The sequence below is a fragment of the Lolium rigidum genome, chromosome 3 (assembly GCF_022539505.1).
Source record: "Lolium rigidum isolate FL_2022 chromosome 3, APGP_CSIRO_Lrig_0.1, whole genome shotgun sequence".
Lineage (NCBI taxonomy): Eukaryota > Viridiplantae > Streptophyta > Magnoliopsida > Poales > Poaceae > Lolium > Lolium rigidum.
Window position 1 is genome coordinate 370,465,662 of NC_061510.1, and position 72,089 is coordinate 370,537,750.

The 72,089-nt window shown below is 46.0% G+C and overlaps 3 long non-coding RNA genes across 4 annotated transcripts; all 3 read left to right on the forward strand.

The window, feature by feature from the left end:
* The first annotated feature begins 9,592 nt into the window (after positions 1 to 9,592).
* LOC124704268 lies at positions 9,593 to 15,569 on the forward strand. 2 transcript variants are annotated; one of them, XR_007003518.1, is made up of 6 exons: positions 9,593 to 9,694; positions 12,269 to 12,361; positions 12,448 to 12,668; positions 14,580 to 14,622; positions 14,719 to 14,890; positions 15,470 to 15,569. It is a non-coding gene; the product is annotated as an uncharacterized LOC124704268 (long non-coding RNA). The 2 variants fall into 2 exon arrangements; XR_007003519.1 differs by lacking the exon at positions 14,580 to 14,622.
* Positions 15,570 to 17,318: 1,749 nt separating this feature from the next.
* Positions 17,319 to 18,004, forward strand: LOC124700522. The gene is made up of 3 exons (XR_007001754.1): positions 17,319 to 17,366; positions 17,483 to 17,724; positions 17,830 to 18,004. It is a non-coding gene; the product is annotated as an uncharacterized LOC124700522 (long non-coding RNA).
* Positions 18,005 to 36,484: 18,480 nt separating this feature from the next.
* Positions 36,485 to 50,294, forward strand: LOC124704269. Its single transcript, XR_007003520.1, has 13 exons — positions 36,485 to 36,612; positions 37,681 to 37,841; positions 38,254 to 38,298; positions 38,375 to 38,560; positions 38,669 to 38,711; positions 38,813 to 38,886; positions 43,701 to 43,802; positions 46,376 to 46,468; positions 46,555 to 46,775; positions 48,825 to 48,995; positions 49,575 to 49,669; positions 49,993 to 50,124; positions 50,208 to 50,294. It is a non-coding gene; the product is annotated as an uncharacterized LOC124704269 (long non-coding RNA).
* Positions 50,295 to 72,089: the final 21,795 nt, after the last annotated feature.

Sequence of the window (72,089 nt, forward strand, 5' to 3'; positions counted from 1 at the left end):
TCCAGCAATGTGTGGATGCTCTCCTTAATCTGTCCATGGGTGCTGGTGCTGGTACTGGAGGAAATGATGCGGACACTGGCGTGCAACGCTTGACAAATCAAGCTGATGGAGACATGGAAGTCGATGGAGAAGAAGACGTTGATGATATGGATGCGTGAAGAATCCTTGTCTGAAACTCTGATACCTGTGTTGGCTTCGCTTTTGGTTATTTGTTGCCCATTGATGCTAAAAAGCAAAAAGTTGGTTAAAAACTTGTCGTAGTTCTAATTTCTCGCTGGCTTGTGGTCCTGCCGACAATATTTTTCATTATCAATGATAATGAAAATCGATCCCCGAGTAGATCGCTTGGAAAAAAAACTAGGTTATCACTCAATATGCAAGTGTGACACGAGGCGCGTGATTTTCCTAGAGAGGTACAATTGTGTACTCTTAGCTGCGTGAACACGTTGCATTATAGAAGACAAAAAAAAATCCGAGAGCAAAGGCCGGAGTGCCCACACCACCCGAAGTGCCCAAATAATGGAACGTGTGAAGCTCATGGTCGGCCTAGCAGAGAAATAAAAGCCCACACTACTGATCCCATACAGTGCCGCTGGGCCGGACAACGTTCCACTGCGGAAAATAAAATCACACAACTGGAATCTCAAAGCCACATATCTAACATTAAAGAAAATGATTAAATCTCAGGCGCCTGAATTTCAACAAAACCGATAATGTATATATCCAAAGTGTTAGCATGTATATATATATACTATTTTTGTTTTGCCCTCTAGACCTTTTATTTTTTATGCAAGAATCATGATCAAAGCAAGGAAGCTAGGGAGTAGCTCAAAAGTTCTGAGTTGCTCGTGGTACAAGAGATTTGAAGCCCAATTGACTAGAGGGCCAATTTTAAGTAAATTTAAACGAAATATAGGAAAACCCAATTAATTTCAAGAAACACTAAAAATGTGGTTTACGTCTCTACATTTCTATTTTGCATCCTCTATTTCTTACTTTTATTCCACTGAAAATTGTCTTCCCCCTCTTTGGTTTGTTACCATCGACCATCGATCGTCCCAAACTTCGGCCACCACTCCGCCTCGCCATGTTCGCCATCAAAGGGGCCGCGTCGTCAACACGGTCTAGAGGTTGAAGATGAAGGGCTTCTCAAGGATCTTCTTGTAATTTTCATTTTTCTTCGGTTGCTTTGTATTGTTCGATGTTTCTTTTAATGCCAATGTTTTATTCGTAAAAAAAGGGCACGTTGTTCGGTTACCAACCATGCGCCACCAAGGGACATTTGTTCGGCACCACGACATCCAAAAACATAGGGAACATGTTCGCCAGGGGAAAGGAAGCAAGTTGCTACAATACGGGGCCAGGAGAGAATTTAAGAACAAAATTATGGGAAACAAAGGTACCCCTGAAATAGCCTGGCCATGCTTGTCAACAAGCTCCTGAATGCGACCAAGCCTGGCCATAGAGGGAGGGGGCTACCAGGCGGCCGCCTCTATCCCCCGAAGCCTGGGCAGCTAGGTACAGTGCCAGTGGCGAGGTGATTTTGGCAACGTAATTAGTCCAATAAAACTCTTATGCGTTCCTGCTCTGATGCCTCCCTCTGTCCGAACTTTTAGTTCGTCCTCATCCCTAAATTAGGCTTGAGAACTTGAAATCTTTTCGATTTTGACATAGAAATTCCATTTTAGAACCTCATTAGGCAAGTGACACTAATTTCCGGCAAACACATGTACCAGAAATCCATTCTCCGGTTTTCTTTCATTCCTTAGCCAAATCCTAGCAGTATAACCCCCCAAGAGAAAGGATAATAGCTACAGCTAGCAGCTAACTATATACTAATGACATGTCACCTATAACCATCATAAACATGCATCCATAAAATAGTGTCGCTATTAGGTTTTTTTGCGGAAAAGTCCTAAGGCCATACATTATTTGTGACAAGCCCTTACAAGAACATCCTTACAAAAAAAAGACAACTTATTGAAAATTTTAGCACCATCTTCCTTCTCCATCCCTTGATGGTGCGCCTTTAGGAAAGCTCGATGCCACCCCTGGACCTCTGGCATAGTAAAGCTTGTGTCCGAAAAAAGTTTGAAAAAAACCAAGCACTTGTAGAAGCAGCGGTCAAGAAGTGATCGGCGTAGACCAAAAGATTCCAGCAGATCGTTGTCCTAGAGAAGCTAGTGTACCAAGGTGGGCTGGTAGATAATCCCAACTCTGGCCAGATCGGGGACACAAACTTGCAAGTTCCCCGATAGAGCTGTATCTGGCTAAGCTTTATTTGACGAAGGCACAATTTAGCATACCCTACTAGTATGCCTTACTAGTAGCGCACAGGTTTGTATGCCATTAGTACTTTTAGTGGCGTGCGTTCAAGTGGGGCGCTGCTAGTTAACTACTCAACTTCTACCTATACACCTATTCCTACTAGTGACTATTATGTACATCCAAAACAAATTCTCAGATTTTTATGAAACATGTAAATATGAATTTAATTTTAAAAAAAATAGAGGTAGCACTGGAGTTCCAATGCCAGGGTCTCTACTCCTCGATCTACTTACTTTTGTATTACATAATTTTTTTGTTTTGTTTTGTGTGTGATGATTGGCGGCTAAATGGCTTGATCAATACTCATGCCTCATCCTTCCTCTTTCAGCTTGTAGCAAATCAAAACGAGGAACATTGGAGAGATATTCTAGAGAAAGGCAACATCATTTCACCGACAAAGTAAGGACATCAAAGTAGCTAGCAATATAAATGAACTAATTACTCATTCAGAAACAGTAGTATAAAAATGTTTACAGTTTGATTCATACCCAATAGATAAATTATTTTATCGGCAACCAGAAATCCTCTTGCACGAAATTTTTGCAAAATCTTGCGCAAAACCCCGTTGGCAGCCTACAATCGTATTGTGCTTAACACGTCGTGCTCAAATTGATGTTTGTTTTCATCGTCGCCTTGGGATGGTGGCAACGCGAAGGAGAGAGGCGATAGAAGGGTGGGGCGGTAACCCCCACAGACATTCCATAAGCATCTATCTCTTGAGGGAGCCGCAGGAAGATGTAGTTTCTTGTCCCACTGAAGAAACCCACCGTCAGAAATCGCTGGGCATTTCGTCGTGTCGTACTTGTGCAAGGTTTCATTCATCAAGTAGCACAGCATCTGATCATCGTCAAGCCAGCAGCCCCACGGCCTTGAGAAGCAAAAGTTGTGGTCTAGCATGTGGAAGCTGTAGCGCAGATCCCAAGAGAGTTGCTGCGGGTCATTGCCCTCCGGTGGAGGCGACATGACCCAAAAGTGGATTTTCATGGATTCGGTGAAGTTGATAATGTCTGCAACGAAGCACAGGCGGCCGTTGAGCTCAAAGGCGCCGACCGTCGGCTGCTCGTAGGGTACGGTCTCGTAGTCGGGGAGATTGTAGGTGCAGCACAGCTCTGTCGCCACGTCAATGGCCAATAATCTCGTGGGATTCTCGCGTTTCCTGTGATGCGTCCAGCTAACTGTCACCATGTATAGCTTGCCGTGGATCGACACCGGCGCTGAAACTTTAGACGGGCAACACGGGGAGTCGAATGAATGCCGGCGCCACCCGCTCTTGTCGCCCAGGGTATAGACGTCCACCTCGACACGCTGATCGGACGATGTAGACGACGACCATGACCGGAACAACAGCCGGAACAACTTGTACTCCCCGGTGGAGGGACTGAATCCCAAAGAGAAGATATAATCTAGGTAGTTTTTGTCGGAGGTGATCAGCGGCGGAGCCTTGGGTAGCGCCACCGTCTCGCCCGTGGCAGGGTTGCATACCACCGCAGGTGCCTCATGTCCTTCACGCGCGTGGACGAAGCACAGGAAGCCATTGCAGACGTTGGCGAGGGCGTAGCTGGCAGGGATGGGAACACAGCACATGGCCTTCCCGGACGAGGCGTTGAATACGCTGGCCTCGTCGCTCCGGCCGGGCTGGCACCTCTCTGTGACGAGCAAGGCCTCCGTGCGGGCCGAGGTGACATGGCTGGCCATGGCGTGGCGGCTGCGGAAGGAGGGGGCGCAGGCGACTTTGCGCCAGAGCTTGGAGACGCACGAGGACCGTATGACGTGCTTGGTGGGCAGCTTCACCAGGATCTCGTGTAGCATATCTCTACTAGGGATTACCGTGCTGCTGCTGCTGTTTCTCTTGGGCTCGCAACGACGAGATCCCATTGTCTTGGATCGAGCGACGCGAACGTCGGCAATGGACGAAAGGATGAGGGCCCGCTGTTCAAGTCGTGCGCGCGATGTACATGGCCATCCAAATTGGCCGACCAATTTAGCTTCTCGGGCGAAAAGGTCAAGGATGAGGTGGTGGGCCCGCTGTTCCCGCCGGTCGGTTGGCGCGCATGATGGATTGATCCTTGCTCGGACCGCTGTTTGTCTCCGTCGCGCACGCGCTCCTTCCTCCTCACGTGCGTCGCGCGTGTAGGCTGGCTGGCGGCTGGGTCGGTCGGTTGGGACCTTTTCTAATCCATCCTACAGTACGCGAACAAAAAAAGTACGTACGTACGTACGTACGTGTTGAGCGGGGCGATGGCTGCACGTACGTACGTGAGCGGCTGCGGTACGGTCGCTAGCTACCTCCGTCTCCGTCGACTGAATCCAACACTTCTTTCTTTCTCCCTTCTCTCTCTCTCTTTTCTAATGTACGAATCCAACACTGTATTTTCTGCACCTTTTCGGATCATCACATCTACGAGAAAAAGCACTTAATTAACCATCAATCAGAGAAAAATACAAACAGAAACGCCTTCTTCCGATCCAAATATTGCTGCCCATGCTCATAGTCCATTTAACAATTGTCGCAATCTATCTGCGATAACAATAGTGTTGCCCCACGCATTTTGGTTAATTTGGCGAGACCACGTCACCATTTTGCGGTGCTGCTGATCCCAACAAGTACCGAAGAGAACCGAGATCTTGTCTCGTGCAGACTATAGGTTGTGGCCCTCGTTAGAGCGTGGCAATATGGCCGGAGCTTCCTTGTTGAGTTGCAGCGGTCCACCTTATTAGAAACCCTGGTTGTTTGGCATTGGCTCCTAATATGGGTAGATAACCTTATTGGTGAATAGGGCAATCCAAAGCACAACTTTGGTACTGGAAGGTTTTTCAGTGCGGCTTCATCCGTTCCCATGTTCTACAGCTCGCGAAACAAAAATAAACAAGCTTTTCGTACAAGTGGTGATTTCATGTGACTTCACTCACAGCGTCTTCGATCTGTTGCTGTCGACATGGGCATTGCCATGGGCCTCACCAAGCTCTGGGGCATCTTGGTTATTACCGTTCACATAAACCACATTAAATAGGTTTATGCATCCTCGACTTTAAAATGCAAGATTCAGAGAGACATGCACAAACCCTAGGTGAAAAATCTAGGATCAAATATGTGTTGACAATTTTTTGTTGTTGTCCAAGAGAGTGAGCCAAAATAGAGATTGCATGGCATCTTTTGCTAGGGTCCAACGAGAAAGGAAGAAGCAAGTACGGAAGCGAAGTATGTTGAATCCCTCGAGTTGCACAATTTATGTGTTGGGTGGTCGCGGCGGCCCACCTAGGGTTAGGGCGTGTTCGGTAACTCTCCGGCTCCCAAATTCCCTTAAATCCGCCGTGGAGCAGCGCCGAACACGAAAACTCCACGGAGCTAGATTCGAGAAGCTGGGCCAAAACCATGTACAAAACGCGGAGCAGCTATTTCGGGAATCCGTGGATCAGCAAACGGCGGAGCGGTGAGAAATTACGAGAATATGCCACCGCCAAGTCAAGATAACGCTTTGCTTGTACGTTGCTCTCGCTCTATTCCCTCGTCTCCCTGAAAATTCCCAAATCGACCACGACACATCGCTGTGCAGCACCCCTTGACATAGCCGCCGCCACCACGCTAGCTCCACACCACCGCCGCCGAAGTCCTCTCCGTCGGCGAGAAAGCAGTCACCGCCTCGCCCTCTTCTCCCGACGCTGCCCTCCCTCGCACACATCCATTCCAGGCCGCCTCCGCGCCGCCTCCGTCTTCGCCCGCACGCCACTTGCGTCTCTGCCCGCGCGCCGAGCTCCGGCCACCGGAGAGTAAGGATGATGATGGATTTAGCACCCTTCTGCAGGGCTGGCTGAGTGTTGGCAGCAGCTGCGGCGAACCAAGTGCTGAACTCTGCATTGCCAACCGGCATACATGGCAAGAGGTTGAGCTTACTGCAGACGTCAAACCAGATTTGTTGTGAGAAAGAGCATTGCAGCACGAGGTGTGTGATAGATTCAGGCTCTTGATCACAGAGCGCGCAGGTGTCGTTGTCAGTCAGTCCGTGGCGCAACCTCCATTGATCGGTCCAACAGCGATCCAAAGTGGCAAGCCAGGCAAAAACCTTGCATTTGAGGGGTGCCCAGCAGTTCCAGATTGCATTGTGGTGCGGTGAGGTAGTTGTCCCCTCGAAGAAGGCCATGTAAGCAGACTTGTCCAGGCTCGACGCGCAGCCGCCTGCCTCGAGGACTCCGCGGCGTTACCCACCGGAGGGCTCGGGTAGCGCACAGGGGAGGCAGCAGGGAGGCGGCGGGGTGGTGGCGGTGACGGTGACGACCTTGCGAGGAAGCGGACCGGGGAAGCGACGAAGCGACGACGAGGAGCTTCCGTCACTTGCCCCTCCGCCAGGCTAGGGGGTGGCGCGAAGGCCTGCTGCACGGCGTTGGCGAAGGCGCTGCCGGTTGAAGAGGTGGAGGAGAGTGGGCTATCCAGGTCGCCGAGCAAGCGCTTCTCCGCGGTTCCCATGGCCGGCGAGATGCCTTCCGGCGTGGCGGAGACGTGGGTGGGTGTCGACGAGGCCATCGGAGGCGGGGAGGGAGGGCTGCTGGAGGGGGCGGCGGCGCTAGCCTAGGTCAGGGACGGTGGTAGGTGGGAGCGGAGCGGAGCCATCCTCTATCATGCTATTTTTTCGAAGTTTAACACTCAAAGTGTTAAAATGTTGACTGTACTTGTTTTAAACTTCACTTAAAGATTTGGTACTACCAGATGGTATTAACATCGGCAAGTGCTCTCAGGGAAAAGGTATGCAGCTAATTTCTGGAGAACCAAAACCGAAGCTAATACCTATTTGCAGGCTAAGATGATTTGGTTGCCTAAATATACCCAAAACTGAACCCTGCTACCTAACCAAACCACTTAAACTTCCGCAGATGTGTGCTTACAAACAGCAGTACATGTGCTTCTAGGCTTGCACACACAAGCAGTAATGAATCTATTAGTTCCTGAACCAAAAGTGAAGTGGTACAGCAGCAAATGAGCAACGGAAATCTTCCAGAAAAGAAACCTAGATCAGGTTCTGGATGGGTTGGCCTCGTAGCCTCCCTATGTGCCCTTGCTGATTGATTCTGGCGGCGGCCCTGGCAACTGCCCGGTCTTCTCCTCTCTGGATCTAGGCACGCTGGAAAATTCTCAACTCTCTCAAGTAAATCCCCTCCAACTCTAGGTCACAGCCATCGCGGATGTTCTTGGTTTCAGGGGTGGCGGTGACTCCATGGATAAGGTGTTATGTAGTTTGCTATGTGCTACGATGGGGAATAGTAACACTAGTTGGTCATGTCTTGTGAAGTCTAATGCGGTTCCCTGGATATTTACAGATTGCTACTGTAGCTAGTAGATATCAGTATATCACTCCAGGGTTGCTAGATATTTATCTCTTGTTCCTTTATATGTGAACTAAAACTAGCTAGTTCTACTACATTTACTCTTTGATTTGACCAAACTCAGTGGGGGTATTTACTCCTTTCGGTATAATCTTGGCAAAAAAGGGCCAATTAAGTAAATAATTGGAATAAGTAAAATTAATATTTTTATCATTCACCTCGCTTGTTTAGAATATATTGTTTCTGTTTGGAGGCTTATTGAGGAATTTTTAGGATTTTAACGCAGACATTTGTTAATGAATTTTAAATGATGCTCAAGAGTACAAACTGTCTTTATCACAAACAGGAATCTTACACATGCCTTCTGAAAATTTCAATTCTTGCTTTTGTCGTCTTGGCTAGTCCATTGTGTATTTAGATTTATCTGACTTTGAATGGTTGTAATTAAAACTTGAAATTTTGTTACTAAATCCGACACTCATCTTTTGCAATGATTGGAATGATTAGTTGTAGGTTCTGTCTAGCGTAACTTGTTGATGTTCACTCAATGCTAATTTTTTCATTTGCTGGCCAACTCATGCGTTAGATGTTGGTTGAATGCTAATTTTTCCATGCGCCTACCAACTTCATTTTTGTCTACTAGGTAGGCCTAGTGCTAATTGTGCGTACATGTTGGTTGAATGCTAATTTTATTTTCTGTTTTCATATTTCACGTAATTAAACCAATGGATAAAAATCAGCTATATTCTTTTCTTGTCTCTATGTACTCTGATTGGCCCGGTGTAGGGGGAGGGTAACATGGCTTGGCCTCACTTGTCCCCTCCTTGTCCACCAAACTCCGAGGCCAAAATTTGGCTTTTGCATCTTGGTACAACATGGTTTAGTTTGATTCCAACATGAAAACTAAACTTCATTTCTTTCTCGAAGTGTTTCCTTTGTGTAACCTGGAGCATAGTTTTTTTTAGCTTGGAGGTGTCCATAGTTTGTGTGTTGTGGCTTTCCCGATGAAGAAGAAAAGAGTGAAGTACTTCATCCATGTAGTTCTGTAGCAGTCGAAGTTAATTTTAATTGCTATTGTACTTTAGCTTTTCAATCTATCGTCCATGGTTGGCATATGCGCATAATCTTGTGCAACTAGAATTTTTTATATTCTAGTAAAATTCCTTTATATTGCTATTGCTTTTGTTTGCATAGTTTTTTTTGACAACTTTACCGTGAGGGAAACCCCTACGGTGTGCTTTATATCGTTATCTAGGGTTTTATTTTTCTAGGATTAATTAAGCAATATTGTGCATAATGATTTATCCTATTTTGGTCCTCATTTGGTAAATAAGTGGTGATTTGGGTGTTAAGTAAATATCCATGTTTTCTTTGTGTCGGTGTTGGGTTGCAATAGCATATCTAATCTGATACCAGTGGGCATGCATAGCTGAATATTTGTATGTAAGGACAAAAACACCCTGGAGTTCCTCAACCTTATTCAGGAGCATTGGTTAATTTTCTAGGCTAGATAATCTTGCTCCTCAATTGTTTGTACCACTATGTATTCCTAATTGATGTGTAGTAAAAGGATTTTCTTTTCTACTCATTAAAAAAGGACGTACCCAGTGCTGAGAGCTCCCGCACTGTGCGGGGTCTGGGGAAGGTGTTAGTGGCAAGCCTTACCCTCACGAAGTGCAATGTGAGGAGACCGCGACTCGAACCTGGGACCTCTTGGTCACAGGCGGTGAGGCTCTACCGCTGCACCAGGCCCGACTCATTGCATTTAAGAAATTGTCTTCACTTGACCAACTAGAATGTTACATGTTTTGATGTGTAGTATCAGAAATTTTCCTCAAAGATCATTTTCATCTTCTGAACCAGTTGTGTGTTTATGAAATAGTAGAGAAACTTTAAGTTCTCAACTGTTTATATGCGTTCTTAATTCTAAGTGTCCCACTTTATGCAGACAATGACATGGGAAAATGCATGGGATCTGTATGAGGGCATATGAAACTTATAGGTCCAGGAGTCACTCTCTTGTTGATCCACATGAGCTCAGGAGCCTGTGGTAAAGTTACCTTCCTGTTTAAAAAAATTTCTTTACTTTTTTTGTGCGAGTAGTAACACTGCTTGTTAGTTCCCCTGGGCTAGCTATAGAATTTGAAAATGCAGGAACATATTTTAATCATGATGTTTGTGTCATTTGTCATTTCCTTTTCAACTATCATGGCATCATATTGAAATAATGTGTACCGGATTATGAGTAATACACATATGCAGTTTTGCTCGTGTGACTGTCATTTGCTTAGTCTCTTCATAAATTTGACAGCTGTATGGGGTTTATATTATCACAAGCTGACTCAATATTCCAGGAACTAGATTGGTCCTCCTTTTAGATTTAGATTTTATCGTGTTCAATTTGATTTATTATTTCCTGAACTTTCATATTGTCAGGCGAGACAATGGAAGAAAGGTTTATATTCCTTCGACCCTGATTTGGTAGAGCAGGTTATAGTTATGTTGGATGAGATTCATGTAAACTAGTGTGAGTTATTTCTTAGATTGTTCCTCGACGTGCTCAGGGTCGAAACCCAGGTACACCATGTCCCTATCTTCGGCCTGTGGCTTTGCCCTATTTTTCCTATCAATTTGGTTCGTAAATTTGACACGGGTGCTTCAGGTGATCAAAGGGATCAAAATCTCCTCTACTTCCAATGTGTATGCATGAGTGAATCTAAAAAATATGTATGCATGTTATGTTTGCATTTATTTCGTTAGAGTGCACCCGCCATTTGGCTTCAGATTGTTGGTTTGTGTAGCCTGTGTGGTCACGAGCATGTAGGACATTTGCTCACTGCTTTTGGGTAGTCTCTCAAACTAAATGTTGTGCCTTTTAACTCACTGCTCAGTGTGCTGTTGAAAAGATGTGCAGGCACAAATGCTAATTTCTTGTATACTGATGTTGTATATTGCCTTTCTGGTGAATTTAGAGTGTTCTTTTGCCATTTATCAAGAGTTATAATACATTGCTTATCAGTGTGTTTGAAATATTTAAATGTTACGCATACCATTTGTTTCTGAAGTAGTTTTGAATGGCAAACTGTTTAAATGTTACGCATACGCATACCATTTAATTTCTTAACTTTAAAATTGTTGGGCTTGCAATTTCTTAACTTTAAAATTTCTTGAATACATTTGCGTGTGTATTCCAATGCTTGCATATATGTAAAATGTTACATGCTAGATTTCGTTCCGCTTTTGTTTGACTTATGCACTTGGAGTTGGATTGTTTCTTTAGATGTCACTTGAATCGTGTGCTTTATGCACTTATATTTCCTGTTGATTGATTTATGATCTGATTGCTCAATAAAGAAGATAGTTCATGCTGAAATATCCAACTTTCTTGGTAGTTAAATTTCCATTGGTTAATTGGCTTAGCATAGCATCTACGCTTATTTCGTAAATAATTTTGATTGAGAATGAGTGTCCTACACATGAACATCAGTACACATTCGAGCTAGACATGAACCACACCAGTGCAGTACGTGAGCTAGAAGTATGGTCAAGTTCTTCGTATTAGGACAATAGTAGCTCATGAGAATGGAAAAAAACTTTATCCTACAAGTACATACTGAAATGGCATGGTTGTTTATGCGGTTTGTCCATGTGTTTGCTTGCAGAATGTTTCCTCTTGATATTTTTGTTAAATCTGGTTGCTTGATGATATTTGCTTCCACTCAATGTTTTGTTGGCGCGGTATGGCCAAAATGGTAGTTACATCTAGTTAAATCCTCCAAAATATAGAGATACTGAATTTTTGATAGATACTGAATTTTTGATCTTGTGTCTGTCCATCTAAGAAATATTTTTCTTATATATGCTAATATGAGTTACTACTTTTGGACCTTTTACTTATTATTTGGTTGTATAGATGTTTCTCCTTTGTCTGTCCATCTAAGAAGTAATATTTCTTCTTATTTTGTCTTCTTAATGGTTTCGGCAACACCCTCCTCCGGTGAGATCCTTGGGTTGCTTCTATTAGTCGGGCCATGTAGGTTTATATATAATTAGGACATGTGGTGTTAATTGTATTTATGTTGACAAATTCTTTTAGTAGGCTGGATAGAGCCAGGCATGCATTGCTGGGAGTAGATTTGTGTATTATGTTTCTATTCTACATCCCACAGCATGTGAAGATCAATTTGACTTCTATCCTCTTGTAGAGAGCAGGTGAATATTTGGTTGAAACCACTTGGTCGAATATAATTTATTTGCTACAATGCTTGGAATTATATATTCTAAGGAAACAAAGTAGGACTATGTTCTGTAAATATGAGATTATCCCTGTTTTGGTTCAAGTGTAGATACATATTGCTCTGCATGTTTTGTTCACGTGTTTTTGCTTGCTGCCTTGCTGGGATATGAATGAATTAATGCAAGAAGAGCCCAAGTGTGTTTATCCACTTGCATAAAACAAAAAAAGGCTTAGGACTTGTCGCTGCCATTGTTATCCACTTCGTTTCATCTCACCCACTCATTTCTATTTACATTTCTTGTATTTGATATCTCGTTATCGAGATATGATGTGCGTATGATGATTTTTTATTAGTTGTGAACTTGTGATATATGTCTTACTTGTTAGGCAGTGACCACCTGTAAGAAACAAGAATTGGTGAGCTGCAATATGCCGGAAGGCAGTCCTTTCTCGTGATTTTGCTGACAGATGCTCGAAAGTGTAAGTGATGACATGACCATGCAAGCATTCAAACAATGTTCTTCTAGTAGTCATCGCATGTAAACTTGTCAATTATGTGTGTTCAGGTTCTATGCTGCAAGGCATTCTCCTCTGAAAATTGAGGATCTAGTAGTCTGAACAGTATGGATGTTGAATCTACACATTTGGAATGCATGCTTGAGCCTCTGGTTCATCTGCCTTGAAGGCAAAGCCTGCCGCCTGGAGATGCAGCTCCAACCTGATGCCAAACACCATCCAGGATCTCTGCCATGTTGGTGAGGACAACTGCAGCCTCGCGCCAAGTGCGGTAAGTTCTGCCTCGTCCTCACAAACCAAGACGATGATGTGTATGTATGCACACACAAATGCCCAAGATTGAATTAATCGCCCCTGTTTTGGTCCAGATTTAGATGCTTGTAGTTGCAGGTACATGTTATGATAAAGTCACTTTTTCTCAGGCTTCTGTCTCAAAGCCCACTGTTATTATTTTGTACTGAATGCTTGCATAGCCCTGTGCATGTAGCCTAAATACTGCCATGTAGCTATTATATTTTTAACAAATAATGAAGTTTTAGGAAACAAATTTCACTATGGTCTAAACATGTAGCTTGTGTTCTTCTTAAACCAGATTCCTAGTGTTGAGCTGCTGTTGTACACATGTTGTAGCTGATCTGAACTACTAGATCAAAGTGGTTGTTCGAACACAAGGTTACGTTGTAATGATGAACCCAGTTATGTCCTTATCGATGCAAGTGAGCTGCTTCTTATCTCAAAAGTTGGATGTTTCCCATAAAACAGTGCCTACTTATATTCTAGTGTTTGCTTTTGCTGGCCATGTTTTGTTCTTGTTTGTGTATAACGAGGAGGACTAAATGATAGCATGACCTTTTTTGACAAGATGACCTCGACACCTCTGTCTAGGATCCCGTTGACATGGGCACCCAAAAGTTAATTTTTTTTAGTTGTGCTGAATCAATTGTTGTCATGCTATCAAGTACTGTTCTGCATGGTGTTCTCGGTCCGGCGAAGCACTATGCATATTTTTGCAGATCATGTAAGAGCTAGATAGTTCATGCATACATCCTTTGTTGTGAATTTTTGACCATTTCATGAGTATGGGTGTTGTTCATTGCTTAGAATGACAATATGCATACTCTTGGTTGGTGGTGTTTAAAGAAGATTTTTGGTTCGATTGAAAATGACTATCATGTTTCCAAAGTCATTTTTCTTACTGTGCTATCAATCATATAAGAAGAGTTGTGCTATCAAATTTGTTTGCACTATTGATTAAGTTGGAGATACTTCTGTTGTTGTCGTCTTACTGTTACTTCTTTAAGTAGTAGATACATATTGGCATGCATGCAAGTATTTCTTCTTGCTGGGTAATGGATGAATGATCAGAACAATCGAAATTTCGATATATTGGAATATGTCCCTTTCCTTGTGATGAAGAACATGAAATTTGTTTGTTCAAGAAGATTGTTTGGTTTCCTTGGAGCAAATAGTATGCCGTGTTTTTTCTAGCTTTCCACGGTCTATTGCTTTTGATGTTCATGGTTTACTCACTGGAGTGCTTTTTTTTTTTGTTTAGTTCTGCTACCACTTTGGTGGTATTTCTTTTCTGTTTAACCGATGCCAACGGACATAGCATGAAAACCATGTCGTCTCCACCTGCCAAGTTTGATGTACGTATTAACAGGCTATATGATTCTTCTTATTTCCTTGTTGAAGCCTTTTTTACCGCAGCTTGGTTTCTTGTCCTCGTAGTTACAATTTCCGAATTTTATGAAGGTCTAGACTATATTCTACTGAAGAGTGGTGCAGATAGCTCTATAGGTTGTACTAAACTGATAGCCTTGAGGCATGTAGTACATATACTTTACCTATGTATTGTGTTGACTGAAATTTGGTGCCACACCTTTCACTAGTGAGGGATGTGGCCAGCAGGATTAACTTGTGGCAAGGATCCCAATGCTACAGTCAACCCTGACGAGGTTGTTTCTTGGGGCCGCCATACCGGTCACTTTTTTTCAACCCAAATCTCTTGTATTCTGTCATTTGCAAGAAGACAATCTCTAGACCTCAATTATTTACAGTAGTAGTCTTTTGCACATGTTTCCGCCGGTACTTATTAAATACTGGAGGTCAATTAGTTCCCAAAGCATATTGTCAAAAACTCAAAATGCAAGACCACTATTAACACTTAATCAACATCTAGAACACCTAATGCAGGAGGAGGTGGTCCGCTTCTGCAAGTTAATGTAGGTAGTAGTTTGTGGATTAACTTTTCTTCGAGTGTTTCGTCGATGTTTGGTGCTTGGTAAGCTAACTTATGCCTTCCTTCACGGTTTTGCTAGGTGTCTTGGCTCAAATGGCGCGACGATTAGACTCGTGCAAAAATATATCAAGGAGACCCTGAACGGATCTTGGTGACAATGTAGTTATGATCTATCTGTCTTAAATGGAGTACCTAAATGGCCTGGTCTGCTGTCACCACCGACCTTATCTACTACGGTAGCTGGCAGGCAGGTGAAGTAACTTGCATGCACTAACCCTTACATTTGGCCTTTCATAATTCGTGGTTTTATTTTCTCATGTCATATTGTGGAAAAAATGTAGTTGGTAGCTGCACAAATTAAATCGAGTATGCCTATACCATCTGTTGGCAGATCAGGTTGCTGATGTTGTTGGTTTCTTTGGGTTAAATTCTGGCTTAATTTTGATTAAGCTCAAAGATGTTGCCTGTAGTTTGTTGTCAAATTTGCACTTCCATGTAGTCTCATGTGCTTAAATTAGGTCCCATTGCGGGTTTGCGGTACTTGTTTCTTCAGACCACGTGTTCTATCTATATTGCTTATTCAGGAAAAATTGTATTGAGCCATGCCTTCTTGAGATTCAGTTTCCTTACGTAAGAAAATTCAGTTGATCTGACCACATGTAAACTTATCGACTCATAGTAGTATTTGACTTTGGATTGTCACTCATATTGTAAAGAAAGAAATCCTTTTGTTGTTGTCATTAGTATATTTGGTATGATGTAAAGAACAATCTAGTCTATGCATGTTCACATAAAAAGAAAATTTGATTGGCTTCTTGGTATGTTGACAGTGCATGCAGGTGACTCCTTGGAAGACAAGGGACACTGTTTGGGCTACAATAAAAGAGAATCCTAGTATGCAGCATGTGAGACAATCATTACCTAGGTTAGTCCATCTTTTATATGCATTCTGGTTGCTAACATCCAGCATCTATTTTTGTTGAATTAACAATGATGAACCGCTACCTCCGGACTCTCCCTAAGTCCCTGGCCGTTGGGTTAACAAATGTTAACCCATGTATAGTTTTCTTCTTCTTTTCTTCTTTTTGTCCTTGTTTTTTAGATCTTTTGTTTTGTTTCTCTGTCTTTCTCTTGTAGCGCTGCTACAGTTTGTACAGTTTTTCCGCCTCTTTGCGGCTCCTTCTAATATACAAAGACACTCGCTTAGGCGTGTGTTAGAGAAAAACAATGATGAACCGCTACATGCGGGTGCCCCAGTGGGAGCACTGCGTGCGGCCTGAGATGAAGACCCTTGCACTCCGGGTTTACGGAGAGAGATGTTGATGCTGATTGCAATGAAGAGGTCCCGTCCTTGGCTTTGCTGCTTCAAAATGTGAACTGGTAGTGTATTTATTTTGCACTCAAGAAAAGCTTGCTGTAGATATTGTTCTTACTTTTTTGTGCTGAAACATGTATGTTTGTAGGCCCTCTTGCTGGCTGGCTATGCGGTGCGTTGATGGTGGTGCTGCTGTTCCTGGATTTGCTGAGGCCTCCCATGCTCCTCATGTAGCCGTCGGCTTGGTGGCCCCTTGCTTCGACTACCTCCTAAGCATGGTGGCTGTGACTCTCAGCCTCGGCTGCAAGGAGTCCGGTGAGCTACTGGTTCAGCCTTCAGTTATGTGGCTCCCATGTGCTATGTGATTGGTTGTACTTATGCTCCGGCTTGATGGCTGCTGACCCCTGTTTTAATTGTGGTGATGATGTGTACCTGGTCACATGTTGTGCAGGTATGTGAAGGACGGACGAGGCGATAAGCCTTGTTTGACTCGTGGTTGCCGGACACGGCGTTGGAGTGGTACACGGAGCTTCCAGCAGGTCGCCGTGTCGATCATGTAGGAGGGAGAGAGGTGGAGCATAATTCCCTAATGCAACAACGGTGGCAAGGGGAAACCTAGAGCTGGTAGCTGGCCGGGAGGGAAGAGATCTAGATCCGACGTGGTTTTCTTACATGAGTCGATGTGCTTAATAACCTGGGGACGACATGGCGCTTTTTGTGATCTGGGCAGTTTAGATATATTGGTTAGCAAGTGTACTAGTAGCACTTGAGGTGATGTGCAAGTATATCAAGCTGGTAGTTTGTGTGTTGTTTTTTCTAGCTAAGCACCGGATGGTAGCGTTGATGTATCTAGTTGTTGTAGTAGTGTTAGCATATACGTCCATCAGTCACGGGATCTTATGAAGCATGTTACTGTTCGACTTTTGTTTTTATTGCAACCTAAAGCTGAAAGAATATTGCTAGAGCACTTGTTGTTGGAATTTGGTTTGCCTTATTTCTGCGTCACAATTCGAGGTACGTGTGGTTTGAACTGGATGTTTTGTCTTGTCTATCCACAAGATTCAATGGATTGGATATGTGCTATATACATAAATAGTAGTTATATTTGGTTAGTTAGGTTCTATATTTGGACATATGAAAGCTTATCTTTTTGTTTTACACTATGATGTTTGTATGCACTATAATAGTTTGTATTATTCAAGTTGGATAGTGGAATTGAGAAAATGAATTAAATTTTAAGCCTAATGCGTATGATTCGAGTTGCGAAGTAACCTTCTGGACTGACCGGTGCCATGTTTTTGTTATAGAGATTCACCACAAACAACATGCTGAAGCTAATCTACGCCTAGCCCAGTTGTGCTGGGCATTCCTGCTCCTACAAGCATAGAACGAGCATCTGCAAGTCAGATCGGGTAAGATATACTTCTCATTTCTGACTGGCATTAAAGACCCATCAAGCGCAGGGTTGAGTCAGTCATCCGCTTGATCTTGTCATACCCGGGCAATTCTTGATGTGATTCCCGTGAAGTTTGAAGAATTTGATAAGTGAAAGGCAGAGCGTCCATTGTCTTGCTGCCCTTGTCTCCATGTGTTGTCGTCAAAGCAAGTTTTGAGATGCAAGAGGAACATGCTGCTGGTGACTCCTCTGAAGTCAAGGGACGCTGTTTGGTCTACAAGAAAAAAAAAGAATCCCGGTATGCAGCATGTGAGACACTCTGAGAGAGATGTTGTTGCTCATGACGGTGAAGAGGTTCTGTGTTGTTTCAAAATGTGAGCTGGTAGTGCATTTTCTGATGGAAAGCTGTTTCACCCAAGAAAAGCTTGTTGTGGACATTGTGTTTACTTTTTTTTTGCTGAAAATTGTGTGCTTGTTAGGCCCTCTAGCGGCTATGTGGTGCATTGATGGCGGTTCTACTGCTCCTAGGCTTGCCGATGCCTCCCGCGCTCCTCATGTGGCTGTAGGCTTGGGTGGCCATGGCTTTGACCTCCTCGGCGTGGCAGCCGTGCGTCCCAGCCTTGGCTACAAGATCTCCGGAGTCTGGTGAGCTGTTGGTTCACCCTTCATTTCTTTTGCTCCGATGTGCTCTGTGGTATGTGATATGTACTTATGCTCCTCCTTGACAGCTGGTGACCCCAGTTTGAATTATGGTGATGATGTTCACCTGATCACATATCGTGCAGGTAGGTGGAGAATGGGCGAGGCGCTGAGCCTTGTTTGACTTGTGCTAGTCGGACACGGCACTGGAGTGGTACATGGAGGTACTAGCAGGTTGTCGTGGCAAGCTCGTGTAGGAGGGGGAGAGGTGGAAGCTTGTGCACTGATGCAACAACGCTGTCAAGGGGAGGGCTGTAGCTGGTAGCTGGCCTGGAGGGAGGAGACTCGAATAACATGAGACCATGGGCTTGATAACCTGGGGACATCATGGTGCCTTTTGAGGTGATGTGCAAGCAAGTGTAGTAGTAGCACTTGAGGTCATGTGCAAGTATATCTAGTCGCTAGTTTGTGTCTTCTTCCCGAATGAAGCTTGCTACAGTCCAATTTTCTTTTTGGTTGCAACCTGAAGCTGAAAGTATATTGCTAGACCATTTGATGATGTAGGAATTGGATTTTCCTTATTTCCGCCAGCCGTCACATTTTGATCTACTTGTGATTTGAACCGGATGTTTTGTCTTGTCTGTCCATGAGCATCAGTGTATTGCATATGTTTATTGGTTCGGATTACTAGTAGCTTAGATTTGACAAATCCAATTTTAACGATTCGGTATCAGTATCTTTATTTCGTGTGGCCGGCAATTGTATGATTGATATATCAACTGCGAGACAAGGAAAAATAATCTATGATTGCTACGTACGTGTTGCATGGATTTCACGGCCAGGTTGCACGCTCTGCTTTTTTTTGTTTGTTTGTTTAGTCTTATCAGATAAGATCGATCTAGGCTAGATATTACCTGCGGGTAGCAATGGACGAATCTGCATGCATAACAACTGATTTAGTTGTACTCGCGTATTCTTTTTTGTGTCTGTCTCGTCTGTAGGAAACACAAACAGTATCCCAATCTCGATGTGAATAGGGAAACCAGTATCTGAATTTTAGGAAATAAATAGAGTATCTGAAATTTAGGAAATAAACAGAGTAATTGTTATTACGGTTGGAAAAAATCGTGAAACTTAAAAGCAATCCCTCTAATCCCTCCGTGCGGCATGCAAAACGGTTGATCTTGCTCATGGCCACGAGTTTCTAGAAAGCGAGCCATCCGTGGTGGGTTAATTGGACTGATTGATTGAACGTATTAACTATGATGCGACCCTTGGTTTATTTTTTTGCGTTTGGAATGTGCGCCATGTCATCAATCTGTGGTATACCCACTCCCTGCCGTCCATCCGCGTGAGTGATGAAGCAACCAAAAAGGACAGAAGGAGAGACCCAGCAAAATCTCATGGTTTTTTTTATTTGTTTAGTCTTATCAGATAGGATCGATCTAGGCTAGAGATGAGCAGGTAGGTAGCGCTGGATGAATGTATATTCTTCTCTCTGTATCTCGTCTCTGTGAAACACGAAGGTGATCCTGACGAGAATAGGGAAACTATTAGTATCTGAATTTTAGGAACTAAACAGAGTAATTGTTATTTCGTTGGAATAAAAAGTCGAAATTTAAAAGCAATCCCTCTGATCCCTCCGTCCGGCATGCAAAATAGTGGATCTCTCTTTGCTCCGATGCAATCGGTTCCGGAAAACGAGCCGCATGCGAGTAATTAATTGGGTTGATTGATTTCACCTATTAATTAGGATACCCATCTTGGTTTTCGTTGTTTGGGGAGAAAGGCCATGTCATCAATCCGTGGTATACACATTCCCTGCCGTTCATCCGCGCGAGTGAAGCAACAGAAAAGGACCGAAGGAGAGACCCACAGCGAAATCTCATGGTTTTCCCGCTGTTAGCTTTGCCCCAAATATTTTCAAACCAGCCTAGCTCCTCTATAAGTAGAAGGCTATCGCCGAAGACCGCGTGCGGGGAGCGTGTGTGACTTAGACTTTGACTTTTACTTGTCGAGGAGAGGAGAGGACTCTCCATCCGGGATGCATGCTTCGCGAGACGGCGGGTGGTGAGCGGCCGGCCAAGAGGCATCTCCATTTCTCGTTGTCGACGGGACCGGCCGAGCGATCCAGGTCTTCTCCCGCCGATGAATGGATCCAGGCAGCATCAGGTAAAAAATATGCCCATGCATGGATCGACCAGATCATCTTCTTTCTTTGTTTGGATCTAGTAATATGAACTTGGTAGGGAGCAAGGAGGCATCGTATTCGGTCCATGTGGGCACGCGCGCGCGGCTAATTACCGGAGTGATCCAACTCTGGCGTTCGCGCGCGGCTAATTACCGGCCATGAAGGATATGGGGCCTCTTCACTACTTCCTCGGGATCCGCGTGCGCCGTACTTCTCGTGGCTTCTTCCTCAGCCAAGAGCAGTACGCCAAGGAAATCCTCCAACGAGCCGGCATGGTCAAGTGCAAGACCGCCTCCACACCAGTCGACACCCTTCCCAAGGTTGATGCCGATGCTGGTGATCCTGTCGCCGACCCCTCTGAGTACCGCAGCCTCGCCGGCGCTTTGCAGTACTTGACCATGACGCGCCCGGATCTCGCCTATGCCGTCCAACAGGTTTGTCTGCACATGCATGATCCGCGCGATGGTCATCTCGCCATCATCAAACGCATACTCCGGTATGTGCGTGGTACCACGACCTCTGGCATGCTCCTGCCTGCGTCCTCCTCCCTCGACATCGTCGCGTACTCCGACGCGGACTGGGCAGGCTGCCCGGATACCAGGCGCTCGACCTCTGGGTATTGCGTCTACCTTGGCGGCGCGCTCGTCAGCTGGTCCTCCAAACGACAGGCAACGGTCTCGCGGTCGAGTGCGGAGGCTGAATATCGGGCAGTAGCCAACGCCGTCGCTGACTGCGTCTGGTTGCGCCAACTCCTCGACGAACTTGGCTCCTCTCTTCCGAAGGCTACGGTGGTCTTCTGCGACAACATATCGGCTGTGTACATGTCCACCAACCCCGTTCATCATCGACGAACGAAACACATTGAGTTGGACATCCACTTCGTGCGTGAGAAGGTGGCTCTCGGAGAACTCCGTGTCGTCCATGTTCCAACTACTCAACAGCTGGCCGATATCATGACGAAAGGACTACCTGCTGCGTCGTTTCAGTCATTCCGGTCCAGTCTCTGCGTCTTGCCCAGCGCCGACGTATCGACTGCGGCGGGGTGTTAGCTGAATATATTCAGTTAGTCTGTTAGTTTGTTTATATCTCTAACGACAGCTAGCTAGGATAACTCTTCAGCCTAATCTTGCTCTGATTGTTACGCAAGATATGTGCTGCCCTGTATGCTATATATAGCCACCGATCCATATTAATGAATGTGGTTGTTGCATTGCCTTCCTTCTCCTTACGTAGCTAGCTCAGGCTCTGACACTCCTGACGTCATGACCGAGCGATCACGAGGGACATTTGTTCGGCACCACGACATCTAAAAACATAGGGAATATGTTCACCAGGGGGGAGGAAGGAAGTTGCTACAATACGTGTACTGATCCAACGGCCAGGAGAGAATTTAAGAACAAAATCATGGGAAACAAACGGTACCCCTGAAATAGCCTGGCTGTAGAGGAGGGGGCTGCGAGGCGGCCGCCTCTATCCCCCAAAGCCTGGGCAGCTAGGTACAGTGGCGGGGTGATTTTGGCAACCTAATTAGTCCAATAAAAATCTTATGCGTTCCTGCTCTGATGCCTCCCTCTGTCTGAACTTTTAGTTCGTCCTCGTCCCTAAATTAGGCTTGAGAACTTGAAATCCTTTTGAGTTTGACATCGAAATTCCATTTTAGAACCTCATTAGGCAAGTGACACTAATTTCCGGCAAACACATGTACCAGAAATCCATTCTCCGGTTTTCTTTCATTCCGTAGCCAAATCCTAGCAGTATAACCCCCCAAGAGCAAGGATAATAGCTATAGCTAGCAGCTAACTATATACTAATGACATGTCACCTATAACCATCATAAACATGCACCCATAAAATAGACTCGCTATTAGGGTTTTTTTGCAGAAAAGGCCTAAGGCCATACATTATTTGTGACAAGCCCTTACAAGAACATCCTTACAAAAAAAAAGAGATAACTTGTTGAAAATTTCAGCACCATCTTCCTTCTCCATCCCTTGACGGTGCGCCTTTAGGTAAGCTCGATGCCACCACTGGACCTCCAGCGTAGTAAAGCTTGTGTCTGAAAAAAGTTTGAAAAAAACCAAGCACTTGTAGAAGCAGCGGTCAGGAAGTGATCGGCGTAGACCAAAAGATTCTAGCAGATCGTTGTCCCAGAGAAGCTAGTGTACCAAGGTGGGCTGGTAGATAATCCCAAGTCTGGCCAGATCGGGGACACAAACTTGCAAGTTCCCCGATAGAGCTGTATCTGGCTAAGCTTTATTTGACGAAGGCACAATTTAGCATACCCTACTAGTATGCCTTACTAGTAGCGCACAGGTTTGTATGCCATTAGTACTTTTAGTGGCGTGCGTTCAAGTGGGGCGCTGCTAGTTAACTACTCAACTTCTACCTATACACCTATTCCTACTAGTGACTATTATGTACATCCAAAACAAATTCTCAGATTTTTATGAAACATGTAAATATGAATTTAATTTTAAAAAAAATAGAGGTAGCACTGGAGTTCCAATGCCGGGGTCTCTACTCCTCGATCTACTTACTTTTGTATTACATAATTTTTTTGTTTTGTTTTGTGTGTGATGATTGGCGGCTAAATAGCTTGATCAATACTCATGCCTCATCCTTCCTCTTTCAGCTTGTAGCAAATCAAAACGAGGAACATTCGAGAGATATTCTAGAGAAAGACAACATCATTTCATCGACGAAGTAAGGACATCAAAGTAGCTAGCAATATAAATGAACTAATTACTCATTCAGAAAAAGTAGTATAAAAATGTCTAATCCAGAAGCTACATTTTGATTCATACCCAATACATAAATTATATTAATTTACTGGCAACCAGAAATCCGCTTGCACGAAATTTTTGCAAAATCTTGCGCAAAACCCCCTTGGCAGCCTACAATCGTATTGTGCTTAACACGTCGTGCTCAAATTGATGTTTGTTTTCATCGTCGCCTTGGGATGGTGGCAACGCAAAGGAGAGAGGCGATAGAAGGGTGGGGCGGTAACCCCCGCAGACATTCCATAAGCATCTATCTCTTGAGGGAGCCGCAGGAAGATGTAGTTTTTTGTCCCACTGAAGAAACCCACCGTCAGAAATCGCTGGGCATTTCGTCGTGTCGTACTTGTGCAAGGTTTCATTCATCAAGTAGCACAGCATCTGATCATCGTCAAGCCAGCAGCCCCACGGCCTTGAGAAGCAAAAGTGGTGGCCTAGCATGTGGAAGCTGTAGCGCAGATCCCAAGAGGGTTGCTGCGGGTCATTGCCCTCCGGTGGAGGCGACATGACCCGAAGTGGATTTTCATGGATTCGGTAAAGTTGGTAATGTGTGCAGCGAAGCACAGGCGGCCGTTGAGCTCAAAGGCGCCGACCGTCGGCTGCTCGCAGGGTACGGTCTCGTAGTCGGGGAGATTGTAGGTGCAGCACAGCTCTGTCGCCACGTCAATGGCCAATAATCTCGTGGGATTCTCGCGTTTCCTGTGATGCGTCCAGCTAACTCGTCACCATGTATAGTTTGCCGTGGATCGACACCGGCGCTGAAACTTTAGACGGGCAACACGGGGAGTCGAATGAATGCCGGCGCCACCCGCTCTTGTCGCCCAGGGTATAGACGTCCACCTCGACACGCTGATCGGACGATGTAGACGACGACCATGACCGGAACAACAGCCGGAACAACTTGTACTCCCCGGTGGAGGGACTGAATCCCAAAGAGAAGATATAATCTAGGTAGTTTTTGTCGGAGGTGATCAGCGGCGGAGCCTTGGGTAGCGCCACCGTCTCGCCCGTGGCAGGGTTGCATACCACCGCAGGTGCCTCATGTCCTTCACGCGCGTGGACGAAGCACAGGAAGCCATTGCGGACGTTGGCGAGGGCGTAGCCGGCAGGGATGGGAACACAGCACATGGCCTTCCCGGACGAGGCGTTGAATACGCTGGCCTCGTCGCTCCGGCCGGGCTGGCACCTCTCTGTGACGAGCAAGGCCTCCGTGCGGGCCGAGGTGACATGGCTGGCCATGGCGTGGCGGCTGCGGAAGGAGGGGCGCAGGCGACTTTGCGCCGAGCTTGGAGACGCACGAGGACCGTATGACGTGCTTGGTGGGCAGCTTCACCAGGATCTCGTGTAGCATATCTCTACTAGGGATTACCGTGCTGCTGCTGCTGTTTCTCTTGGGCTCGCAACGACGAGATCCCATTGTCTTGGATCGAGCGACGCGAACGTCGGCAATGGACGAAAGGATGAGGGCCCGCTGTTCAAGTCGTGCGCGCGATGTACATGGCCATCCAAATTGGCCGACCAATTTAGCTTCTCGGGCGAAAAGGTCAAGGATGAGGTGGTGGGCCCGCTGTTCCCGCCGGTCGGTTGGCGCGCATGATGGATTGATCCTTGCTCGGACCGCTGTTTGTCTCCGTCGCGCACGCGCTCCTTCCTCCTCACGTGCGTCGCGCGTGTAGGCTGGCTGGCGGCTGGGTCGGTCGGTTGGGACCTTTTCTAATCCATCCTACAGTACGCGAACAAAAAAAGTACGTACGTACGTACGTACGTGTTGAGCGGGGCGATGGCTGCACGTACGTACGTGAGCGGCTGCGGTACGGTCGCTAGCTACCTCCGTCTCCGTCGACTGAATCCAACACTTCTTTCTTTCTCCCTTCTCTCTCTCTCTTTTCTAATGTACGAATCCAACACTGTATTTTCTGCACCTTTTCGGATCATCACATCTACGAGAAAAAGCACTTAATTAACCATCAATCAGAGAAAAATACAAACAGAAACGCCTTCTTCCGATCCAAATATTGCTGCCCATGCTCATAGTCCATTTAACAATTGTCGCAATCTATCTGCGATAACAATAGTGTTGCCCCACGCATTTTGGTTAATTTGGCGAGACCACGTCACCATTTTGCGGTGCTGCTGATCCCAACAAGTACCGAAGAGAACCGAGATCTTGTCTCGTGCGGACTATAGGTTGTGGCCCTCGTTAGAGCGTGGCAATATGGCCGGAGCTTCCTTGTTGAGTTGCAGCGGTCCACCTTATTAGAAACCCTGGTTGTTTGGCATTGGCTCCTAATATGGGTAGATAACCTTATTGGTGAATAGGGCAATCCAAAGCACAACTTTGGTACTGGAAGGTTTTTCAGTGCGGCTTCATCCGTTCCCATGTTCTACAGCTCGCGAAACAAAAATAAACAAGCTTTTCGTACAAGTGGTGATTTCATGTGACTTCACTCACAGCGTCTTCGATCTGTTCTTGTCGACATGGGCATTGCCATGGGCCTCACCAAGCTCTGGGGCATCTTGGTTATTACCGTTCACATAAACCACATTAAATAGGTTTATGCATCCTCGACTTTAAAATGCAAGATTCGAGAGACATGCACAAACCCTAGGTGAAAAATCTAGGATCAAATATGTGTTGACAATTTTTTGTTGTTGTCCAAGAGAGTGAGCCAAAATAGAGATTGCATGGCATCTTTTGCTAGGGTCCAACGAGAAAGGAAGAAGCAAGTACGGAAGCGAAGTATGTTGAATCCCTCGAGTTGCACAATTTATGTGTTGGGTGGTCGCGGCGGCCCACCTAGGGTTAGGGCGTGTTCGGTAACTCTCCGGCTCCCAAATTCCCTTAAATCCGCCGTGGAGCAGCGCCGAACACGAAAACTGAAGGAGATATGCCCTAGAGGCAATAATAAAGTGGTTATTATTATATATCTTTATGTTTATGATAAATGTTTATATATCATGCTATAATTGTATTAACCGAAACATTAGTACATGTGTGATATGTAGACAAACAAAGAAGTCCCTAGTATGCCTCTTAACTAGCTTGTTGATTAATGGATGATTAGTTTCATAATCATGAACATTGGATGTTATTAATAACAAGGTTATATCATTGTATGAATGATGTAATGGACACACCCAATTAAGCGTAGCATAAGATCTCGTCATTAAGTTATTTGCTATAAGCTTTCGATTCATAGTTACCTAGTCCTTATGACCATGAGATCATGTAAATCACTTATACCGGAAAGGTACTTTGATTACACCAAACACCACTGCGTAAATGGGTGGCTATAAAGGTGGGATTAAGTATCCGGAAAGTATGAGTTGAGGCATATGGATCAATAGTGGGATTTGTCCATCCCGATGACGGATAGATATACTCCGGGCCCTCTCGGTGGAATGTCGTCTAATGTCTTGCAAGCATATGAATGAGTTCATAAGAGACCACATACCACGGTACGAGTAAAGAGTACTTGTCGGAGACGAGGTTGAACAAGGTATAGAGTGATACCGAAGATCAAACCTCGGACAAGTAAAATATCGCGAGACAAAGGGAATTGGTAATGTATGTGAATGGTTCATTCGATCACTAAAGTCATCGTTGAATATGTGGGAGCCATTATGGATCTCCGGATCCCGCTATTGGTTATTGGTCGAGTGAGTACTCAACCATGTCCGCATAGTTCTCGAACCGTAGGGTGACACACTTAAAGTTGGATGTTGAAATGGTAGTTCTTGAATATGGAATGAAGTTGGAATATTTGTTCGGAGTCCCGGATGTGATCCCGGACATCACGAGGAGTTCGGAATGGTCCGGAGAATAAGATTCATATATAGGATGTCATTTTATGTGAATAAAATGTCGCGGAAGGTTCTATGGAAGGTTCTAGAAGGTTCTAGAAAAGTCCGGAAGAAACCACCAAGGAAGGTGGAGTCCACAAGGGACTCCACCTCCATGGCCGGCCAGCCCTAGATGGGGTGGAGTCCCAAGTGGACTCCACCATAGGGGGCCGGCCACCCCCACATGGGAGGTGGGAATCCCACCTTTGGGTGGGAGTCCTAGTTGGGCTAGGTTTGCCCCCTCCTATGGAAGGTTTTGGTTCGGGTCTTATTCGAAGACTTGGACACCACCTCTTGGGGTTCCACCTATATAATGAGGGGCCAAGGGAGGGGGCCGGCCACCCCAAGCACCACAAGGTGGCCGCACCACTAGATGGCCGGCGCCCCCTCCCAAACCCTAGCCGCCCTCTCTCCTCTATAGTTCCCGCACGCTTAGCGAAGCTCCGCCGGACTTCTCCACCACCACCGACACCACGCCGTCGTGCTCGTCGGATTCAAGAGGAGCTACTACTTCCGCTGCCCGCCGGAACGGGGAGGTGGACGTCGTCTTCATCAACAACCGAACGTGTGACCGAGTACGGAGGTGCCGCCCGTTCGTGGCGCCGAAGCGATCGTGATCAAGATCTTCTACGCGCTTTTGCAAGCGGCAAGTGATCGTCTACCGCAGCAATAAGAGCCTACTCTTATAGGCTTTGGAATCTCTTCAAGGGTTAGTCTTGATCATCCCCTCGTTGCTCCCATCTTCTAGATTGCATCTTGGCTTGGATTGCGTGTTCGCGGTAGGAAAATTTTTGTTTTCTATGCAACGTTATCCTACAGTGGTATCAGAGCCGTGTCTATGCATAGATGGTTGCACGAGTAGAACACAATGGTTTGTGGGCGTTGATGCTCTTGTTATCTTTAGTTGAGTACTTTGCATCTTTATGGCATAGTGGGATGAAGCGGCTCGGACTAACTTTACATGACCGCGTTCATGAGACTTGTTCCTCGTTCGACATGCAACTTGTATTGCATAAGAGGCTTTGCGGGTGTCTCGTCTCTCCTACTATAGTAAAGATTCAATTTACTCTTCTATTGACAACATTAGTATCAACGTTGTGGTTCATGTTCGTAGGTAGATTAGATCTATATCGAAAAACCCTAAACCACGTAAAATATGCAAACCAAATTAGAGAGCGTCTAACTTGTTTTTGCAGGGTTTGGTGATGTGATATGGCCATAATGTGATGATGAATATGTATGAGATGATCATTATTGTATTGTGGTAACCGGCAGGAGCCTTATGGTTGTCTTTAAATTTCATGTTGAGTAGTATTTCAAAGTAGTTGTAATAATTGCTACATGAGGTGAACAACCATGAAGACGGCGCCATGAACCTTGACGCTACGCCGACGATGATGGAGATCATGCCCGAAGATGATGGAGATCATGTCCGTGCTTTGGAGATGAAGATCAAAGGCGCAAAGACAAAAGGGCCATATCATATCACATATGAACTGCATGTGATGTTAATCCTTTATGCATCTTATTTTGCTTAGATCGCGACGGTAGCATTATAAGATGATCCCTCACATTAATATCAAGATAATAAAGTGTTCTCCCTTGTATGCACCGTTGTAACAGTTCGTCGTTTCGAAGCATCTCGTGATGATCGGATGTGATAGATTCAACGATTCACATACAACGGGTGTAAGCCATGTTGCACACGCGGAATACTTGGGTTTGCTTGACGAGCCTAGCATGTACAGACATGGCCTCGGGACAACGGAAACCGAAAGGTTGAACACGAGTCATATGGATGATATGATCAACATGTTGATGTTCACCATTGAAGCTACATCATCTCACGTGATGATCGGTTTTGGTATAGTGGATTTGGATCGTGTACCACTTAACAACTATGAGGGATGTTGTATTAAGTGGGAGTTCATTAGTAATTAGATTAAAACATGAACTAATTATCATAAACATAGTCTGAGTAGTATTTTGAATTAATTTTGTAGTATTGGCATCCGTTTACTACTATGCGCTAGTCTTATAATTGAGATAGAAATACTGTTAAAATCTGACTAGAAACTTTACGGTTTGGTACCGTATTGTTAATGAATCAAGAAATGATTAAGTCCTATTGCAAACATTTAGTGAAACTCACTTTGTTGATTCAGAGAGCTATGGTTTCAATTAGTACCTAAAGTTATCTTGTCTCCGTGAAACTTGAAGTTCAAATCTGTTTGAAAAGTAAGGAGCTGAAAATTTAGTTTTCAGATATAATCAAGGTACGAGATATATGTGATATCTAAGACCTTATTGCAAGATGATAGAATATAAATTTGGTGAGACTACATAAACTCATAAGTTTTATGGGAATGTACGAAGGTTGAAGACGCAAGGCGTCCCAATCCTCCAACTATTGGGGCACTAACGATATTCGCATATCCATGAAGTGATTGTCCTTAGTATGCACCGTTGCTAAGACTCGTCGTTTCGAAGCATCACGTGATGATCGGGTGTTATAGATTCTACGTGTGCTTCCAACGGGTGCAAGCCAGATTTGCATATGCGAATACTAAGGTTTAAACTTTATGAGCCTAGCATGTACGGACATGGTCTCGTAAAGTTATCATGAATTGATGGATAAAATTATGAGTGAAATTGTTCATCATATTACAAATTTACTAATAGTGAAATCTGAAACACTTGTCATATGATGATCAACTTCAAAGTAAGAACCTCAAGGTTATTGGTATTTGACCAACAAACCTAGAAGTTATTGATGTTGAAATATTTTTCTGAATAATGAGAAAAGCTAAAAGAGAAACTGCAAAAGATATTTTGGCAAAAGAAAAGAAAAGACTAGAAAGTCTAGCTCAGGTGTATATAAATGATATACATGTTATGGTTGTATTCCTAGTTAAGTCACACAATGAAATTCTTGGGTATTAGTACCATATTGGTTGGTATGAAGTGTCATACAAAACAACGCAATACAAGAATACAATGGCCTAAGTGACTGACAAGGAATATGATAGGAATGCACGTCTGGAACAAAATAAAGTGTTATTATGTTCGTCATTGGCATTCTATCTAGCCCTTAGAATTTATAATAAAGAACTTAATAATTGTTATTTTGCTCTGGTCAAATGAAAACAATGAGTTGTTCAAATTATGACATTACTCCATGTACGATGGATAAGTTATTATAAATCTTAATGGTGAAACACACATACATAACACTGACGCTAAAAATGCCATAAGGCAAATGATTTGAAATTCCACTTATTTGTGGAACCGCAATTTAGGTCATGTTAGAAAGGATCGCATGAAGGAACTCCATGCAAATGGATTTTTGGAGTCATTCGATTTGTTGAATCGTTTGGCACTTGCAAAATCTTTTCTAAAAGGTAATGACTGAAATACCGTTCATAGGCCGAAGAGTTGAACGGGCAAACTAACTTAGTGAAAACATACATAATGATATATGTGGTTCATCTGGGCATAGTTGTGTGCGGAAGATTCTTCTACTTCATGAAAACTTTCAAACAATGAATTGAGTATATATGTGGATATATTCAATAAGGAAAAGTTTGAAACATTTGAATAGGATTCAAATAAATTTCAGCATGAAGTGGAAATCATCGTAATAGAAAAATCAAATATCTATGATTGGATCATGATGGAAATATTTGAATTACGAGTTTTAGCGAACATCTAAGAGAGTTATGAAATTGTTCTACAACTTACGTTTCTTGGAGTATCATAGTGATGATGAAGTATCCAAGAGATATGTCCAAACTTTGTTGGATCAATGATGAGATAAAATATTGATGCCATTATATTTTTGTGGATTATGCTTTAGTGACTACCGCTTTTACACTGAATAGAGCATCATCATGATTCGTTGAAATGACACCATACAAGTTATGGCATGGGTATAAACCCTAATAGTCAACCAAAATCGGATGAATGTCTTTGTTGGTTATCCCAGAGATTTAATTGGGAATTCTTCCCACAAGATAAAGACAAAAGTGTTTGTCAATGTTTCTTATTTCCGAGAAATTGTTTCGAGTGAAGTATTTGAGTGGGAGGACAATATAATTTGATAAGGTTTATGAACCTGAGCATAATGATCGAGTAGCGCAGCATCGGAATTAGTTTCGGAAGCGGCCACGACGATCATGGCTCTCATGACTACAAAGTGTTTTAGCCATGGAGATCGAAGTACATATTGAACCTTGTAGGTATGGTTTACTTTGTGATCAAATAAATGATTTGTGGACAAAGGATTGATTTTGAACAATGATAAACCAACTACAAAACAAAGAAGTTATGATGGGCCCCGACTCCGTTAAAATGGCCATGCGCCATGAAATCCAAGATAGATGAATACTTTATGAAAGTAAATGGATCTATGAAATTGATAGACTTGGATGAAATATCCTTGAAGAAAGCTTGACTTATCGAAAAATTGTTTACGACAAAGTTCAAAGAGTTGAATACGATAAGATTAGATCTTCCGTAGCAATGCTTATAGTCTATGTGGATTATTCTAGTAATCACTACATATTTCTTTTATGAGATATGCTAGTAGGATGGCAAAATACACTACTTAACGAAGTATGTATACAAGATACAACCAAGAGTTTTGCTGGTCCGTGGAATACTAGATAGGTATACAAGCTTCAATTGGATGAAGTAAGTATCACGGAGTTGGAATCTTCACCGGATGAAATAGTCAAAGAGTTTTTGATTTCATCGTAAACGATAAAGAGGCTTGCATTTGCAAGAAATTAAGTGGGAGCGCTAAGACACATTTATAATACTTTATGTAGGTGACATATAGTTGGTTATAAATGATATAATTATATACTTGATTAAAAAGATTTCATTGAGAATTAACTTCAATGAAAGGATATGGACTGAAACAAATTCAGTGTCAAGATCTATGAAGATAGATTGAAACACATAAATAAGTTTAAGTCAAAGTACATATGATGGATATTGAAGTAGTTCAATATAGAAATATTAAGAAAATGTTCTTGTCATGTGATGTTTTAACAAGACTTGAGTGTATCCGACACTCAATGAGTAAAAACACATGAGTGATTATAGATCACGAATAATATGTACACAATCGGATATCATGTGCTATAAAGTGTTATGAGCATATACCGTAATGATTCATATGATGATCATTGGACGACAAAGAAGAATATCCTTGAGTACTTTAGAAGAACTAAGGATATATATATATATATATTTTTGTATGAAGAAATGACAAACAAATCGCTGTAAGGTGTTACACCGATATTGTTTTTGTCACATATAAAATATAATTTCAATCTCAAATTAGATTAAGTGTTGTTTAAAAGTAGCACAATGAGCTAGAAGTTGTCTATGCTAGATTTAGAAGAGTTCTAAATATTGTGACGGATTCTACAAAAGAAGGCAGAGTATGTCATTGTTTTGACAATGACAAAGGATGTTAAGTCATGAGGTTCTTTGAGAACTTGGTGTATTTACGACAGAGTCAGAACTTTGAAGCTATATTGTGTGTGACAATATTAGTGACATATTTCAGACCGCGGAATTAAGGTTCCACCAAAAGACCAAACATATTTAATGCCGACTCATTTGGAAATGAGTGATGCGTTGAGACGCAAATGAATTACAAAATACATACGTTTCTGAGCGTGTCAGATCCATTGACTAAAAACCTCTCCCGTGAGCAATACATGATAAAGCACCATAAGGCCAAGGTGTTATATCTTTACAAATGTAAACTAGATTATTGACTCTAGTGCAAGTGGGAGACTGAAGGAGATATGCCCTAGAGGCAATAATAAAGTGGTTATTATTATATATCTTTATGTTTATGATAAATGTTTATATATCATGCTATAATTGTATTAACCGAAACATTAGTACATGTGTGATATGTAGACAAACAAAGAAGTCCCTAGTATGCCTCTTAACTAGCTTGTTGATTAATGGATGATTAGTTTCATAATCATGAACATTGGATGTTATTAATAACAAGGTTATATCATTGTATGAATGATGTAATGGACACACCCAATTAAGCGTAGCATAAGATCTCGTCATTAAGTTATTTGCTATAAGCTTTCGATTCATAGTTACCTAGTCCTTATGACCATGAGATCATGTAAATCACTTATACCGGAAAGGTACTTTGATTACACCAAACACCACTCGCGTAAATGGGTGGCTATAAAGGTGGGATTAAGTATCCGGAAAGTATGAGTTGAGGCATATGGATCAATAGTGGGATTTGTCCATCCCGATGACGGATAGATATACTCGGGCCCTCTCGGTGGAATGTCGTCTAATGTCTTGCAAGCATATGAATGAGTTCATAAGAGACCACATACCACGGTACGAGTAAAGAGTACTTGTCGGAGACGAGGTTGAACAAGGTATAGAGTGATACCGAAGATCAAACCTCGGACAAGTAAAATATCGCGAGACAAAGGGAATTGGTAATGTATGTGAATGGTTCATTCGATCACTAAAGTCATCGTTGAATATGTGGGAGCCATTATGGATCTCCGGATCCCGCTATTGGTTATTGGTCGAGTGAGTACTCAACCATGTCCGCATAGTTCTCGAACCGTAGGGTGACACACTTAAAGTTGGATGTTGAAATGGTAGTTCTTGAATATGGAATGAAGTTGGAATATTTGTTCGGAGTCCCGGATGTGATCCCGGACATCACGAGGAGTTCCGGAATGGTCCGGAGAATAAGATTCATATATAGGATGTCATTTTATGTGAATAAAATGTCGCGGAAGGTTCTATGGAAGGTTCTAGAAGGTTCTAGAAAAGTCCGGAAGAAACCACCAAGGAAGGTGGAGTCCACAAGGGACTCCACCTCCATGGCCGGCCAGCCCTAGATGGGGTGGAGTCCCAAGTGGACTCCACCATAGGGGCCGGCCACCCCCACATGGGAGGTGGGAATCCCACCTTTGGGTGGGAGTCCTAGTTGGGCTAGGTTTGCCCCCTCCTATGGAAGGTTTTGGTTCGGGTCTTATTCGAAGACTTGGACACCACCTCTTGGGGTTCCACCTATATAATGAGGGGCCAAGGGGAGGGGGCCGGCCACCCCAAGCACCACAAGGTGGCCGCACCACTAGATGGCCGGCGCCCCCTCCCAAACCCTAGCCGCCCCTCTCTCCTCTATAGTTCCCGCACGCTTAGCGAAGCTCCGCCGGACTTCTCCACCACCACCGACACCACGCCGTCGTGCTGTCGGATTCAAGAGGAGCTACTACTTCCGCTGCCCGCCGGAACGGGGAGGTGGACGTCGTCTTCATCAACAACCGAACGTGTGACCGAGTACGGAGGTGCTCGCCCGTTCGTGGCGCCGAAGCGATCGTGATCAAGATCTTCTACGCGCTTTGCAAGCGGCAAGTGATCGTCTACCGCAGCAATAAGAGCCTACTCTTATAGGCTTTGGAATCTCTTCAAGGGTTAGTCTTGATCATCCCCTCGTTGCTCCCATCTTCTAGATTGCATCTTGGCTTGGATTGCGTGTTCGCGGTAGGAAAATTTTTGTTTTCTATGCAACGTTATCCTACAAAAACTCCACGGAGCTAGATTCGAGAAGCTGGGCCAAAACCATGTACAAAACGCGGAGCAGCTATTTCGGGAATCCGTGGATCAGCAAACGGCGGAGCGGTGACAAATTACGAGAATATGCCACCGCCAAGTCAAGATAACGCTTTGCTTGTACGTTGCTCTCGCTCTATTCCCTCGTCTCCCTGAAAATTCCCAAATCGACCACGACACATCGCTGTGCAGCACCCCTTGACATAGCCGCCGCCACCACGCTAGCTCCACACCACCGCCGCCGAAGTCCTCTCCGTCGGCGAGAAAGCGACCACCGCTCGCCCTCTTCTCCCGACGCTGCCCTCCCTCGCACACATCCATTCCAGGCCGCCTCCGCGCCGCCTCCGTCTTCGCCCGCACGCCACTTGCGTCTCTGCCCGCGCGCCGAGCTCCGGCCACCGGAGACTCTCCGCCTCCGTCCTCGTCAAGCTGCACCAGCGGGCAACCCTCGCCGACATCCCCCTCGACCTCGCCCTCAAGCAGCACAGCCGGATTCCCCATCCCGACCTCCTCCTTGACCCTTCCATGAACCAGCAGCAGCGGCCGGCGGCGCTGTCCAAGACGGTTGCTCCTCAGATCCGACGGTGGCCGCCGCGATTTGGTCCGGGAGCAGAGGATCCGCCCTTCTCCGACGCGACCATGGTGGATTGGTGGGAGGTTGGGGATTTGCTGCGTCGGTAGGCTGGGGGACTGGGGAGAGGTGGGGAAGAAATTATGGGGTCTACTCGCCAGCCGCTGCTGTTGGTTGGGCCCGCCCATGTGAAATATCCTGGAGCTCTCCCGAACGTTTCCAGCTTCGTCCGCGGCGCTGGAGCGGCTGCCAGAAGCTGGATCCAAGGATTTCCGGGAAGCTGGTCGTTTGCCGAACACGCCCTTAGAGTGTGGGGGCTTAAGGTTAGGCCGCTCCAAAGTTATCCTACACTTACAGAACTAGAAAGGACAAGTTAGTCGAAGAATAACATGAAGGATACAATTCTATGTGGTACCTAGCTCTTACTTTTGTTTCGTTCTAACAAAATAACTTCATTTTCTTTTCCCGGCGAAACCATGGCATAAGGTTGGTTCTGGTTATATATCTCGAGATGATGAGGACGGTCGGCGGCGTCGGTGTTGTGGGATGGGATCACCCGACGTCGGCGTAGAAAACATTGTGTCGTCGTGACCTTATGCATTTTTTTTTTGCAGTTGCCTATATTTAATGAAACAACAAATGTTAGTCCAAAGTTTTGGTATTGTCCAATCTTATTGTAGTGGGTCCAATGAAGCGGAACGCCTCCACCTCGTTACATTGATGCTCGATCGACAAGGTCTCACCTAGAGCCGGCGGCAACACGCAAGGGCACGTACGACGAGACATGGCGCCGATCTTGGCGACGATACTCCGGATTAATTAATCAAATAGTTTGACTAGTACTAGTATATTGACTTGAATTCATTTTAGTAGGTTGGTCGTTTAGAAGCGATGGAATTGGACTTTTCATATGCTTGTCACGGACTCGTTTTACTCTCCACCACGATTGACCATGGATTAATATGGCCAATGCGTTGGTTGGGCGTAGAGGTATTCTCGAGATTTGTGGGATTTAGGCAGGTAGAGATTATGGTTTCAAAAAAATGGTAGGTAGAGATTAATTAGGAGCCCAATCAAGTGCGCGCGCGTCCCGCCGCCTAGATTGATTAGGAGCGCTGTCATTGGGTTTACTCCACATCCATCTCGCATCCCGCATTCCAGAGCTCTCCCTCTCCGCCGCGCGCCGACCAAGTTCACCGGAGCGCCCCGCCGTCTTCTCTCCCTGGCTCAAATCCCCCACATCCACCGCCCTCAATCCCACTCCCGCGCCCAAACCCTAGCGCCGCGCGCCATGGACGACGAACAAGAACGCCCTCGCCGGCGGTCAGGTCCGGCGGCAAGGAGGCCGACCTGCTGCGCGCGCGCCTCCAATGACGACGGCGGGCTGCTGCTGTACGTCCACCCCGGTGCGCACCTGGCACCCTCCACCGCCTACCTGTCGGGCGGCAGTCACCGGCTGGTTCCGGACCGTTCCGGTGGCGCGACAACACGACGAGATGCGGTCTGCTGCACATCTACCGACCTACCTCGACCAGGAAGGAAGGTCTGGCCGGTGCTGACCCATGTTGGTTCTGGAAGTTTGGTCCTCCGCTCCAGCGCGGAGGCGGCTTGTCAGGTACGGACTACTTTCTTTCCGCCCTTGATCTTGTGCCGCCAGCTTAAACATACTGATTTGCACTCTCAAGTACCAGCTACACGCTGGTGACTAGGATGTGCGTTTGCTCGAGTAGTAGGCAACAATCCATCTCCTTAGTTGGACACGGCACACGTACGTGTTGTGAGGATAAGGTTACATATCACGATTAAGTAAATAAGATTGGTTGGTTCTTGTTTATGTGCTTACTGCTAGTCGAGAGTTAAGGCCAGCTGCCGAGATCGGCGGCATTGTGCCGCCCGTGCTGCTCGCCCGCGGTTCAGGAGTTGACGGCTTGCGCGCGTTGGTTCACCGACGCAGCGAGCTATCAGCTCTGCCCTCTGGCGGCGAGTTGTACTGCCGTATTAGTTTCTCAACTGATCCTATTGCAGTACCAGTTCTTATTCAGTTACCAGTTCTTATTCAGTTTCAGTCAAAGCTGAATACAACTGTTTAGATGGTACCAATTGGATTTCAGATGTAAACATCAGATGTAGCTACATAAATACCCTAGGTTGCCAAGTACAGGGGCACCAATTCCTTTTGTGTGGACACGCTTCAATGGATTTTTTTTAGCTTCAATCATTATACAAATTAATACGAGTCTGATTCATATTTGCTAGACACTACTCATCTTGTTCAAAATCATGTCTATGAAAACATGATTTTTTTTCTGCATTATGTACATATATCAAGGGTGCAGATTTATTGGAGCACCCAAATTTCTTTCTAATATACTCTATTGGAAAGATTTTTTATATCCATCATAATATCGTTGTACAAGAGCCTATGTTGCATACGTATTTTGACATTCGAGTTCAACAACATCACTTGATAGATATTTTTGCAGTATATATTGCCACTTTGGATATTTGTGTGTTGAATGCTCCTAATTACATTTTACATACAGTGGACTACTTTTCAAGTAAATCAGAGCATATTTACTATTGTTTATATGCTTCATTTTTTTAGCATGGAGATTAAAAACGAATTTGTGTGTGCAGCGAACTAAGTTTCTCGTTTTCCTCTATATTTTAGCATGGGTAACAGGCTAACAGCTAAAGGATGCAATAAATTAATATGTGCAGCAACCATTGGTGTTGAAATTCACCCATTGGATTTCACCATGAGCCATGGAAAGAATCGCTTCTACTGGTGAGACACTTCTGTGCTGGGAAGGAGGAAGTTGGTGGCCTTAAGGATGTACGCTAGTAAGTGTTAGTTATTCCGAAAAGACAGTGAAGTTGCAGCAAATGTTTCTTCTGCATGTGATGGCATCCTATTGTCTCAATAGGTAGATCTCTTAGTTAAGTCGTAATGGTTTCCTTAGCTTAATTATTGATTTGTTGTTCCTAGGGTGTTACTTATTCTGGAAACACAATGATGTTTCAGCTAATGTTTCTGTACTGTCTCAATAGGTAGATCCGTAGATGTATTAGTTAACTTGTAATTGTTTCCTTAGTTATGTAGTATCTGTTGCTCCTAGGGTGTAACTATCAGCCTGATGCATTTGCTTTATCTAAAGTTCGATTAAATGCTTACAGTACTTTTATTGCGGGCAACTATTTTTTATTATGCTTGATTGATTGTTATTTTTAATTAATTTTGCAATATCCATGGTAGGCTGACTTACAAGAATGTTCCTACTTGGCGCAGAGACTTGTGTAGGTCTGCTTCTGTTGCAATCTTTAATAAATGTTCGGATTATGCTTTAGAGTTCTAATGTCTAGTTATTCTCATGCAGGTTGTGTGAGAACATCCCCATTGTTCTCAGTGGTAACAAGGTTTATGTGAAAAAGACACAGGTTGAAGCCAAACAAGTCACATTGCAAGACGGAGAACCTGCAGTGCTACGAAATCTCTCCCAAGAGCAACTACAACTTTGAGAAGCCCTTCCTTTACCGTGCAATGGCTCCAATAACGTCCAGAGGTGCTGCCGAATATATCCCCTTGCTCGATTCTTGCCTTTTGTTTCTGTTGGATTTCAAAACTTCAAAGTTTCCTCTTGTTTTTTTTTTTACCATTTGTGTTCCTCCAGATTTTGGAGAATTTGAGGATTTGGAGTTTTGGAGGTGCCTCAAGTGATTCCTCCAATTTTTGCACCTTTAGTTGTGCATTTTTTGTTATTATGTTCCGTGTATTTGACTAGCAGGACAATAATGCTGCCCCTTTTGTGTTTTAGGTCATCTTCCTCAACCTGGCGCACCTTGCACATGTACAGCCACGGCCACATACTCTCCCAGGGAGAATATATTTGTATGCCTCCATCCACATTGGCGTATTTTATGATTTGCTGCGTGATATATTGTAATGTATTTTGCCTATCCTAATCTAATGTTTAGCTGTCGGTTAAGTACTAATAAAACCTTCGTTAGTAGAAGGTCGCCGCCGAGTCAATGGTGCTTTTTTTAGTTTTTACATTAGCTGCACAATTGTGGTTGCTTTTACTCACCTTTCTCTTCCGTTACTGGACATGACAGTTTTGACGGATTATCAGATGTTTGGCCTTGTTAAATCTCAAATGCATTTGTTTTGCGATTGTGCAGTTCTAAATTCTTTTCATATTTTGATTTTGGTGTCTTTCCTATTTTCCTTGTTGATGATGTAGACCTTTTAGTATTTCTATGATGGTTAGTCGTCTGAGTTTTTCAGTTTTATGTTCTGCTCAATTCCTCATCGTCAGCTATCCAACTCTTCTCTTTTCTGGTTGGCGGTCATCTATGTGAAAAGATACCCTGCGAAATGCATTTTCCATGCAGCTATATAAAAAGTTATTGGCATATTTGCTATGTGCATTTATAAGGTGTCTACTCTTCAAGTTTCAAGTGTCAACGGGAGTTGTGATGCAGAGATGTGCTTTACCATATTTTATTTTAAGAGCTGTTTAAGCAGTCATGTAATGTAGATCTCATTTTTCTTAAAATTTTGGTATCTGTATGTGTTTTTCTGATTCAAAATAAATTAGTTACGAATTTTATAAGGTTGCATATTTCTTAAAAATATGAAAAACATGGGAAACGATTTGCAAAGAGAAACAACAACTAGGTATTCTTCTCAGTGTAGAGTTTTTTGGCTGATATGGTTCAGCCTGGACACGACTATACATGCTCAAGCTTGTACTGAAATTAGTGATAACAAGTGAGACCGAAACTTAATTGGCCAAGATGACCATTACAGACAAGTGTTCTAAGGTTCAGAGTATATGCTACATTTTTAGAGACTGTATTTGTTTTTTCTCGAACACATGCCAAAGCATGCGTCATTATATATTAGAAGAAGCCGTCGAGAAGACGGGAGCAAACAAGAGTAGCAAAGCTACAAAAACAAAAACAAAAACAAAGAAAACAAAAGCAAAAGAAGAACTATACATAGGGCTAACTTAGCTAGTCCTAGGGTTCCTCATCAAGGTTGACATCAGGGGGTCTAGCATGTAACGGTAACTGACGAAGCGCCTTGGCGCCGGCTGACGACCAAAGACAGGCTTCATCTAGGATCGATTGAACTAAGGCGAGTCTGTTAGGGGCCAAATTCTTGAAGATAGCATCGTTTCTCGTCTTCCATAATCTCCAGAGAGTAAGGATGATGATGGATTTAGCACCCTTCTGCAGGGCTGGCTGAGTGTTGGCAGCAGCTGCGGCGAACCAAGTGCTGAACTCTGCATTGCCAACCGGCATACATGGCAAGAGGTTGAGCTTACTGCAGACGTCAAACCAGATTTGTTGTGAGAAAGAGCATTGCAGCACGAGGTGTGTGATAGATTCGGGCTCTTGATCACGGAGCGCGCAGTGTCGTTGTCGGTCGGTCCGTGGCGCAACCTCCATTGATCGGTCCAACGAGCGATCCAAAGTGGCAAGCCGGGCAAAAACCTTGCATTTGAGGGGTGCCCAGCAGTTCCGGATTGCATTGTGGTGCGGTGAGGTAGTTGTCCCCTCGAAGAAGGCCATGTAAGCGGACTTGTCCGGGCTCGACGCGCGGCCCGCCCGCCTCGAGGACTCCGCGGCGTTACCCACCGGAGGGCTCGGGTAGCGCACGAGGGAGGCAGCGGGGAGGCGGCGGGGTGGTGGCGGTGACGGTGACGACCTTGCGAGGAAGCGGACCGGGGAAGCGACGAAGCGACGACGAGGAGCTTCCGTCACTTGCCCCTCCGCCGAGCTAGGGGGTGGCGTGAAGGCCCGCCGCACGGCGTTGGCGAAGGCGCTGCCGGTTGAAGAGGTGGAGGAGAGTGGGCTATCCAGGTCGCCGAGCAAGCGCTTCTCCGCGGTTCCCATGGCCGGCGAGATGCCTTCCGGCGTGGCGGAGACGTGGGTGGGTGTCGACGAGGCCATCGGAGGCGGGGAGGAGGGCTGCTGGAGGGGCGGCGGCGCTAGCCTAGGTCGGGGACGGTGGTAGGTGGGAGCCGGAGCGGAGCCATCCTCTATCATGCTATTTTTTCGAAGTTTAACACTCAAAGTGTTAAAATGTTGACTGTACTTGTTTTAAACTTCACTTAAAGATTTGGTACTACCAGATGGTATTAACATCGGCAAGTGCTCTCAGGGAAAAGGTATGCAGCTAATTTCTGGAGAACCAAAACCGAAGCTAATACCTATTTGCAGGCTAAGATGATTTGGTTGCCTAAATATACCCAAAACTGAACCCTGCTACCTAACCAAACCACTTAAACTTCCGCAGATGTGTGCTTACAAACAGCAGTACATGTGCTTCTAGGCTTGCACACACAAGCAGTAATGAATCTATTAGTTCCTGAACCAAAAGTGAAGTGGTACAGCAGCAAATGAGCAACGGAAATCTTCCGGAAAAGAAACCTAGATCAGGTTCTGGATGGGTTGGCCTCGTAGCCTCCCTATGTGCCCTTGCTGATTGATTCTGGCGGCGGCCCCGGCAACTGCCCGGTCTTCTCCTCTCCGGATCTAGGCACGCTGGAAAATTCTCAACTCTCTCAAGTAAATCCCCTCCAACTCTAGGTCACAGCCATCGCGGATGTTCTTGGTTTCAGGGGTGGCGGTGACTCCATGGATAAGGTGTTATGTAGTTTGCTATGTGCTACGATGGGGAATAGTAACACTAGTTGGTCATGTCTTGTGAAGTCTAATGCGGTTCCCTGGATATTTACAGATTGCTACTGTAGCTAGTAGATATCAGTATATCACTCCGGGGTTGCTAGATATTTATCTCTTGTTCCTTTATATGTGAACTAAAACTAGCTAGTTCTACTACATTTACTCTTTGATTTGACCAAACTCGGTGGGGTATTTACTCCTTTCGGTATAATCTTGGCAAAAAAGGGCCAATTAAGTAAATAATTGGAATAAGTAAAATTAATATTTTTATCATTCACCTCGCTTGTTTAGAATATATTGTTTCTGTTTGGAGGCTTATTGAGGAATTTTTAGGATTTTAACGCAGACATTTGTTAATGAATTTTAAATGATGCTCAAGAGTACAAACTGTCTTTATCACAAACAGGAATCTTACACATGCCTTCTGAAAATTTCAATTCTTGCTTTTGTCGTCTTGGCTAGTCCATTGTGTATTTAGATTTATCCGACTTTGAATGGTTGTAATTAAAACTTGAAATTTTGTTACTAAATCCGACACTCATCTTTTGCAATGATTGGAATGATTAGTTGTAGGTTCTGTCTAGCGTAACTTGTTGATGTTCACTCAATGCTAATTTTTTCATTTGTTGGCCAACTCATGCGTTAGATGTTGGTTGAATGCTAATTTTTCCATGCGCCTACCAACTTCATTTTTGTCTACTAGGTAGGCCTAGTGCTAATTGTGCGTACATGTTGGTTGAATGCTAATTTTATTTTCTCGTTTTCATATTTCACGTAATTAAACCAATGGATAAAAATCAGCTATATTCTTTTCTTGTCTCTATGTACTCTGATTGGCCCGGTGTAGGGGGAGGGTAACATGGCTTGGCCTCACTTGTCCCCTCCTTGTCCACCAAACTCCGAGGCCAAAATTTGGCTTTTTGCATCTTGGTACAACATGGTTTAGTTTGATTCCAACATGAAAACTAAACTTCATTTCTTTCTCGAAGTGTTTCCTTTGTGTAACCTGGAGCATAGTTTTTTTTAGCTTGGAGGTGTCCATAGTTTGTGTGTTGTGGCTTTCCCGATGAAGAAGAAAAGAGTGAAGTACTTCATCCATGTAGTTCGTAGCAAGATCGAAGTTAATTTTAATTGCTATTGTACTTTAGCTTTTCAATCTATCGTCCATGGTTGGCATATGCGCATAATCTTGTGCAACTAGAATTTTTTATATTCTAGTAAAATTCCTTTATATTGCTATTGCTTTTGTTTGCATAGTTTTTTTGACAACTTTACCGTGAGGGAAACCCCTACGGTGTGCTTTATATCGTTATCTAGGGTTTTATTTTTCTAGGATTAATTAAGCAATATTGTGCATAATGATTTATCCTATTTTGGTCCTCATTTGGTAAATAAGTGGTGATTTGGGTGTTAAGTAAATATCCATGTTTTCTTTGTGTCGGTGTTGGGTTGCAATAGCATATCTAATCTGATACCGGTGGGCATGCATAGCTGAATATTTGTATGTAAGGACAAAAACACCCCGGAGTTCCTCAACCTTATTCAGGAGCATTGGTTAATTTTCTAGGCTAGATAATCTTGCTCCTCAATTGTTTGTACCACTATGTATTCCTAATTGATGTGTAGTAAAAGGATTTTCTTTTCTACTCATTAAAAAAGGACGTACCTAAGGCTTGAGAGCTCCCGCACCGTGCGGGGTCCGGGGAAGGTGTTAGTGGCAAGCCTTACCCTCACGAAGTGCAATGTGAGGAGACCGCGACTCGAACCTGGGACCTCTTGGTCACAGGCGGTGAGGCTCTACCGCTGCACCAGGCCCGACTCATTGCATTTAAGAAATTGTCTTCACTTGACCAACTAGAATGTTACATGTTTTGATGTGTAGTATCGAAATTTTCCTCAAAGATCATTTTCATCTTCTGAACCAGTTGTGTGTTTATGAAATAGTAGAGAAACTTTAAGTTCTCAACTGTTTATATGCGTTCTTAATTCTAAGTGTCCCACTTTATGCAGACAATGACATGGGAAAATGCATGGGATCTGTATGAGGGCATATGAAACTTATAGGTCCAGGAGTCACTCTCTTGTTGATCCACATGAGCTCAGGAGCCTGTGGTAAAGTTACCTTCCTGTTTAAAAAAATTTCTTTACTTTTTTGTGCGAGTAGTAACACTGCTTGTTAGTTCCCCTGGGCTAGCTATAGAATTTGAAAATGCAGGAACATATTTTAATCATGATGTTTGTGTCATTTGTCATTTCCTTTTCAACTATCATGGCATCATATTGAAATAATGTGTACCGGATTATGAGTAATACACATATGCAGCTTTGCTCGTGTGACTCGTCATTTGCTTAGTCTCTTCATAAATTTGACAGCTGTATGGGGTTTATATTATCACAAGCTGACTCAATATTCCGGGAACTAGATTGGTCCTCCTTTTAGATTTAGATTTTATCGTGTTCAATTTGATTTATTATTTCCTGAACTTTCATATTGTCGGAGCGAGACAATGGAAGAAAGGTTTATATTCCTTCGACCCTGATTTGGTAGAGCAGGTTATAGTTATGTTGGATGAGATTCATGTAAACTAGTGTGAGTTATTTCTTAGATTGTTCCTCGACGTGCTCGGGGTCGAAACCCAGTGTACACCATGTCCCTATCTTCGGCCTCGTGGCTTTGCCCTATTTTTCCTATCAATTTGGTTCGTAAATTTGACACGGGTGCTTCAGGTGATCAAAGGGATCAAAATCTCCTCTACTTCCAATGTGTATGCATGAGTGAATCTAAAAAATATGTATGCATGTTATGTTTGCATTTATTTCGTTAGAGTGCACCCGCCATTTGGCTTCAGATTGTTGGTTTGTGTAGCCTGTGTGGTCACGAGCATGTAGGACATTTGCTCACTCGCTTTTGGGTAGTCTCTCAAACTAAATGTTGTGCCTTTTAACTCACCGCTTAGTGTGCTCGTTGAAAAGATGTGCGGGCACAAATGCTAATTTCTTGTATACCGATGTTGTATATTGCCTTTCCGGTGAATTTAGAGTGTTCTTTTGCCATTTATCAAGAGTTATAATACATTGCTTATCGGTGTGTTTGAAATATTTAAATGTTACGCATACCATTTGTTTCGAAGTAGTTTTGAATGGCAAACATGTTTAAATGTTACGCATACGCATAACATTTAATTTCTTAACTTTAAAATTGTTGGGCTTGCAATTTCTTAACTTTAAAATTTCTTGAATACATTTGCGTGTGTATTCCAATGCTTGCATATATGTAAAATGTTACATGCTAGATTTCGTTCCGCTTTTGTTTGACTTATGCACTTGGAGTTGGATTGTTTCTTTAGATGTCACTTGAATCGTGTGCTTTATGCACTTATATTTCCTGTTGATTGATTTATGATCTGATTGCTCAATAAAGAAGATAGTTCATGCTGAAATATCCAACTTTCTTGGTAGTTAAATTTCCATTGGTTAATTGGCTTAGCATAGCATCTACGCTTATTTCGTAAATAATTTTGATTGAGAATGAGTGTCCTACACATGAACATCAGGACACATTCGAGCTAGACATGAACCACACCAGTGCAAGTACGTGAGCTAGAAGTATGGTCAAGTTCTTCGTATTAGGACAATAGTAGCTCATGAGAATGGAAAAAAACTTTATCCTACAAGTACATACTGAAATGGCATGGTTGTTTATGCGGTTTGTCCATGTGTTTGCTTGCAGAATGTTTCCTCTTGATATTTTTGTTAAATCTGGTTGCTTGATGATATTTGCTTCCACTCAATGTTTTGTTGGCGCGGTATGGCCAAAATGGTAGTTACATCTAGTTAAATCCTCCAAAATATAGAGATACTGAATTTTTGATAGATACTGAATTTTTGATCTTGTGTCTGTCCATCTAAGAAATATTTTTCTTATATATGCTAATATGAGTTACTACTTTTGGACCTTTTACTTATTATTTGGTTGTATAGATGTTTCTCCTTTGTCTGTCCATCTAAGAAGTAATATTTCTTCTTATTTTGTCTTCTTAATGGTTTCGGCAACACCCTCCTCCGGTGAGATCCTTGGGTTGCTTCTATTAGTCGGGCCATGTAGGTTTATATATAATTAGGACATGTGGTGTTAATTGTATTTATGTTGACAAATTCTTTTAGTAGGCTGGATAGAGCCAGGCATGCATTGCTGGGAGTAGATTTGTGTATTATGTTTCTATTCTACATCCCACAAGCATGTGAAGATCAATTTGACTTCTATCCTCTTGTAGAGAGCAGGTGAATATTTGGTTGAAACCACTTGGTCGAATATAATTTATTTGCTACAATGCTTGGAATTATATATTCTAAGGAAACAAAGTAGGACTATGTTCTGTAAATATGAGATTATCCCTGTTTTGGTTCAAGTGTAGATACATATTGCTCTGCATGTTTTGTTCACGTGTTTTTGCTTGCTGCCTTGCTGGGATATGAATGAATTAATGCAAGAAGAGCCCAAGTGTGTTTATCCACTTGCATAAAACAAAAAAAGGCTTAGGACTTGTCGCTGCCATTGTTATCCACTTCGTTTCATCTCACCCACTCATTTCTATTTACATTTCTTGTATTTGATATCTCGTTATCGAGATATGATGTGCGTATGATGATTTTTTATTAGTTGTGATATATGTCTTACTTGTTAGGCAGTGACCACCTGTAAGAAACAAGAATTGGTGAGCTGCAATATGCCGGAAGGCAGTCCTTTCTCGTGATTTTGCTGACAGATGCTCGAAAGTGTAAGTGATGACATGACCATGCAAGCATTCAAACAATGTTCTTCTAGTAGTCATCGCATGTAAACTTGTCAATTATGTGTGTTCAGGTTCTATGCTGCAAGGCATTCTCCTCTGAAAATTGAGGATCTAGTAGTCTGAACAGTATGGATGTTGAATCTACACATTTGGAATGCATGCTTGAGCCTCTGGTTCATCTGCCTTGAAGGCAAAGCCTGCCGCCTGGAGATGCAGCTCCAACCTGATGCCAAACACCATCCAGGATCTCTGCCATGTTGGTGAGGACAACTGCAGCCTCGCGCCAAGTGCGGTAAGTTCTGCCTCGTCCTCACAAACCAAGACGATGATGTGTATGTATGCACACACAAATGCCCAAGATTGAATTAATCGCCCCTGTTTTGGTCCAGATTTAGATGCTTGTAGTTGCAGGTACATGTTATGATAAAGTCACTTTTTCTCAGGCTTCTGTCTCAAAGCCCACTGTTATTATTTTGTACTGAATGCTTGCATAGCCCTGTGCATGTAGCCTAAATACTGCCATGTAGCTATTATATTTTTAACAAATAATGAAGTTTTAGGAAACAAATTTCACTATGGTCTAAACATGTAGCTTGTGTTCTTCTTAAACCAGATTCCTAGTGTTGAGCTGCTGTTGTACACATGTTGTAGCTGATCTGAACTACTAGATCGAAGTGGTTGTTCGAACACAAGGTTACGTTGTAATGATGAACCCAGTTATGTCCTTATCGATGCAAGTGAGCTGCTTCTTATCTCAAAAGTTGGATGTTTCCCATAAAACAGTGCCTACTTATATTCTAGTGTTTGCTTTTGCTGGCCATGTTTTGTTCTTGTTTGTGTATAACGAGGAGGACTAAATGATAGCATGACCTTTTTTGACAAGATGACCTCGACACCTCTGTCTAGGATCCCGTTGACATGGGCACCCAAAAGTTAATTTTTTTTAGTTGTGCTGAATCAATTGTTGTCATGCTATCAAGTACTGTTCTGCATGGTGTTCTCGGTCTGGCGAAGCACTATGCATATTTTTGCAGATCATGTAAGAGCTAGATAGTTCATGCATACATCCTTTGTTGTGAATTTTTGACCATTTCATGAGTATGGGTGTTGTTCATTGCTTAGAATGACAATATGCATACTCTTGGTTGGTGGTGTTTAAAGAAGATTTTTGGTTCGATTGAAAATGACTATCATGTTTCCAAAGTCATTTTTCTTACTGTGCTATCAATCATATAAGAAGAGTTGTGCTATCAAATTTGTTTGCACTATTGATTAAGTTGGAGATACTTCTGTTGTTGTCGTCTTACTGTTACTTCTTTAAGTAGTAGATACATATTGGCATGCATGCAAGTATTTCTTCTTGCTGGGTAATGGATGAATGATCAGAACAATCGAAATTTCGATATATTGGAATATGTCCCTTTCCTTGTGATGAAGAACATGAAATTTGTTTGTTCAAGCAGATTGTTTGGTTTCCTTGGAGCAAATAGTATGCCGTGTTTTTTCTAGCTTTCCACGGTCTATTGCTTTTGATGTTCATGGTTTACTCACTGGAGTGCTTTTCTTTTTGTTTAGTTCTGCTACCACTTTGGTGGTATTTCTTTTCTGTTTAACCGATGCCAACGGACATAGCATGAAAACCATGTCGTCTCCACCTGCCAAGTTTGATGTACGTATTAACAGGCTATATGATTCTTCTTATTTCCTTGTTGAAGCCTTTTTTACCGCAGCTTGGTTTCTTGTCCTCGTAGTTACAATTTCCGAATTTTATGAAGGTCTAGACTATATTCTACTGAAGAGTGGTGCAGATAGCTCTATAGGTTGTACTAAACTGATAGCCTTGAGGCATGTAGTACATATACTTTACCTATGTATTGTGTTGACTGAAATTTGGTGCCACACCTTTCACTAGTGAGGGATGTGGCCAGCAGGATTAACTTGTGGCAAGGATCCCAATGCTACAGTCAACCCTGACGAGGTTGTTTCTTGGGGCCGCCATACCGGTCACTTTTTTTCAACCCAAATCTCTTGTATTCTGTCATTTGCAAGAAGACAATCTCTAGACCTCAATTATTTACAGTAGTAGTCTTTTGCACATGTTTCCGCCGGTACTTATTAAATACTGGAGGTCAATTAGTTCCCAAAGCATATTGTCAAAAACTCAAAATGCAAGACCACTATTAACACTTAATCAACATCTAGAACACCTAATGCAGGAGGAGGTGGTCCGCTTCTGCAAGTTAATGTAGGTAGTAGTTTGTGGATTAACTTTTCTTCAGGTGTTTCGTCGATGTTTGGTGCTTGGTAAGCTAACTTATGCCTTCCTTCACGGTTTTGCTAGGTGTCTTGGCTCAAATGGCGGACGATTAGACTCGTGCAAAAATATATCAAGGAGACCCTGAACGGATCTTGGTGACAATGTAGTTATGATCTATCTGTCTTAAATGGAGTACCTAAATGGCCTGGTCTGCTGTCACCACCGACCTTATCTACTACGGTAGCTGGCAGGCAGGTGAAGTAACTTGCATGCACTAACCCTTACATTTGGCCTTTCATAATTCGTGGTTTTATTTTCTCATGTCATATTGTGGAAAAAATGTAGTTGGTAGCTGCACAAATTAAATCGAGTATGCCTATACCATCTGTTGGCAGATCAGGTTGCTGATGTTGTTGGTTTCTTTGGGTTAAATTCTGGCTTAATTTTGATTAAGCTCAAAGATGTTGCCTGTAGTTTGTTGTCAAATTTGCACTTCCATGTAGTCTCATGTGCTTAAATTAGGTCCCATTGCGGGTTTGCGGTACTTGTTTCTTCAGACCACGTGTTCTATCTATATTGCTTATTCAGGAAAAATTGTATTGAGCCATGCCTTCTTGAGATTCAGTTTCCTTACGTAAGAAAATTCAGTTGATCTGACCACATGTAAACTTATCGACTCATAGTAGTATTTGACTTTGGATTGTCACTCATATTGTAAAGAAAGAAATCCTTTTGTTGTTGTCATTAGTATATTTGGTATGATGTAAAGAACAATCTAGTCTATGCATGTTCACATAAAAAGAAAATTTGATTGGCTTCTTGGTATGTTGACAGTGCATGCAGGTGACTCCTTGGAAGACAAGGGACACTGTTTGGGCTACAATAAAAGAGAATCCTAGTATGCAGCATGTGAGACAATCATTACCTAGGTTAGTCCATCTTTTATATGCATTCTGGTTGCTAACATCCAGCATCTATTTTTGTTGAATTAACAATGATGAACCGCTACCTCCGGACTCTCCCTAAGTCCCTGGCCGTTGGGTTAACAAATGTTAACCCATGTATAGTTTTCTTCTTCTTTTCTTCTTTTTGTCCTTGTTTTTTAGATCTTTTGTTTTGTTTCTCTGTCTTTCTCTTGTAGCGCTGCTACAGTTTGTACAGTTTTTCCGCCTCTTTGCGGCTCCTTCTAATATACAAAGACACTCGCTTAGGCGTGTGTTAGAGAAAAACAATGATGAACCGCTACATGCAGGTGCCCCAGTGGGAGCACTGCGTGCGGCCTGAGATGAAGACCCTTGCACTCTGGGTTTACGGAGAGAGATGTTGATGCTGATTGCAATGAAGAGGTCCCGTCCTTGGCTTTGCTGCTTCAAAATGTGAACTGGTAGTGTATTTATTTTGCACTCAAGAAAAGCTTGCTGTAGATATTGTTCTTACTTTTTTGTGCTGAAACATGTATGTTTGTAGGCCCTCTTGCTGGCTGGCTATGCGGTGCGTTGATGGTGGTGCTGCTGTTCCTGGATTTGCTGAGGCCTCCCATGCTCCTCATGTAGCTGTCGGCTTGGTGGCCCCTTGCTTCGACTACCTCCTAAGCATGGTGGCTGTGACTCTCAGCCTCGGCTGCAAGGAGTCCGGTGAGCTACTGGTTCAGCCTTCAGTTATGTGGCTCCCATGTGCTATGTGATTGGTTGTACTTATGCTCCGGCTTGATGGCTGCTGACCCCTGTTTGAATTGTGGTGATGATGTGTACCTGGTCACATGTTGTGCAGGTATGTGAAGGACGGACGAGGCGATAAGCCTTGTTTGACTCGTGGTTGCCGGACACGGCGTTGGAGTGGTACACGGAGCTTCCAGCAGGTCGCCGTGTCGATCATGTAGGAGGGAGAGAGGTGGAGCATAATTCCCTAATGCAACAACAGTGGCAAGGGGAAACCTAGAGCTGGTAGCTGGCCAGGAGGGAAGAGATCTAGATCCGACGTGGTTTTCTTACATGAGTCGATGTGCTTAATAACCTGGGGACGACATGGCGCTTTTTGTGATCTGGGCAGTTTAGATATATTGGTTAGCAAGTGTACTAGTAGCACTTGAGGTGATGTGCAAGTATATCAAGCTGGTAGTTTGTGTGTTGTTTTTTCTAGCTAAGCACCGGATGGTAGCGTTGATGTATCTAGTTGTTGTAGTAGTGTTAGCATATACGTCCATCAGTCACGGGATCTTATGAAGCATGTTACTGTTCGACTTTTGTTTTTATTGCAACCTAAAGCTGAAAGAATATTGCTAGAGCACTTGTTGTTGGAATTTGGTTTGCCTTATTTCTGCGTCACAATTCGAGGTACGTGTGGTTTGAACTGGATGTTTTGTCTTGTCTATCCACAAGATTCAATGGATTGGATATGTGCTATATACATAAATAGTAGTTATATTTGGTTAGTTAGGTTCTATATTTGGACATATGAAAGCTTATCTTTTTGTTTTACACTATGATGTTTGTATGCACTATAATAGTTTGTATTATTCAAGTTGGATAGTGGAATTGAGAAAATGAATTAAATTTTAAGCCTAATGCGTATGATTCAGTTGCGAAGTAACCTTCTGGACTGACCGGTGCCATGTTTTTGTTATAGAGATTCACCACAAACAACATGCTGAAGCTAATCTACGCCTAGCCCAGTTGTCTGGGCATTCCTGCTCCTACAAGCATAGAACGAGCATCTGCAAGTCAGATCGGGTAAGATATACTTCTCATTTCTGACTGGCATTAAAGACCCATCAAGCGCAGGGTTGAGTCAGTCATCCGCTTGATCTTGTCATACCCGGGCAATTCTTGATGTGATTCCCGTGAAGTTTGAAGAATTTGATAAGTGAAAGGCAGAGCGTCCATTGTCTTGCTGCCCTTGTCTCCATGTGTTGTCATCAAAGCAAGTTTTGAGATGCAAGACGAACATGCTGCTGGTGACTCCTCGGAAGACAAGGGACACTGTTTGGGCTACAAGATAAAAAGAATCCCGGTATGCAGCATGTGAGACACTGCAGAGAGAGATGTTGCTGCTCATGACGGTGAAGAGGTTCTGTCATTGTCTTTGTTGTTTCAAAATGTGAGCTGGTAGTGCATTTTTCTGATGGAAAGCTGTTTCACTCAAGAAAAGCTTGTTGTGTACATTGTGTTTACTATTTTTTTTTTGCTGAAACTTGTGTCCTTGTTAGGCTGTCTAGTGGACCGGCTATGCGGTGCATTGATGGTGGTTCTGCTGCTCCTGGGTTTGCCGAGGCCTCCCGCGCTCCTCATGTGGATGTAGGCTTGGGTGGCCATGGCTTCGACCTCCTCGGCGTGGCAGCCGTGCGTCCCAGCCTTGGCTACAAGATCTCCGGAGTCTGGTGAGCTGTTGGTTCACCCTTCATTTCTTTTGCTCCGATGTGCTCTGTGGTATGTGATATGTACTTATGCTCCTCCTTGACAGCTGGTGACCCCAGTTTGAATTATGGTGATGATGTTCACCTGATCACATATCGTGCAGGTAGGTGGAGAATGGGCGAGGCGCTGAGCCTTGTTTGACTTGTGCTAGTCGGACACGGCACTGGAGTGGTACATGAAGGTACTAGCAGGTTGTCGTGGCAATCTCGTGTAGGAGGGGGAGAGGTGGAAGCTTGTGCACTGATGCAACAACGCTGTCAAGGGGAGGGCTGTAGCTGGTAGCTGGCCTGGAGGGAGGAGACTCGAATAACATGAGACCATGGGCTTGATAACCTGGGGACATCATGGTGCCTTTTGAGGTGATGTGCAAGCAAGTGTAGTAGTAGCACTTGAGGTCATGTGCAAGTATATCTAGTCGCTAGTTTGTGTCTTCTTCCCGAATGAAGCTTGCTACAGTCCAATTTTCTTTTTGGTTGCAACCTGAAGCTGAAAGTATATTGCTAGACCATTTGATGATGTAGGAATTGGATTTTCCTTATTTCCGCCAGCCGTCACATTTTGATCTACTTGTGATTTGAACCGGATGTTTTGTCTTGTCTGTCCATGAGCATCAGTGTATTGCATATGTTTATTGGTTCGGATTACTAGTAGCTTAGATTTGACAAATCCAATTTTAACGATTCGGTATCAGTATCTTTATTTCGTGTGGCCGGCAATTGTATGATTGATATATCAACTGCGAGACAAGGAAAAATAATCTATGATTGCTACGTACGTGTTGCATGGATTTCACGGCCAGGTTGCACGCTCTGCTTTTTTTTGTTTGTTTGTTTAGTCTTATCAGATAAGATCGATCTAGGCTAGATATTACCTGCGGGTAGCAATGGACGAATCTGCATGCATAACAACTGATTTAGTTGTACTCGCGTATTCTTTTTTGTGTCTGTCTCGTCTGTAGGAAACACAAACAGTATCCCAATCTCGATGTGAATAGGGAAACCAGTATCTGAATTTTAGGAATTAAATAGAGTATCTGAATTTTAGGAAATAAACGGAGTAATTGTTATTACGGTAGGAAAAATCGTGAAATTTAAAAGCAATCTCTTTGATCCCTCTGTGCGGCATGCAAAATGGTGGATCTTGCTCACAGGCACGAGTTTCCGGAAAACGAGCCATCTGTGGTGGGTCAATTGGACTGGTTGATTGAACATATTAAATATATTACGACCCTTGGTCTATTTTTTTGCGTCTGGGGAGAAGGAATGCGCGCCATGTCATCAATCCGTGGTATACCCATTCCCTGCCGTCCATCCGCGTGAGTGATGAAGCAACCAAAAAGGACAGAAGGAGAGACCCAGCAAAATCTCATGGTTTTTTTTATTTGTTTAGTCTTATCAGATAGGATCGATCTAGGCTAGAGATGAGCAGGTAGGTAGCGCTGGATGAATGTATATTCTTCTCTCTGTATCTCGTCTCTGTGAAACACGAAGGTGATCCTGACGAGAATAGGGAAACTATTAGTATCTGAATTTTAGGAACTAAACAGAGTAATTGTTATTTCGTTGGAATAAAAAGTCGAAATTTAAAAGCAATCCCTCTGATCCCTCCGTCCGGCATGCAAAATAGTGGATCTCTCTTTGCTCCGATGCAATCGGTTCCGGAAAACGAGCCGCATGCGAGTAATTAATTGGGTTGATTGATTTCACCTATTAATTAGGATACCCATCTTGGTTTTCGTTGTTTGGGGAGAAAGGCCATGTCATCAATCCGTGGTATACACATTCCCTGCCGTTCATCCGCGCGAGTGAAGCAACAGAAAAGGACCGAAGGAGAGACCCACAGCGAAATCTCATGGTTTTCCCGCTGTTAGCTTTGCCCCAAATATTTTCAAACCAGCCTAGCTCCTCTATAAGTAGAAGGCTATCGCCGAAGACCGCGTGCGGGGAGCGTGTGCGACTTAGACTTTGACTTTTACTTGTCGAGGAGAGGAGAGGACTCGCCATCCGGGATGCATGCTTCGCGAGACGGCGGGTGGTGAGCGGCCGGCCAAGAGGCATCTCCATTTCTCGTTGTCGACGGGACCGGCCGAGCGATCCAGGTCTTCTCCCGCCGATGAATGGATCCAGGCAGCATCAGGTAAAAAATATGCCCATGCATGGATCGACCAGATCATCTTCTTTCTTTGTTTGGATCTAGTAATATGAACTTGGTAGGGAGCAAGGAGGCATCGTATTCGGTCCATGTGGGCACGCGCGCGCGGCTAATTACCGGAGTGATCCAACTCTGGCGTTCGCGCGCGGCTAATTACCGGCCATGAAGGATATGGGGCCTCTTCACTACTTCCTCGGGATCCGCGTGCGCCGTACTTCTCGTGGCTTCTTCCTCAGCCAAGAGCAGTACGCCAAGGAAATCCTCCAACGAGCCGGCATGGTCAAGTGCAAGACCGCCTCCACACCAGTCGACACCCTTCCCAAGGTTGATGCCGATGCTGGTGATCCTGTCGCCGACCCCTCTGAGTACCGCAGCCTCGCCGGCGCTTTGCAGTACTTGACCATGACGCGCCCGGATCTCGCCTATGCCGTCCAACAGGTTTGTCTGCACATGCATGATCCGCGCGATGGTCATCTCGCCATCATCAAACGCATACTCCGGTATGTGCGTGGTACCACGACCTCTGGCATGCTCCTGCCTGCGTCCTCCTCCTCGACATCGTCGCGCACTCCGACGCGGACTGGGCAGGCTGCCCGGATACCAGGCGCTCGACCTCTGGGTATTGCGTCTACCTTGGCGGCGCGCTCGTCAGCTGGTCCTCCAAACGACAGGCAACGGTCTCGCGGTCGAGTGCGGAGGCTGAATATCGGGCAGTAGCCAACGCCGTCGCTGACTGCGTCTGGTTGCGCCAACTCCTCGACGAACTTGGCTCCTCTCTTCCGAAGGCTACGGTGGTCTTCTGCGACAACATATCGGCTGTGTACATGTCCACCAACCCCGTTCATCATCGACGAACGAAACACATTGAGTTGGACATCCACTTCGTGCGTGAGAAGGTGGCTCTCGGAGAACTCCGTGTCGTCCATGTTCCAACTACTCAACAGCTGGCCGATATCATGACGAAAGGACTACCTGCTGCGTCGTTTCAGTCATTCCGGTCCAGTCTCTGCGTCTTGCCCAGCGCCGACGTATCGACTGCGGCGGGGTGTTAGCTGAATATATTCAGTTAGTCTGTTAGTTTGTTTATATCTCTAACGACAGCTAGCTAGGATAACTCTTCAGCCTAATCTTGCTCTGATTGTTACGCAAGATATGTGCTGCCCTGTATGCTATATATAGCCACCGATCCATATTAATGAATGTGGTTGTTGCATTGCCTTCCTTCTCCTTACGTAGCTAGCTCAGGCTCTGACACTCCTGACGTCATGACCGAGCGATCACGAGGGACATTTGTTCGGCACCACGACATCTAAAAACATAGGGAATATGTTCACCAGGGGGGAGGAAGGAAGTTGCTACAATACGTGTACTGATCCAACGGCCAGGAGAGAATTTAAGAACAAAATCATGGGAAACAAACGGTACCCCTGAAATAGCCTGGCTGTAGAGGAGGGGGCTGCGAGGCGGCCGCCTCTATCCCCCAAAGCCTGGGCAGCTAGGTACAGTGGCGGGGTGATTTTGGCAACCTAATTAGTCCAATAAAAATCTTATGCGTTCCTGCTCTGATGCCTCCCTCTGTCTGAACTTTTAGTTCGTCCTCGTCCCTAAATTAGGCTTGAGAACTTGAAATCCTTTTGAGTTTGACATCGAAATTCCATTTTAGAACCTCATTAGGCAAGTGACACTAATTTCCGGCAAACACATGTACCAGAAATCCATTCTCCGGTTTTCTTTCATTCCGTAGCCAAATCCTAGCAGTATAACCCCCCAAGAGCAAGGATAATAGCTATAGCTAGCAGCTAACTATATACTAATGACATGTCACCTATAACCATCATAAACATGCACCCATAAAATAGACTCGCTATTAGGGTTTTTTTTGCAGAAAAGGCCTAAGGCCATACATTATTTGTGACAAGCCCTTACAAGAACATCCTTACAAAAAAAAAGAGATAACTTGTTGAAAATTTCAGCACCATCTTCCTTCTCCATCCCTTGACGGTGCGCCTTTAGGTAAGCTCGATGCCACCACTGGACCTCCAGCGTAGTAAAGCTTGTGTCTGAAAAAAGTTTGAAAAAAACCAAGCACTTGTAGAAGCTGCGGTCAGGAAGTGATCGGCGTAGACCAAAAGATTCTAGCAGATCGTTGTCCCAGAGAAGCTAGTGTACCAAGGTGGGCTGGTAGATAATCCCAAGTCTGGCCAGATCGGGGACACAAACTTGCAAGTTCCCCGATAGAGCTGTATCTGGCTAAGCTTTATTTGACGAAGGCACAATTTAGCATACCCTACTAGTATGCCTTACTAGTAGCGCACAGGTTTGTATGCCATTAGTACTTTTAGTGGCGTGCGTTCAAGTGGGCGCTGCTAGTTAACTACTCAACTTCTACCTATACACCTATTCCTACTAGTGACTATTATGTACATCCAAAACAAATTCTCAGATTTTTATGAAACATGTAAATATGAATTTAATTTTAAAAAAAATAGAGGTAGCACTGGAGTTCCAATGCCAGGGTCTCTACTCCTCGATCTACTTACTTTTGTATTACATAATTTTTTTGTTTTGTTTTGTGTGTGATGATTGGCGGCTAAATGGCTTGATCAATACTCATGCCTCATCCTTCCTCTTTCAGCTTGTAGCAAATCAAAACGAGGAACATTGGAGAGATATTCTAGAGAAAGGCAACATCATTTCACCGACAAAGTAAGGACATCAAAGTAGCTAGCAATATAAATGAACTAATTACTCATTCAGAAACAGTAGTATAAAAATGTTTACAGTTTGATTCATACCCAATAGATAAATTATTTTATCGGCAACCAGAAATCCTCTTGCACGAAATTTTTGCAAAATCTTGCGCAAAACCCCGTTGGCAGCCTACAATCGTATTGTGCTTAACACGTCGTGCTCAAATTGATGTTTGTTTTCATCGTCGCCTTGGGATGGTGGCAACGCGAAGGAGAGAGGCGATAGAAGGGTGGGGCGGTAACCCCCGCAGACATTCCATAAGCATCTATCTCTTGAGGGAGCCGCAGGAAGATGTAGTTTTTTGTCCCACTGAAGAAACCCACCGTCAGAAATCGCTGGGCATTTCGTCGTGTCGTACTTGTGCAAGGTTTCATTCATCAAGTAGCACAGCATCTGATCATCGTCAAGCCAGCAGCCCCACGGCCTTGAGAAGCAAAAGTGGTGGCCTAGCATGTGGAAGCTGTAGCGCAGATCCCAAGAGGGTTGCTGCGGGTCATTGCCCTCCGGTGGAGGCGACATGACCCAGAAGTGGATTTTCATGGATTCGGTAAAGTTGGTAATGTGTGCAGCGAAGCACAGGCGGCCGTTGAGCTCAAAGGCGCCGACCGTCGGCTGCTCGCAGGGTACGGTCTCGTAGTCGGGGAGATTGTAGGTGCAGCACAGCTCTGTCGCCACGTCAATGGCCAATAATCTCGTGGGATTCTCGCGTTTCCTGTGATGCGTCCAGCTAACTGTCACCATGTATAGTTTGCCGTGGATCGACACCGGCGCTGAAACTTTAGACGGGCAACACGGGGAGTCGAATGAATGCCGGCGCCACCCGCTCTTGTCGCCCAGGGTATAGACGTCCACCTCGACACGCTGATCGGACGATGTAGACGACGACCATGACCGGAACAACAGCCGGAACAACTTGTACTCCCCGGTGGAGGGACTGAATCCCAAAGAGAAGATATAATCTAGGTAGTTTTTGTCGGAGGTGATCAGCGGCGGAGCCTTGGGTAGCGCCACCGTCTCGCCCGTGGCAGGGTTGCATACCACCGCAGGTGCCTCATGTCCTTCACGCGCGTGGACGAAGCACAGGAAGCCATTGCAGACGTTGGCGAGGGCGTAGCTGGCAGGGATGGGAACACAGCACATGGCCTTCCCGGACGAGGCGTTGAATACGCTGGCCTCGTCGCTCCGGCCGGGCTCGCGCCTCTCTGTGACAAGCAAGGCCTCCGTGCGGGCCGAGGTGACATGGCTGGCCATGGCGTGGCGGCTGCGGAAGGAGGGGGTGCAGGTGACTTTGCGCCAGAGCTTGGAGACGCACGAGGACCGTATGACGTGCTTGGTGGGTAGCTTCACCAGGATCTCCTGTAGCATATCTCTACTAGGGATTCCCGTGCTGCTGCTGTTTCTCTTGGGCTCGCAACGACGAGATCCCATTGTCTTGGATCGAGCGATGCGAACGTCGGCAATTGATGATCGCTATTATATGGGATACTTCTAGTTGTTCGACAATGAGTCTAGCTATGAAGTCCGTTTCCTACACCAGCACCTAACAGCTAGCAAGACTTGCCATATGCAGAGTACGTGATCACGTACTACAGGACTCAGCATTTAATTATGCAGAGTACTCAGTAATTAGCTGTTTTTCCAAATCGTTGTTGTCAGGTTACGTGTAGAAAGGGAACTGGGTGGCAAGCCTAGCGAAAGAGAACTGGGTGGCTTGGCCTATCTAGGTTCGAATCCACATCTAGCGGTAATTTCGTTGGGTGGAAATCAGGTTATCATCCTACCGTCTATACGTGAAGGTAGTCTCATCCTACCTGTTGTATTGTGATCCAAATTCATATACTAAAGGGAGACTAACTTCTGACGAGCGGAGCGAGGCCCGTCGCCGGTAGGCTTGGGCTGAAGCGTAGCGGAGTCTGAAGTTAGCCCATACGTCGTGCCGGACGCCTGCGAAGGGGGGTGCGGCGGGCGGCAGGCCCCCGCGGTACGTATCGTTGCCACTGTCTATAAATACATCTTGTAAGCCGCCGGTTAGGGTTGATCAGATCATAAGATAACCCACGGCGTTTGTAAACACTCCCCGATATAGTGAAGTTTTGCTGGCTGGCGCCCGTGGTTTTTTTCCCTTCTGTGTTGGAAGGGGTTTTCCACGTTAAATCTTGTGTCTCCGCTGCGTTTACCTTTATCGTTCTTCGTTATTTGCTTGTCGCTTTTATAACACTACCTATCAACGTATAATTAAGAAAGAGATTCCTCGTTGATCAACGTTTTTAAAAACTTGAGTGCTAACTCAGTGGCAAGGCTAGTGAGTGTGCAGCCAGTCCACCCGGGTTCGAATACTCATCTAGCGGTAATTTCGCTAGGAGGGACGGACTTTAAACCGGGTTATCATCCTAGCGTCATTCCGTGGAGAGAGTCTCATCTTACCTAACAACGTATATTCAAGGGAGGGATCATTGCCCTGTTGTTCAATGTTTTTTTAGAACTGAGTGCTAACTCAGTGGCAAGACTAGCAAGTACGCATGTAGCCCACCGGGTTCGAACCCCCCCCCCTTGTGGTAATTTCTCTGGGAAATGCGGACTTTAAATCCTAGCGTCCATGCATAGGGAGAGTCTCATCTTACCGAACAACGTATATCCAAGGGAGGGATCATTCCCCCATTGTTCAACCTTTTTTTTGAACTGAGTGTTAACTCAGTGGCAACGTTAGTGAGTGCGCATCCAGTCCACCCGGGTTCAAATCCCCACCTACCGGTAATTTTCCTGGGAGGGGGCGGACTTTAACCGGGTTATCATCCTAGCGTCCATCCGCGGGGAGAATCTCATCTTTCCTAACAATAGTATATCCAAGTGAGGATCATTCCCCTGTTGTTCAACGTTTTGTTATTTTCATAATTGAGTTCTAACTCTGTGGCAAGGCTAGCGAGTTAGCATCCAACCCACCTGGGTTCGAATCCCCACCTAGCAGTAATTTCGCTAGGAGGGGCAGTGACGTGGGCATAACCCTTCGGGTAACCGACATTGCCCTACCCTATACGATCTAGCTGGAGGCCCATTGTCGTTGCCTAATCGACGGTACCCCCGAGGGGGGATCCTCACGAGGGGGAGAAGAAGTAGGGGCCATAGGGCGGAGTGCACACGGGACGGTGGTACGCGAGTTACCCAGCTTCGGAACACCTGCACGATGACAGGGCCTACTGCTGCTTGTCTGGTATTATCCGGGCGCTTTCGCGTTGTTACAATGAGTTGTGGTTGTGCCTCTAGGGCCCCCGGGATCCGGCTTATAAAGGCGCACGGATCTAGGGTTTACATGGAGAGTCCTAGCCGGATTAACAGATAGCCTAGCTACGGTACAATATCTTGCCGTGCACGTCACGGATCCGCCTTCCATACACGTCTTCCTGGATCCGGGTCCTTCATGGGCCTCCGTGGATCCGGGTTACTCCTAATGTCGGTACGGATCCGGCTTACTGATCCTGGGCCGGACTTCTTCCTTCATGATTAACAGCAACTGGGCCGCCCGATGGGCCACATGCCTCATCACCGTCTGTGGGCCACCCGGGCTTGCCGGATCTAGGCACTGTCGATGGTACACCCATGAAGTATACCCACAACAGTAGCCCCCAGAGTTCTCCGAGTTTCGCCTGCAGTTTCCGTCATGCTTGAACCTTAAGTTTCCGACATCGTTGGTAACGTGGAGAAACTTGAAGAGCTCCAACTTTGCATTTCCTTCTTTTTCCAACTTACAACCGGAAAATGCTCTCATCCTGCGGGACTTCATCCATCGACGTTCCAAAGAACATTTCCGGGTTACTCCCTGCTCGCGAACGAGAACCATCTTATCCTCACGCAAGTACCCGGAATCTTAAAAGACTCAAACGGTTCCGCCAATTTTGGCGCCATTTCCGCGCGATTTGTGCGGTAACTTATCTCTTGCCATTTTTACCGCTAGGGTTTGGGACACGTGTCACGCATCCAACGGCGCGACGCTTGCGTTCCGACCACAGGATGCGGAACACGAATCTTATCCCCTCTGCCTATAAATATCAGCCGTCGAGACCCCTTACCCCATTCACCCCCCTAATCATCTCTCTGCCTTGCGCCGCCAGCGAGCCCTTCCTCCGCCGTGCCAAATCCTGCCGGAAAGTCGCCGGAGCATCACCGGAGCGAACCCGCCACCGCAGTGTTCTTCGTGTTCTTAACTCCGGCGAACCACCGCACGGAAAACTCGTCGCCGGCAGCTCCGACCACCGCACACACCATTACGGTAATCTTCGAGCTTCTCTTTCGCACCGTAGTTGGTAGGGATGAACTTGGGGAAGATGATGTGAGATCCAGCTAAAGAAAGTTTCCGCCAAACCCTTTTTCTTCAGATGTCTTCAACGACTCCGCCTCCGAACTCGGAACCAATCATGGCGACGCCACTCTCCTCCGCCCCTCCTCCCTTCGCTCCAGTCAGGCTGGATCCTTCAAAGGATTCCGGCAAGGAGGCTGAGGGGACCTCGGCTCACCCGGAGAAAACCTCCGAGGCGGGTCAGACGGAGCAGCAGGCGGAAGAGGCCGCCAAGAAATCAAAAGCTCGGAAGCGCGATTCTGAAGCTAAGGGAAAGTGGTGGCCCTGTACCACCACCGAAATGGAACTGAAGAACCTCGAGACGGAGGGCTTCCTGCAACCCGGAAGCTGGAGGTCAGTTCCACTTGAACCAGCTCCGGCTCCAAAGGACAACGAGATGGTGCTGACGAAGGCACTAGTGGAGCGCGGATTCTCATTTCCGCCTTCAGACTTCTTCCGGGAGATTCCGAAGACGTATGGGCTCCAACCTCACAATATATCTCCGAATAGCGTGCTCGCCATCGGCAACCACGTTGCTCTCGCGAAGGCCACCTCCGGGTAACTCCGCAGCTTCCTCTCGTTCCAATATTTCTTTACTGTCAAGAAGGAGAAGATCCGCCAAACTTCCGAGTTGGCAACTTGCGGATCCATCACCTTCATCCTCCGCCCGGGTCGCGTCTACCCCCCCACCGACCGCCACGAATCCGCGAGGTATTGGTCCGGGGGTTTCTTCTACTTGAAGGACGTTTCCGACCCCGCGAGCGAGAAGAAGCTGCCACCTTTCAAGAATTGCCCCGCCATCGAGCTTCCGTCATGGACGCATCGCCCCCACTTCTCCGACTCGCCTCAGCTGACCCGCGCTCGTTAGGCGGATCTGCAAGCTCACGGAGGAGGGGCTGACGGGGAAGGATTTAACTCTTTCCTGGTTTACCAAGCGGATCCAGCCGTTGCAACACAGGGACCGCTTGATGTTTGAATACACAGGGCGCGACGATCCAATGCGCGCCACCAAGGACAATCTCTCCGCCGACGCCATCGACAAGAGGATCCGGCTCCTCCTCAAAATCCCACGTGAACTCCATGTTCACGTATGCAACAAAGACATCCACACGGAAGGATCCGGAACCGCGGTACGTCGTCTGGACTTTGGTCTATTGTGTTTCTTCAAATTTTTTCTGTGTTTTACTTTGCATTAGCTCGAGGCGCTCGGGGAAAATGAACTCGGAAATCTCCTCCGAGTCCCATCCACCGGTAACGCGGATCCGGAAGCCGCGTCGGAGGCGGAAGCTCCTGAAGCCCCACGTCCTGCGAAGAGGAAGAAGCCATCCCCTTCCAGCCCCCAAGCGAAACGCCCCCGCGAAGCGCTCAGCATTGCGGCTACTCGGAAAGCGGAGGCGGAAAAGAAGCGCCTCTCGCTGATTAATACCAGCAACAAGGGGCAACCTGCCATCCAGCATTTCTTCAAGCCTTCCGGGTAAGCGTCTACTTCCGAGATCCAAGTTCTGGTTTTTTCGCTCAAACTCGTACTTATGCTTTTATATCATTTCTGAAGCTCCGGAAGCCAGCCCCCCAAGGCCCCAAAGGTCCCCAAGAAGAAAGCCAAGCCATCTCCGGCTTCTTTTCCCATTACCCCTGAGGTTGAAGTTCCACCTAAGGCTTCATCCGCCTCCAAGCCGGATCCCAAGGATATCATTAACATTGACGACCTTCCTGAAGACCCCGCTCATCATGGCGACTCCGCCCAGGGGACCTCCTCACCCATTCCTCCGCCAGATCAGCCGAGCTTCGCTTTCGCGGGGCCCACTGGAGAAGAACAGGAGCAAAAGGCTAAGCTCCTCCAAGTTTCCAACGCGACCCGAGTCAACCTCCAACCAACTCCATCCCTCCAAAAGCTTACCCTTGCAGAACGTCACGCGAAGGTTTCCGCCATGCTGAACAAGGTATGGGGAAAACCGGAGGAGGAGGTGCGTGAACTCGCCGACCTGGAGGAGAACCTGAAGGATTTTTTCGCCAAGCACAGGGAAGTGCGGCAGGTAATACTAGCCCCCAAGCATTGGGTGATATAGTTCCGTGTAACATGTATTAGCCGATGCTTTCCCTAGAATGTACTTTTAGGCGGAATGTTAAAAAATTTATCCCAAGACTTTAAATTCCTCGCTAGCCCCCAAGATTTTAATATCCGACTAACTCCTTGCTGCTTCACAGACCACGCGGAAATTGCACGAAGATCTGCGCGTGCACGTGCTGGAGCAGATCGCGGAGATCGAGGGGCTGCGCCAGAACGCGGAAAATAGCCAAAAGGCTATCCAGCTGCTTGAGACCCGCCTTGAAGGTACGAGATCCGGGTCTTTTTACTTTTTGTGCTGACATAGCTGTTCAGGATGCATGATATGTGCAACTTTCTGCCTTCAGAAGAAACTGCCAAGCACTCCTCGTTTAATGAGCTATCCGCCAAGGTCAAGGTGCTTGAGGCGGAAAATGAATCCCTTAAAAACTTTATCCAAGAATCCTCTAGCAAGGAGATTGAGGCGAGGAAAGAGCTCTCCGAGAAGCATGCCCGCGACAAGGCGGAGCTGATTGACAAACTGGAGAAAAGCCAAGGCCGCGTGCTCTCCGTGATATCCAAGAACAGAATTCTGGAGGAGGAGGCGGAGGCCATTGACAAACTCATCTTCCGTAAGCATTTTTCCGTGTCGTTGCTCCGGCCATCTCATAAGTTTTCTCTAACGGAACTGAACCTCTTTCTTCCACAGCAAGCCTTGGCTTTGAGTGGACAAAAGATTCAAACCTTAAGAGGACGGAGGCATACGAAGAAGCGCGGATTTCAATCAACGCGTTATTTGAAGCCTGTCGCGGAATCGCCACGGCCCTGTCGCTGAAGAAGGCCAAAACCACAGTCATCGATACGATGACCAAACTTATGCGACAGGTGCCGGTGTTCATCAAGGACTGGCAGAAGTCTTCAGCACGCGGAGCCGCCTCCTTAGTCCTGGCCACCTGCAAGGCTCACTTCCCCTCGCTCAGCCTGGCGGATGTTGCACGCGGAGCCCCCGAGAGCTCCGACATGGGTGCCCTCGCGGAAACCGAAGGCTACGAGCAATTGTTTGTCCGGCGAGTAGATCACTCGTTCTGGTATAACAAGCACGATCTGCCCGAAGGATTTTTCGATGCAGAGGAAGAAGCAGGCGAGCCGGAGTATTATGGGGAAGGATCCGGGTCAAGCAGCGAACATTCCGGAGGGAACTCTGGAGACGACTCTGAAGCCGGATCTGGTGACAGCGACGAAGGCTCCACCTACCAGCAATCTGAAGAGGAGGACTCCAAGTAGAGTTCCTGTTTTAAACAATGAAACAAATTGCATCATTTTGGCCCCGGAGTGGGTTTGTAATAATACTTTAAATTCTTAAGTAGCTAGGAACGAAACGATTATGCATGGGGCGGAAACACTTATCCTGCTATCCGTTAAATGTTATGTGCATGTTTCGTTTTATGTCGGAAAGCAAGTGCTGACTTCGTTGTTTTCCGGCTTACTCGCTTGACCTTCCGCGAGCCGGAAGACCTTAGCCGGAAACGCTCGCCAGCGGCGACGAAGCCCAATGGCAATCCGTCAATAACCGCGGAAACAAGCCCCCAGGCATAGGTGCCGGAAAGCGCTACTAGGAATCCACGAGTTCGCAACAGATAACAACTCTAATCAGAAAACTTAAGCTTACGTCCTAAAGGACGGTTTTGGAAATCGCAACTTTCATACACGCCTAGGCGGAAACATCCAGCTCTGCGGTTTTAGTCGGAAAAACATACACGATCTAAAATGAACAAGTAAAGGAGGTAAAAGACTCAAAGAGTGAACCATAAGCTTTATTTCATTGATCATGTATAACTATTACAGAGTTTAGAACTCGGAAAATATATGCTAAGTGTAGAAAGGACGTAGCTGTGCAATGTTCCAAGGGCGATCTGTTTCGTCGTAGATGTCATCCGGATCCTCACGCTTGCGTTTCCGGTGCCAGTTAGCAGGTCTATCCCTCAGCTCGCGGAAATCAACAAGGTAGTACGACCCGTTATGGAGCACTTTGCTAACGACGAAAGGTCCTTCCCATGGAGATTGCAGCTTATGGTCTTTCACCTGTCGAAGGCGGAGGACCAGGTCTCCTGCCATGAAGGAGCGTTTCCGGACTCGACGACTGTGATAGCATCGGAGCTTCTGCTGGTAGATGGCGGAGCGCTGGTCAGCTAAGTTCCGAGCTTCCTCGATCAGGTCCACAGATAGCTGTCTGGCCTCGTCAGCTGTTTCTTCATTGTAGGCGGAAACTCGCGGTGAGTCATGGATGATGTCGGAGGGAAGCACGGCTTCGGATCCGTATACCAGGAAAAATGGGGTAAACCCTGTTGATCTGTTAGGGGTAGTTCGTAGACTCCACAAACCAGCTTCCAACTCGTCAGCCCAAGCTCCAGCTGCTCGTCGCAGCGGTTCTTCAAGGCGCGGCTTAATTCCTGATAATATTAGACCGTTAGCCCTTTCAACCTGACCGTTAGATTGTGGATGAGCCACAGATGCAAGGTCCAGTCGGATCCCCATTGTGTCACAATAATCCCTTAACTCTCCTTGAGCGAAGTTTGTGCCATTATCTGTGATTATGCTGTGCGGGATGCCGAATCTCATCACGAGGCTGCAGACGAATTTTAGTGCCGTAGCACCATCGGCTTTTCTCACTGGCTTAGCCTCGATCCACTTGCTGAACTTGTCAACAGCGACCAGGAGGTACTCAAAACCGCCAGGAGATGATCTTTTTAACTTACCAACCATATCGAGCCCCCAGACCGCAAATGGCCGAGGTGATAGGTATGGTCTTCAGCTCTTGGGCTGGAGCGTTTGGTTGAGTAGCGTAATACTGACAACCTCGGCAGGTCTTGACTATTTTATCAGCGTCTTCTTTAGCTGTAAGCCAATAGAAACCTAACCGAAAAGCTTTTGCAACGAGTGATCTGGGAGCGGCATGATGCCCGCAATCCCCTGCATGGATCTCTCTGAGGATTTCAATGCCATCTTGATTGGAGACGCACTTAAGAAATACCCCTGCTGCACTTCGTTTGTAGAGCTGTCCATCAACTATTGTGTAGGTTCTTGCTCGTCTGACGATCTGTCGTGCGAGGACCTCATCCTCTGGCAACTTCTGATCGATGAGGTAGTCCAGGAAAGGTTGTGTCCAAGCCGGAATGATAGCCATCACTTCCCTAGCCGGAGACACTGCCACCTCTGGGTTTTTCGGGTTAGCGCCCTTAACTGAGGGTATCCGGAGATGCTCCAGGAAAATGCCAGGCGGAATTTGTTTCCTGCCGGATCCGAGCTTGGATAGCATGTCTGCCGCTGTGTTATCGTCTCTCCTGACGTACTTGACTTCGTATCCGAGGAAGCTCTTGGCGATCTCATCAACTTCGTCTCTGTAGGCCGCCATGACGGAATTTCTGGCGTTCCAAGTTCCGGCTACTTGTTGTGCCACCAGGTCGGAATCTCCACAGCATATGATGTGCTTGATCCCTATTTCCTTAGCGATGCGCAGACCGTGTATTAGAGCCTCGTATTCCGCCATGTTGTTTGTAGCTTCGAAGTGGATCCGCGAACGTCATCGCGGTTCTTCTCCGGTAGGGGACTTCAGGGTGACTCCGGCTCCTGAGCCTTGATGCTGCTTGGATCCATCGAAGTGCATGACCCATGTCTCTGGTTCCGGCTCCAGACTTGCATCCGGAGCTTCTGTCCAATCTGCGACGAAATCCGCCAGAACCTGGGATTTAACCGCAGTCCTGGGCTTGTAAGCGATGTCGAAGGCGGATAATTCGATGCCCCATTTAGCCGTACGTCCTGTTGCATCAGCGTTGTTGAGAATTGTTGATAGCGGAGCCTTGCTCACAACTGTCAGTGGATGCTCTTGGAAGTAGTGCCTCAGCTTCCGGCTGCCTAGGAACACACCATAAGCTAGCTTCTGAAAGTGAGGGTATCTTTGCTTTGACTCCGTCAGCACCTCGCTAATGTAGTAGACAGGTCTCCGTACGTCATATTCATGACCTTCTTCCTTTCGCTCCACCACGATGACGAGGTCGACGACCTTGTTGGTAGCCGCCGGATAAAGGAGCATTGGCTCGACTCTGCTGGGGCTGCCAAGATAGGTGGGGAGGTAAGTATTTCCTTCAACCCACGAAGAGCTGCGTCGGCTGCGTCGTCCCAGACAAATTTGTCTGTTTTCTTCAGCAGCTTGTACAGAGGTAGTGCCTTCTCGCCAAGACGGCTAACAAACCTGCTGATTGCTGCGACGCAACCAGTTAGTCGTTGCACATCTTTGAGACAAGTTGGCCGTTTGATACACAGGATTGCCTTGATCTTTTCCGGGTTCACCTCAATGCCTCTGTGAGAGACTATGAAGCCAAGGAGTTTTCCGGCTGGCACGCCAAAGACGCACTTCGGCGGATTCAACATCATCTTGTACCTGCGGAGGTTGTCGAAGGTTTCGTGAGATCGCTGATCAAGTCGGATCCTTTCCGGGTCATGACCGCGATGTCGTCGACGTAAGCGTGCACGTTCCGGCCAATTTGGTCCTTCAGGCACCGCTGCATCGTACGCTGGTAAGTAGCACCTGCATTTTTCAAACCAAAAGGCATAGTAACATAGCAGTAAGTACCAAACGGGGTTATGAATGAAGTCGCCTTTTGGTCGGATTCCTTCATCCGGATCTGATGATACTCGGAATACGCATCAAGAAAACACGAAGTTCCGCCCCGCCGTCGAATCAATGACTTGGTCAATGCGCGGCAAGGGGAACGGATCCTTCGGGAAATGTTTGTTCAAGCCGAGTAATCGATGCACATTCTTAGTATTTCGGTGTTCTTTTTGGGTACAAGGACGGGATTCGCGACCCAATCGGTGTGGATAACTTCTATTACAAAACCTGCTTCTAGTAACTTTGCTAGTTCCATTCCTATGGCGCGGCGCTTCTTATCTCCAAAGCGTCGCATAGCTTGCTTCACCGGTTTGGCCCCCGGATTTATGTTGAGGTAGTGCTCGGCGAGTTCCCTAGGTACTCCGGACATGTCAGAAGGTTGCCATGCGAAGATATCCATGTTAGCGCGGAGGAACTCGACGAGCGCGCTTTCCTATTTGGGGTCCATGTTGGCTCCGACTGAAACCTGCTTGGAAGAGTCACCCGGAATGAGGTCATGCTTCTTGGTTTCTATCGCGGGCTTGAAGGAGGTTTTCTGCTCGGAGATCTCGCTTCTTGGTGGTCCGCATCTCGGTCGGATCCACCGCGGCTCGTAGCCTTTCGGCTCTTCTCCGGATATCACGGACTCGCGAAGGCGGCTTCGCCTAACTCGCACTCATGAGCCTTTTTGTAGTCTCCGGATACGGTAATCATACCTTTAGGACCCGGAATCTTGAGCTTGTTGTAGATGTAGCACGCTCTTGCGTGGAACTTGTGGTAGGTGGGCCTGCCGAAGATGACGTGGTAGGAGCTCTTGAAGGGCACAACTTCAAACGTGATCTTCTCTTCGCGGAAATTATGAACATCGCCAAAAGCCACGGGAAGTGTGATGCTGCCGAGGGAGTTCGCCTTTTTACCCGGAACCACACCATGAAACTCAGTGGTGCTGTGTTTGAGCTATTCCTTGGTGAGGTTCATCCGCTCTAGAGTCTCCAGGTACATGATGTTCAAGCTGGCTCCGCCATCCATGAGGCACTTGGAGAAGTCATACCCGTCTATGCGGGGACTTACAACCAAGGCGTAGCATTCTTTTGGCACAATTGCGGGGTGATCCTTCCTATCAAAAGTGCACGGGATTTCCGACCACCTGACGTATCGCGGCACGGCCGGAACTATGGCGTTCGGGATCCGGGTAGCTGACTTGGAGGCGCGTCATCGTTGGGGTTCCGAGGAAAGTGTGGTAAGCCCCCACGCTCTTTTTGTCGAATGGATTGGATTTACCTGCGGCTCCTGCCCTGGGATCCGGCGAGTTATCATCCTCATCGATCGCCTCGGAACTATCGTCCTCTTTGTCCTTGTTCTTGCCCTTGCCACCTTTTCCGCGTGGGCGGTGCTTCCGGGCGCGCTTGTATCCTGCCTCCGGGTCGTTCTTTAGGTCATTGACCCACTTGCAGTTGCGGTTGGTGTGAGTGGACTTCCCTGTAACCGGATCCAGGTGGGCCAGGCAGGGCATGTCTCTGTACTCCTCGTAGGTTTGCGGAGCGCGGGATCCGCCAACAGTGACCTCGGAGGTATGCTGCTGACCCCTGCCGGCTCCGCCTCCACGTCCGCGTCCTCTTCCGCCTCCTGGACCTCCGCGTTGAAACGCCATGGCGACCATCTCGGATCCGCCACCTTTCTGGTCATCAGGGTTCTTGCGCTTATGGCTGCTGCTGCTACCGTTGTCACGGTTCTTCTTTTGCTGATGCAGTGGGATTGCTGTAGCTGCGAGATCACCGCCTGCGTCGTCATCGGCGGCAGTGTGATCGCTGGCGATGGTGATCATGTCATCCAACGTCAGTTGATTTGCATTGACCAAGCAAGTTAGCTTGTGTCGCAGCAATCCTCCTCGGCTGCAAGCCCCCAATGAAAGCGTGCATTGCTGTGCGGTTGTCAACGTTCTCGCACTCGTTTCTGCATGCCAACCATCGGGTGAGGAAGTTCCTCGATGTTTCGCCCTTCTTCTGGATGCATGCCTGTAGGTCGCTAGTTGTGGCAGGTCTCTTGTAGGTGCCCCTGAAGTGTTTCTCGAAAGCGTTCTTCAGGTCGAACCAGCAAAAGATGGAGTTCTTCTCGAGGTCGCTGAGCCAGATCCGGGCTGGGCCTACAAGGTACAACTGAAGCATGCGGCACGCGATGTTAGGGGTACCTCCGGCGAAGGTTACAGCATTATAGTAATCCTCAATCCAGGTATCCGGCCGTTCGGTGCCATCATAATGCTTCAGATTTCCGGGTAGCTTGAGGTTCATCCTTGGCTTTGGTTCCTCTCGAATCATCCTGCCAAAGCACTTCGGACCAATGTAGTCGGTTCTGTACTCGTTAAGGCGGTCCCGCGCGTCGCGCGAGCCGTGGCGAGGAGATTTTGAGCGAGAGCGAGATCTCCGGCCATTGCCTCCGCCTCCACCTCCGCCGCCACCGCTAGGTGGTGGTGAGGGAGACCTGCGAGGTGGGCGGTCTGACCTCTTGCTTCCGCCATCTGAATCTCCTCGGCCTTCCTGGTGCTGGCTCCGGCTCCTGTGGCTGCCTTCGCCTTGGCGCTGGCTGCCCTGGTCGTTCCGGCGGGGCTCCGGGTCACGGCTCCGGCGAGGTTCTGGGTCATGGCTCCGACGAGGTTCTGGATCGCGGTTCCGGCGAGGTTCTGGGCCGCGGTCTTCATTCCGACTCCTCCTAGGCTCGGGCTCATGAACATTGTTCTGGTTCCGGCGAGGTTCCGGCGAGCGCTCCTTGTTCTCGTTTCTTGGCAGCACGTTGTCGCGGATAATAATCGCACCATGCCCTGGGGGCCTGGTGTTTCCGGCTGGACTACGGCGGCGAGGGGGTCGCGGGTAACCATTGGGCGGAGGAGAGGGGTTGCGGTATTTGTCTCGTCCGGAGTACATCGCATCCTTTCCCTTTCTCGGATCCGACGGAGGCGTCTTTGATGGAACGGGGATCGGATTTGGGTGTTCCCTGGCCCTTCTTCTGCGCTCCGAGGATCCGGTGTGTGATTCATCGTCGCGGGCGTCCTTCTGCGCGGTAGATACACAGTTATCCGGATTGGATTCCAACCTGCGCGAAGTATCTGCCTTGCTCGCTCGCTCGCATTGCTGAAGCGACAAGTGTGCGGAGATAGTTGATATCAACTTCTTCGTCCTTCTTCGCCGCTTTCTGCATGTTGTCCTTTGGAGTTTCCAGCGGCTGGTGATCTGCGGGCGTGTTGAAGGGTATCCTGCGAGGCGCAATTGCTTCTCTGACAATACGATCGGCCTCCGCCTGCGCATAGATCATCTTTACTTCCCACTCAGCCCTCATGCTTTTGACCTGCTCGAGTGTGGCAGTAATCTCGCGGTCCTGTCTGTCGAAGTTTTCCAGCCAGGCTGCATGATCTGCCCTTCCTACCTTTAATGCAGCTTCGGTATCGGCGAGCTTCTTGGCTGTGGCCAGCATTTCCTTTCTGGCGGTCTCTAGAGCCTCCAGATCTGCGGCGTCGCCCGGGGTTATAGGTGTGTTAAGAACTGCTCGCGCGGCCACCTCCTCTGCTGACAGGATTTCCTCCGAGGAAGAATCCCTTTGGGGTCGCACCCGAGACATTGGAGATCCTTGTTGGGATGGTTGAGGGTCGGATTGGCTGACTTGGTCTCCAGATCCGGTTTGTCCCAGCGCTGCTACCGTTGCGAGAACCTGCTTGGGCTGGGCGGAGTCGACTTCGAGGCTGATCGCCGAAACCATACTCCCCTAGCTTGCGGACGAAGTCATCGGATTCCATGGACGGGGTGTCTCCGGAAATTGGGCTCGGATTGCCCAAAATCGACTCTTCAACCGGAGGTTCGCTTTCTCCGACAGAGCTGAGCCCGATCCGGATCCGCGCCGTTTTCCGGTGCCTCTACCCGCTCGAGGACCAGCTCCATCTTCTTGAGGGGCGGTTCCGGCGGTATGGGCCAAGAAGTGTACGAAGTGGCACCTCTGCTTTTCTAACACCTGGGAGACCCAGGCG